At 47.6% G+C, this 72089-nt stretch overlaps 1 protein-coding gene and 1 long non-coding RNA gene across 2 annotated transcripts; both read left to right on the forward strand.

Moving 5' to 3' along the window:
- The first annotated feature begins 16921 nt into the window (after positions 1-16921).
- On the forward strand, positions 16922-18294 carry LOC144826220 (uncharacterized). The gene is made up of 2 exons (XR_013609715.1): positions 16922-17761; positions 18118-18294. It is a non-coding gene; the product is annotated as an uncharacterized LOC144826220 (long non-coding RNA).
- Positions 18295-29780: 11486 nt separating this feature from the next.
- Positions 29781-33587, forward strand: RNF26 (ring finger protein 26). The gene has a single exon (XM_078684821.1). The coding sequence runs from the start codon at positions 30296-30298 to the stop codon at positions 31745-31747; it is 1452 nt and encodes a 483-aa protein (XP_078540947.1). The 5' UTR covers positions 29781-30295; the 3' UTR covers positions 31748-33587.
- The last annotated feature ends 38502 nt before the right edge of the window (positions 33588-72089 follow it).

Raw genomic sequence — 72089 nt, forward strand, 5'->3', positions numbered from 1 at the left:
CCGAACTTTACGAATGCATCTACAATAGATTATATCCTAATTAATGAGAGGCAGGCCAATAAGCTGAGTGACTTTGCAGTGGACGACAAAGAAGAAAGTGACCACAGACTACTGAGCGCCAGCCTCCACCTGACAATACAACCAGCAGACGTTCAGAAAATAATTGGCGTACCCATGGGAGAAGAGCAATTTAGAGCCCTCAAAAGAAAAAAAATGGACCATCAATCTCGGAGACAGACTGACGAAGTATGTAATATCGAGGAAAGAAGACCCTCCGACAGGATCCACAAGGAATATAATAGGCTACTGGGAAATCCTGATGGTGGAATTACAGAAGAACCTGGGCAATGCCCATCACACAAAAAAGAGACCCAGTTCAGAACTATCTCTCCCTGAGCCACGAGCACCAAAGTGACTGACACAATGCAAACGCACTCTTAGGAAGGCACCCAAGGCAAAAAAGAAATGTGGAACACTGTCGGAGGCGATCCCCATAGCAGCTCTGAGGGCATCACAAAAAGCAAGCCTCTTGGGAACTAGGCGACCCTCCAATCAGGACAACAACCTATAATTACATCGGGTTTGGCTAACAGAGAGGGCCACCGCGGCCACACATTTAAAACATATAAATGCTCAAACGAACAGCGTAATTCTCTCACTGTGGCGCCTAAGTCAACGCTTATCAAGCCAAGCAGCAGAGCCATCAAATATGGCCACCTGGCCTTCCCAGGAGCTTTAGAGACACTCATAACGGCAGCCCAGACAAAAGAATACAAGACAGTGCTGCAGGCGTCCAGACAAGCAAGAAACACCAGGCTGCAGCTAAAACTAGGGCTCTGCAGAACCGAATTGGAGTTACAGGGGGACTTAAGTACTACATAATGGTCCTTAAGGCCGCCGATAACACTCCTAAATATCACTTCTAAACGATCTTCATCGAAGCAGACTATCCCTGGCACACTAAGCTGGGTCAAGCAATAGGGACCCTGAAAATAGAAGCAAAGAGTATGCCCCTACACAAGATCCCGCATTCTGCCTGGTCAAATGCTGTACAGAGGCAAGTATGGTTCATCTCGTATGAAAAGTACAGGGCCTTACTTCACCTTAACACCAACACGAAGGCACTGGACATATCTTACATCTCGGGGAAAGCCCAACAATACCTATGAGAAGCAGTTTCAGTCCAAGCGTGCAAGAAAATCCTGTTTATGCTGCTCATTGCCCATAGGATCTCGGATTTTAACTTAACATGGTCACGCAAGGCTGGGGCAGTCTCTTGCCAGTTATGCAATTACCACAAGGAATCCTGGTTGCCTCTACCATGCTGTTGCCCCAAACTAGCCAGAGAACGCCATCGGCTGCTTCACCCGATTTTTAGGGCCAAGGGCAAAAGGTCCTGCAAGGAGGCTTCGTACTGGGGTTTCTCTAAACAAATACTTGTCTCCTCGCAGGAGTGGCGAAATGTACACATCTAGTCAGAAATGCACTTGATGTTCACCCACAGCTCTCAGAATCTAGGGCAGGCAATAATCTTGACCAAAATAATTTGTCAGTGCCTGCTGCAGCCCGAGCATGAATCCAAATTGATGGACTCCGATAACAAAAGTCCTACAACAAGGGCAGCAGCTGGGCTTAGCAGTGGGAATACTCAGAACATTAAAGCTGTATCTATAGGGCCACCATAAGAGGCAGCAGTGCAACCACAACATCAATATGGCAAGAGAAAGTATCAAACTATTTCATTATTATATGGATGAGCACCTCATGGCCCGCTCGAAGACTACGAACTGGGGCCGAGTGCCCACATACTAGAAAGTTGCCCGGCAACTCCTGCCCAGTTTTCCCGCGCTCAACCAGGGACTCAAACTCATTGAACTTTTAACAGAGTTTAGGGAAATATTTGTGCAATATAAAATAATCTACTATTCGACTATAAAGATCTCAGATTTTAAGGAAATTTTGGCAATATAAAATGCACTCCTGCTTACAGGCAAAAAAGGGACTCACCATCAAAAGGGGCAATAGCATGATTGGCGTGTTTTAAGTAACCAAGGGACTAGAAGTTCTGAGGGAGGGGGGGTGTTGGATGGAGCGGTGCAGATTACGAGCTCTCTTACTGTAAAGATTTTTAATAATTGAACGGTTAATAAATGTACTTACCTCTGGAAGTATTAATCAAGGTGGAAGGCTGTGTCACTAAGTTATATTGTTGAAGTGGTTTGAAATAATATTGCTATAGGGTAAGAATATATTCCTGCTTGGGGTTTGCATTTACTTTTAGTAGCTACTATAAATGTTCTTTCTGAACTACAAGCTGTTTCCGAAAAGTTAAATCAATGAAAGTATTAATCTTGGTTTCCATTTTTAATGCTAAGCGTTTGAGAGAGATACATGCTTTAATTCAGGTGTCTCCAACCTTCTTGGCAATAAGGGCTACTTTTGTTCAATGAAAATGATCCAGTGCTACTAATATTATTACTGTTTTGTTAGAATTGGGGGTCTCTGGTTGGCGCAAGTATTCGCTTGTGACAAGCAGGGACCCTCTCCTCTAAGTCAGGGCGAAGGATGACCCCTTAGAATTACCCTTGCTCACCCTCTAGGTGCGTGGCGTGAGCAGCCAAGGCTATTCTTCAGGCGTTTCTGGGTTAAGCATTTGTAATCACACACACAGTAAATGTACCAATCCCCCCACAAATGGACACCAGACTGTGGATATGTAAAAATACGTTCTCTTTATATAAAAATATATCTGTGCAGGTAAGACTTATCACAAGACCAATATAACGACTTTAGCTTAGGTCACAAGATTGTGAAAATAATGGCAATCCTCTATTTGGTCAGTTCGCTGCTTCCTTCTTAGTCTATTTTCAATTCAAAATAGTTCTCTTAGATCTTTGGTTGTCTTTACGTTCTTTTTGGAAGCCTTTTCTAGGGTACTAGTTACTTGATGCCACTTTAGGAGTCACAGGGCGCTTCGTAGCGCCTGGGGGCGCTTCCCCCGGTGAAATACGAGAGACCCTACCGCGGCTCACGCATCTAGCGTGAGCAAGCATACGTCGCGTACTGGGCACTTGTCAGAAGCCCGAGGCGTAGCAAGGCAAAACCCTGGTGTGAGCCGTACTCAGCTTGTGCAGCTCGTACTGCGGGGGGGTTTCAACGTACGGGGCACTTTTCAGAGTGCTGGGGGCGCAGGGTGGTTTCCGTAGGCGAGGCGCTCGACTCCCACTCAACAGCAAGCGCACTCGTAGTAACGTAGACTCCCTCCTCAGGCGATCCGGTGCGCACAGCTGGATTACGGGGAAATAAAGTGTTACGGGCCCGAGCCCGTTGTGCTAGCGCCGTACCTTCCAATCGCAGTTCTCTTTCTGGGGCGAGTCGTACATGGAGAGTGCAACTCGTTTCTTGGCTGTGTTCACGAATCTCTCCTTTCAGCGGGTGTATGCACACAGGCAGGCGCGGCCCACGACCTCAGTACGGACTGTACTGGGGTCTCCCGAAGGGGGCGGCGCGGCCTGTAACGTCTCTTAGGGGGTGAAGCAGGACAGCAGGGTACGCTCTAACATACGGGCGGCTGTCTCGGCATCGATCACCGGCCGCAGAGGAATTCCGGCGGGAGGGGCGAGTGAGTGCTTCAGCGCGCTCCTAATGGCAGGCAGGGGCAGAGGAGCAGGCAGCCTGACCCGGGGGCAGAGAGCGACTCTAAATAGAGCAAGGCTCTCACGGGTGAAGGGCGGGCGAGCTCCCGAGTGCCACAGCCCTAGGAGGGGGCAATGGGGGCGCAGACTCAGCTCCGGCTGGTGGCACACACAGCTCAAAGTTCCAGACGAGCGAAGACACAAGGAACCCACTGGTCCTGGGGTTCCGTTCAGGGGGCAAGCTCAATCAAGCCCTTGGAGAAAGTTTCAAGCACAAGTCAGCAAAGTCTTTTCCGCAAGTCTTCTCCTCTCCTTCCTCAGCAAGGCAGTCAGCAGGCCAGTCCTTCCAGCTTCTTCTTCTCCTTCTAGTTGGGCAGAGGTTCGTTGTGGGAAACAGGATCTAGTTTCTTGGGAGCAGGGCTACTATACTTATACTCAGTTTCTTTTGTTCTTTCAGACCAGGGGGGCCTTTGCATAGCCTAATTCAGTTTTGAAGCACTCTGTTGTGCTGTTCCTGGCTTTTCCTTTCAGTGTGAGGGGAAGGCACATCAGACGCTCCGCAGGAGGTGGAGCCAGAATTGTGATGACAGGGGCAGCCAGGAGTACTCTGTTGACAGTCCTCCCTCTTCCTGGGCCAGGTGTCGGGCTGAGTCATCAGTCGCTCTCCAGGAGGTGGAGCCAGCATTGTGGTGGCAGAGCACAGCCCTATTCAGAGTCCAGGGGCACTCCCACCTCCCACTAAGGTGTAATCCTTGCATTCACCACCTGTCATCCCCCAGCCTGTCACTCACATATCCCAGACAGTCAGATACACATCCTAGCAGAGGCGGGCTGAAATGGTTAGGCAAGCAAATGCTAGCTTTCTAAAAGTGGTACAAAAGGGGGTGATGATGGACGGAGCATCTGAACCAATCAAACACTCACACCCAGTCAAAAGATCTGGGTTTGATCCATCACCGTTCTTTAGCCCACTCTGCCACCCCAGTTCAGACATGGCTATATGCAAATCAGTCTGACCCTGTGCCTCATGGGAACAGTCCAGCCCGAACTGCCAAGCCATGCCTTCCCTGGACCGGAAACAAGCTTCCGAGGACCGGTTTTTGGCATTACAGCCGTCTTCAGCCCGGCTTGCTTGAATCCAGTGGCAAAGTGAGCAAGGGACTCACGTCTAAGCATACCCTGCCACACTTATGGCGGCCAAAGCGGTACAAAAGGGGGTGGTGATGGACGGAGCATCTGAACCAATCAAACACTCACACCCAGTCAAAAGATCTGGGATTGATCCATCACGTTCTTTAGCCCACTCTGCCACCCCAGTTCAGACATGGCTATATGCAAATCAGTCTGACCCTGTGCCTCATGGGAACAGTCCAGCCCGAATTGCCAAGCCATGCCTTCCCTGGACCGGAAACAAGCTTCCGAGGACCGGTTTCTGGCATTACAGCCGTCTTCAGCCCGGCTTGCTTGAATCCAGTGGCAAAGTGAGCAAGGAACTCACGTCTGAGCATACCCTGCCACACTTATGGCGGCCAAAGCAGTACAAAAGGGGGTGGTGATGGATGGGGCATCTGAACCAATCAAACACTCACACCCAGTCAAAAGATCTGGGTTTGATCCATCACCGTTCTTTAGCCCACTCTGCCACCCCAGTTCAGACATGGCTATATGCAAATCAGTCTGACCCTGTGCCTCATGGGAACAGTCCAGCCCGAACTGCCAAGCCATGCCTTCCCTGGACCAGAAACAAGCTTCCGAGGACCGGTTTCTGGCATTACAGCCGTCTTCAGCGTGGCTTGCTTGAATCCAGTGGCAAAGTGAGCAAGGGACTCACGTCTGAGCATACCCTGCCACACATATGGCGGCCAAAGCGGTACATAAGGGGGTGGTGATGGATGGAGCATCTGAACCAATCAAACACTCACACCCAGTCAAAAGATCTGGGTTTGATCCATCACCGTTCTTTAGCCCACTCTGCCACCCCAGTTCAGACATGGCTATATGCAAATCAGTCTGACCCTGTGCCTCAAGGGAACAGTCCAGCCCGAACTGCCAAGCCATGTCTTCCCTGGACCGGAAACAAGCTTCCGAGGACCGGTTTCTGGCATTCCAGCCGTCTTCAGCCCGGCTTGCCTGAATCCAGTGGCAAAGTGAGCAAGGGACTCACGTCTGAACATACCCTGCCACACTTATGGCGGCCAAAAGCGGTACAAAAGGGGGTGGTGATGGACGGAGCATCTGAATCAATCAAACACTCACACCCAGTAAAAAGATCTGGGTTTAATCCATCACCGTTCTTTAGCCCACTCTGCCACCCCAGTTCAGACATGGCTATATGCAAATCAGTCTGACCCTGTGCCTCAAGGGAACAGTCCAGCCCGAACTGCCAAGCCATGTCTTCCCTGGACCGGAAACAAGCTTCCGAGGACCGGTTTCTGGCATTCCAGCCGTCTTAAGCCCGGCTTGCCTGAATCCAGTGGCAAAGTGAGCAAGGGACTCACGTCTGAACATACCCTGCCACACTTATGGCGGCCAAAAGCGGTACAAAAGGGGGTGGTGATGGACGGAGCATCTGAATCAATCAAACACTCACACCCAGTTAAAAGATCTGGGTTTAATCCATCACCGTTCTTTAGCCCACTCTGCCACCCCAGTTCAGACATGGCTATATGCAAATCAGTCTGACCCTGTGCCTCATGGGAACAGTCTAGCCCGAACTGCCAAGCCATGTCTTCCCTGGACCGGAAACAAGCTTCCGAGGACTGGTTTCTGGCATTCCAGCCGTCTTCAGCCCGGCTTGCCTGAATTCAGTGGCAAAGGGAGCAAGGGACTCACGTCTGAGCATACCCTGCCACACATATGGCGGCCAAAGCGGTACATAAGGGGGTGGTGATGGATGGAGCATCTGAACCAATCAAACACTCACACCCAGTCAAAAGATCTGGGTTTGATCCATCACCGTTCTTTAGCCCACTCTGCCACCCCAGTTCAGACATGGGTATATGCAAATCAGTCTGACCCTGTGCCTCATGGGAACAGTCCAGCCCGAACTGCCAAGCCATGCCTTCCCTGGACCGGAAACAAGCTTCTGAGGACCGGTTTCTGGCATTACAGCCGTCTTCAGCCCGGCTTGCTTGAATCCAGTGGCAAAGTGAGCAAGGGACTCACGTCTGAGCATACCCTGCCACACTTATGGCGGCCAAAGCGGTACTTTTTTACCGCTTTTGGCCGCCATAAGTGTGGCAGGGTATGCTCAGACGTGAGTCCCTTGCTCACTTTGCCACTGGATTCAAGCAAGCCGGGCTGAAGACGGCTGTTATGCCAGAAACCGGTCCTCGGAAGCTTGTTTCCGGTCCAGGGAAGGCATGGCTTGGCAGTGGTGGCTGGACTGTTCCCATGAGGCACACGGTCAGACTGATTTGCATATAGCCATGTCTGAACTGGGGTGGCAGAGTGGGCTAAAGAACGGTGATGGGTCACTGGTTAGAAGCGGCAGACCCTGAAGCAGAGGTCGGCCCGGGACCAGGGTTCAATTCCCGTCACGGCAGGGTCTTGGGTCAATGTCCGCGGACTCAATAATTCTCGCCTAGGTGCCTGAGCTAACCATGGGTCCCACTCTGCAACTCTGGGCAATAGCTTGCTTAATCTCCACAACGGCCCCATCAGTGCCGGGGATGCCTGGCTTCACCTTGGGGGTGCCCAGGAGGGACCATCTCACAGGGAAAGCCAGGACGGGTTCCCCAGCGGTATACAGCGCCAGGACACTCCGAGATGGAGTAACAGTGCGCTTTACAAGTATACATTTACTAGATCTTTTGACTGGGTGTGAGTGTTTGATTGGTTCAGATGCTCCGTCCATCACCACCCCCTTTTGTACCGCTTTTGGCCGCCATAAGTGTGGCAGGGTATGCTCAGACATGAGTCCCTTGCTCACTTTGCCACTGGATTCAAGCAAGCCGGGCTGAAGACGGCTGTAATGCCAGAAACCGGTCCTCGGAAGCTTGTTTCCGGTCCAGGGAAGGCATGGCTTGGCAGTTGGGGCTGGATTGTTCCCATGAGGCACAGGGTCAGACTGATTTGCATATAGCCATGTCTGAACTGGGGTGGCAGAGTGGGGTAAAGAACGGTGATGGGTCAAACCTAGATCTTTTGACTGGGTGTGAGTGTTTGATTGGTTCAGATGCTCCGTCCATCACCACCCCCTTTTGTACCGCTTTTGGCCGCCATAAGTGTGGCAGGGTATGCTCAGACGTGAGTCCCTTGCTCACTTTGCCACTGAATTCAAGCAAGCCGGGCAGAAGACGGCTGTAATGCCAGAAACCGGTCCTCGGAAGCTTATTTCCGGTCCAGGGAAGGCATGGCTTGGCAGTTGGGGCTGGACTGTTCCCATGAGGCACAGGGTCAGACTGATTTGCATATAGCCATGTCTGAACTGGGGTGGCAGAGTGGGCTAAAGAACGGTGATGGGTCAAACCTAGATCTTTTGACTGGGTGTGAGTGTTTGATTGGTTCAGATGCTCCGTCCATCACCACCCCCTTTTGTACAGCTTTTTAAAAGTAGCATTTGCAAACACAGGATATTAAAATAAACTTTACTAAAATAAGTATTTTATTGTTCTGAGTTCAGGCATACTAAACTTGACTTTCTACCATGTTCCCTGAGCCTGCTGGGATTATAGGGTGTAATAATTCCAGCAGCTCATCTTGGCCTAAGAGAACAGGTAGCCTTACAATAGTGAAAAACGAAATTGGCTGTAATTCACTATTAGGACATGCCACACACATCAGGGCTTGTCCTACCTTACACTCACAATGCACCCTGCCCTAGGGCCTACCATAGGTGTGACTAATATGAAGCAAAGGGAAGGTTTTGAGGCTGGCAAATGTGTGCACTTGCCCAGCCAGTATGACAGTACCAGACTGCACACAGGTTCTGCAATGGCAGACCCTAGACACATTTTAAAAGGCTGCTTCTGTGGGTGGCGCAACCAGCGCTGCAGGCCCACTAGCAGTATTGGCATTTACAAGCCCTGGCACTCCTGGTGCACTTTACTGGGGACTGGCAGTAAATCCAATGAGCCAATCATGGAAATCAATCACATAACCTTTTGCACAGGGAGAGCATATGCACTTTAGCACTGGTCAGCAGTGGTAAAATGCCCAGAGTCATTAAACCAACAAAAACAGGTCAGAGAGCGTATTGGAGCAAGGCAAAAAGTTTAGGGATGACCCTGCCAAGAGGGCCAGGTCCAACACAACCCCCTTCCAGCCAAAACGCAGGGTAGACCAATCACCACTGTGATGGACTTCCTGGCTTTGGGCGATAGAACATGGACCTGGCCCGCAACAGCAGGGGCACATTCCAGTTCTACGCCAATCTGCACCTACTTCAAATCCTCTGTTCATACGCTCAGGGTCCACCAAGTCAATCCATGGGGAACCCTTCTCTTCCCCCTGGGGACACCACCTGTGCAGCATCTAACCTTAACCTGCTCACAGGTGTGTCCCAACAGACAGTCATCAAATCACAGTGGCCACTGACAGTAGTCAGGGCTGAGACCCAGGCCTCATGCCTCTCAGGGCTCTCAAACCTCTGTGGCGTTAAGGAGCGGGGGGCAGTAGCCCCAGGTGCTGGGCACCTTTTGTCCACTTTCCCTCCTGTCAGGTCAGGTATGTCATCCTGGCACTGACCAACCAGCCCCAGGCCTCTACCTGGCGGCTGGACCGAAGACTAGCGTGGCCTCTCCCACACCCGGTCCTCCTCCTTGGGGCTCTGTACCCTCCCATCTGGAGTGGTACCCTCTTCCAGACTTGTCAGGGCACCTGTGGCAGATGACCTGCACAATTCGCCCACCAGTTCAGGGGTGCTATCCTGCGACTGGGGTACCAGGTCAGGGGGGGCACCCTGCACCTGGCCCTCTATCCTAGGGTCTAAATCCTCAAACTGCACCGGGGTCTAAATCTTCAAACTGCACCCCCTTCCAGAGTACTGCCCACTCCCCACTGGAGTGGTACCCCTAGAAGTGACATGGGCAGGACACTGATTACAGTGGTCCCACCCTCCAGGTCAGACAACACCTGAACCTGGCTCTCCAACTCAGGGACCCAGCCCTGCAGTTGAACAATTGCGTGGCGCACCAGGACTTCCCGGGGAGCACGCATGCCCCCCCTGAGGGTGGCACATAGCTCATGTATCGTGCGACAGTCTGCCTGGCGCAGATCTCCCAACCCCTATCCCTTTGACAGTGCGGGAAGATCCCCCAGGACAGAAGTGGTGTCCCCATGGTCATTCACTGGGGATGCAGCCCTGCTGGCTGGCCCCTGACCCACTGGTTCTTCCACTGGGGACTCTTTCCCCCTCTCGCCCCTCCTTCTGGACTTCTGCACCCTCCCAACTGGAGGGGTACTGCCAGACACCAGAACTACTGGAGCTCTGGTCACAGAGCCTCCACGTTCTCTAGCCACTGGGGGATCCCCCTCAGAGGGTGACTCATCCAAACAGTCTAGGCTCCCCACCTTGTGTTCCCTTAAAGAACCATCCAGGCTCTGAGACTGAGGTTGGGCCCAACCGGGACAAAGCCCATTCTCACTCCTTCCCCATAAGGACAGGACGTGAGGCCCTACACCCCTCTCACTACTACAGGACCTAGCTGGGCTACTCTGCGCCACTTCCACCACTCTGGGCTGGAAGATACCGGAGCCACTCCCCACAGGATCACACCCCAATGCCTCTCCAGACCCTCTGGAATCCACCACAAGGTCTGCCTCCAATGTGAGCTCCCTGGGGTCAGAGAACTCCCTCTCAAACAGGTGTTGGCATAGCTCTGGAAAACTGGGACGTAAAGTATGCTCTCCCATAATTGGATTACACAGCCCCTTAGCAGGGTTAACCAAACTATCCTTCACCTCTCCATCCAGTGCCTCACACACACACTCCACACCATTCTTCTGAGACTGGCCAGACAGTAGCGGGCTGTTTCTGTCACACAACCCACACTCTTCTGGGCGGTCTTTACACTCACCCACCAGGACCTCAACCATGGGGGAATCCCTCCCACTAGGACCATGCACTCCTACGCCAGCTACCCTATTCCCTTCGGGGACGCTGCGCACTACGGGAGCTACCTAATGCCCCTGAACCTCCTGGTGTATGGTAACCCCCTCCAAGTCAGGTGCCATATCTCTAGGTGTGCGCACTATGCTGTCAGCACTAGATACCTGAATGTTGTTGCCACCAGCTGAGCTGGACGCCACCTCCAACTCAGCAAAGCTCAATCTGTGAGCTACACAAATCTCTGGATGTTGGGTTGAAGCCCTCCTGGCTTCAAGCTCCTTGAGTTCCAAATCAAGTTCTCTCATTTTCAAGTAGTGATCTCTTTGGCGTTTTTGCGCCTCCATGGCTAATCTGTTTCTCCATTTCCATTTGTCCCTTTAATCTTGCCATCTCCATTTCATGTGCCCTGGTTGCTGCCCTGTCTGCCAACTCCTCTGGCGACAGACATCTGGTTGCTGCCTTTTCCATCCTCACTGAACCAGGCATGACGTTTCACAAGAACATGGAGATCTCCCAGCAAAATTAAAAAACAATAAAATCTGTGGCTGCGTTATAGGTCTGCTCTCACTATGTGGTGATCAATAATTCACCGTATGTTAACTACAAATGCAAATTCGCAAATCCTTCCGCTGCTGCCAATGTTAGAATTGGGGGTCTCTGGTTGGCGCAAGTATTCGCTTGTGACAAGCAGGGACCCTCTCCTCTAAGTCAGGGCGAAGGATGACCCCTTAGAATTACCCTTGCTCACCCTCTAGGTGCGTGGCGTGAGCAGCCAAGGCTATTCTTCAGGTGTTTCTGGGTTAAGCATTTGTAATCACACACACAGTAAATGTACCAATCCCCCCACAAATGGACACCAGACTGTGGATATGTAAAAATACGTTCTCTTTATATAAAAATATATCTGTGCAGGTAAGACTTATCACAAGACCAATATAACAACTTTAGCTTAGGCCACAAGATTGTGAAAATAATGGCAATCCTCTATTTGGTCAGTTCGCTGCTTCCTTCTTAGTCTATTTTCCCTCAAAATAGTTCTCTTAGATCTTTGGTTGTCTTTACGGTCTTTTAGGATGCTTTTCCTAGGGTACTTGTTACTTGATGCCACTTTAGGAGTCACAGGGCGCTTCGTAGCGCCTTGGGGCGCTTCCCCCGGTGAAATATGAGAGACCCTACCGTGGCTCACGCATCTAGCGTGAGCAAGCGTACGTCGCGTACTGGGCACTTCTCAGAAGCCCGAGGCGTAGCATGGCAAAACCCTGGTACGAGCCGTACTCAGCTTGTGCGGCTCGTACTGCGGGGGGGTTTCAACGTACGGGGCACTTTTCAGAGTGCTGGGGGCGCAGGTTGGCTTCTGTAGGCGAAGCGCTCGACTCCCACTCAACAGCAAGCGCACTCGTAGTAACGTAGACTCTCTCCTCAGGCGATCCGGCGCGCACAGCTGGATTACGGGGAAATAAAGTGTTGCGGACTCCGAGCCCGTTGTGCTAGAGCCGTACCTTCCGATCACAGTTCTCTTTCTGGGGCGAGTCGTACATGGAGAGTGCGACTCGTTTCTTGGCTGTGTCCTCGGATCTCTCCTTTCAGCAGGTGTATGCACACAGGCAGGCGCGGCCCACGACCTCAGTACGGACTGTACTGGGGTCTCCCAAAGGGGGCAGCGCGGCCTGTAAGGTCTCTTAGGGGGTGAAGCAGGACAGCAGGGTATGCTCTAACTTACGGGCGGCTGTCTCGGCATCGATCACCGGCCACAGAGGAATTCCGGCGGGATGGGCAAGTGAGTGCTTCAGCGCGCTCCTAATGGCAGGCAGGGGCAGAGGATCAGGCAGCCTGACCTGGGGCAGAGAGCGACTCTAAATAGAGCGAGGTTCTCACAGGTGAAGGGCAGGCGAGCTCCCGAGTGCCACAGCCCTACGAGGGGGCAATGGGGGCGCAGACTCCTCCGGCGGGAGGCACACACGGCTCGAAGTTCCAGACGAGCAAAGACACAAGGAACCCACTGGTCCTGGGGTTCCGTTCAGGGGGCAAGCTCAATCAAGCCCTTGGAGAAGGTTTCAAGCACAAGTCAACAAAGTCTTTTCAGCAAGTCTTCTCCTCTCCTTCCTCAGCAAGGCAGTCAGCAGGCCAGTCCTTCCAGCTTCTTCTTCTCCTTCTAGTTGGGCAGAGGTTCGTTGTGGGAAACAGGATCTAGTTTCTTGGGAGCAGGGCTCCTATACTTATACTCAGTTTCTTTTGTTCTTTCAAGCCAGGGGGGCCTTTGCATAGCCTAATTCAGTTTTGAAGCACTCTGTTGTGCTGTTCCGGGCTAATCCTTTCAGTGTGAGGGGCAGGCACATCAGATGCTCCGCAGGAGGTGGAGCCAGCATTGTGATGACAGGGGCAGCCAGGAGTACTCTGTTGACAGTCCTCCCTCTTCCTGGGCCAGGTGTCTGGCTGAGTCATCAGTCGCTCTCCAGGAGGTGGAGCCAGCATTGTGGTGGCAGAGCACAGCCATATTCAGAGTCCAGGGGCACTCCCACCTCCCACTAAGGTGTAATCCTTGCATTCACCACCTGTCATCCCCCAGCCCTGTCACTCACATATCCCAGACAGTCAGATACACATCCTAGCAGATGCGGGCTGAAATGGTTAGGCAAGCAAATGCTAGCTTTCTAAAAGTAGCATTTGCAAACACAGGATATTAAAATAAACTTTACTAAAAGAAGTATTTTATTGTTCTGAGTTCAGGCATACTAAACTTGACTTTCTACCATGTTCCCTGAGCCTGCTGGGATTATAGGGTGTAATAATTCCAGCAGCCCATCTTGGCCTAAGAGAACAGGTATCCTTACAATAGTGAAAAACGAAATTGGCTGTAATTCACTATTAGGACATGCCACACACATCAGGGCTTGTCCTACCTTACACTTACAATGCACCCTGCCCTAAGGCCTACCATAGGGGTGACTAATATGAAGCAAAGGGAAGGTTTTGAGGCTGGCAAGTGTGTGCACTTGCCCGGCCAGTATGACAGTACCAGACTGCACACAGGTTCTGCAATGGCAGACCCTAGACACATTTTAAAAGACTGCTTCTGTGGGTGGCGCAACCAGCGCTGCACGCCCACTAGCAGTATTGGCATTTACAAGCCCTGGCACTCCTGGTGCACTTTACTGGGGACTGACAGTAAATCCAATGAGTCAATCATCGAAATCAATCACATAACCTTTTGCACAGGGAGAGCATATGCACTTTAGCACTGGTCAGCAGTGGTAAAGTGCCCAGAGTCATTAAACTAACAAAAACATGTCAGAGAGAGTATTGGAGGAAGGCAAAAAGTTTAGGGATGACCCTGCCAAGAGGGCCAGGTCCAACATGTTTGAATAGTGACCACATCAGACAAGATTATATAAATGTCCATCAAATGCAAAATTATTAACAGTGATCACCTCAGTGCACCAGTAATGTAAATAATGCTTTGTCAATGTGGAATGCCTCTATGAAGGTTGTACATAGCAGCCAAAGATGCATTGCCTCAAGCACCAGGGTAATAATATTACTAATAGGTCTCTCCAATGCCTCATGATTTGTTACTCAAATATCACCTTTATATATATTTTCGAAATTCAATCATTTTTCTCCAAACATTGGCTTGTGAGTTCTGAAAATGCTCAAATGTTCTTCTTAAATATACACTTTTCAATTTTGTTATACATTTATTATTAATTCAACTATGCAAAAGCTTCTAATTTAGTAGGCTTGGCTGTACAAAGGAGAGCTACTTACAGGTAGCCGGAGCGCTACCAGTAGCTCACAAGCTACTCAATGGAGAAGTCTGCTTTAATGCATGGGGATTAGGATTATGTTGAAAATTAATCCTCAGTCCATTCTAAGGTAAATATTGCATGTCATAGGATCCAGGAGATTAAATTACCAGTATTGAATTCTGATTCAATGAGGTATTGTGCACATTGGATGTTGTCAAGAGCTGTCAAAATCGACCTTAAGAGATTTCATTGTAGAACATTTGACTTAGTGTGAATGTGAATTTTGGAGTGCCTAAAATAGGTTACAACTCCTCCTTATCAACTCTTGCAAATGGTTTAAGGATGTGATCATTGTGGCTTATTCTTTATCAGGTAAACATTGTCTCTTGGCATTCAGGCTCACTAGACTATCAGTGTGGCTGCTTCTTTCGCAGAATAGAGTCACACCGCAATATTGGACCAGTGGTAGTAGTGGGGGGAGGGGGATCGGCAGGGCACAGCGTGCCCCAACTTCTTTAATTTAATAGATTCCGTTCCCCTACTTTTTTTATTTTAAACATGCGTCCCAGGACGGCAAAAATAACCATGGCCTTCATGGCTGTTCGAGGTTGGGCGTGCGGAGAAGAAAAAGGACTTGTTTTTTTCCTTCTTGCCCAGAGAATACAAGGACAGTGTCCACTTCTGCTCTGCCACTGGCAGCTGCCCCCCCTCTTTCTTCCTCGTCGTTCTGTCTAGCTCCTTCTCACTTACAGAAAACCATGACTTCGACAAACGGTTCTCACCCTCTCCTTCCTCCTTTCATTTATTTGTTCCCCTGTGAAATGGATCCAAAAAATAAAAACTCTTTTGCTGGAAATGTCGTATTTTCCGTACATTTTTCTATTCCAAAGTGCAGCCTTGGGACAGAGAGAAATAAAAGGTTAAAATGTAAAAAAAAAACTAAAGAAAGCAAGATAGAGCGGTCGCAAAGTGGCCAGATGTATTTTATTCCCACCCAAACACATTGGCGCCACTTTACAGAGTTTGCCAGTGAAGAGCTACCTTTGTTTTCTTGTCTTTCTTTCAACAACATAGTTTTCCCTGCGTGCTGAAGTGCAATATTCCTGTGCAATACATGCTTGATGGGTGGATTGAAAAACAAATTGTGCACCGTGGCTCTGTCTTCAGGGATGTGGCCTTTTTAAACCATACTGCTTATGTTTTGTAAGAATATAAGCAATGGACATTGAAACAAGTCCCTTCTGGACCCTGTGGCCATGCCCTCAACTTTTCATGCAAAAGCACTCACTGATTTCTGAATGAGTGTAAAAGTGTTAAGGTTTCACGTGCTTTACTTAACCTTGCATTCTCTTGAGTGCTTGCTTTTTCCAGGATGTTGTTACGTTTTCTTTTAGGCAGCATATTACTCTTGTCCAGTGCAAAATTTGAATTGAGTCGCATCCAGGTGTTTATAGGGGTCCACTACCAGGAACACGATCGACCCACCCGTCTGAAGCTGCAGCGCTGAGGAGATAGCAAGTCCCGGCTACCCGGGCTTTCTACGACACGGGAACAGACTCGTTCCACGTGTCTCAGCAAGAATCAGCCTGCTACAGATCCTTACAACACTATCAAGGACCGCCGTGGAGGACCTATTCTATCCCTATCACACATCACAGGATCTTATCACCGAGGCAGATCGCTACCGCAAGATCTAACAAGCATTTACAATGCAATGGTTTTGCCTTTGTTAAAGTTAGAGCTATTGGCATTGCTCTTGACATTATTTTTATTTATGTTTTTTTTAACATAAATAAATGGCATTGTCATTTACAATGCCACTAGCTTTATCTCTCGCAAATGACACACACAAACACACACAGAGCCCCCCCACACATACACCCACACAGAGCCCCCCCACACACACAGCCACACAGAGCCCCCCACACACACAGCCACACAGAGCCCCCCACACACACAGCCACACAAAGCCCCCCACACACACAGCCACACAAAGCTCCCCACACACACAGCCACACAGAACCCTTCACACACCCACACAGAGCCTTCCACAGACACCCACACAGCACAAGCAGGCAAAAGGGGCACACGGAGGCACAAGCAGGCAACAGGGGCACACGGAGGCACAAGCAGGCAACAGGGGCACGAAAACGGAGGCACAAGCAGGCAACAGGGGCACACGGAGGCACAAGCAGGCAACAGGGGCACACGGAGGCACAAGCAGGCGACAGGGGCACGAAAACTGAGGCACAAGCAGGCAACAGGGGCACACGGAGGCACAAGCAGGCAACAGGGGCACACGGAGGCACAAGCAGGCAACAGGGGCACAAGCAGGCAACAGGGGCACACGGAGGCACAAGCAGGCAACAGGGGCACGAAAACGGAGGCACAAGCAGGCAACAGGGGCACACGGAGGCACAAGCAGGCAACAGGGGCACACGGAGGCACAAGCAGGCAACAGAGCAAGGAATCTGGGACAAGCAAGCAGGAACAAGTGAAACAATGAGGGTCAGAGGGAATCAGCGAAAGAAAAGAGGGACAGGGGAGGCTCACAGGACTCAAGCAACGGACAGAGGAAGTCAGAAAAGCAGGCTGGGACAGGGCACAGAATTTGGGGCAAGCATGCAGGCACCAAAGATTTGTTAAAGAGTAGATACAGGATGAATCAGGCAAGAGCCAGGCAGCACAGCTTCCATCCAGGACACCGGTAGCATCTGATCTCCTGGACTGGAACCCGTGGGAAGAAAAGTAGGAACATTCTAAGCCTCGCTTTGCCACGCTCTAATACATTAAAGTAACAATACAACATTGACCAAGAATTCTTAACGAACAAAGTACAGACATGCCCTTGGCCATCATAAAAACACACTGCACCAAGTGCAGACCTCAGCAGGGTCATTGCACTCCTACAATAAATAAAATGAAAATCAATTATGAGGCATCAATGTGGTTTGGTAAATAGGCATGGTATGAGGGAATTAAAAAACTATTGTCAAAGAATTATGCCGAAAACAGGGTGAGAGTGGTCTATATTTATAGAAGCTCTGGGGTGGAACCCAATAGATGGAGAAACACTGAGATAACCCTGGATCCGCATAGCCAGTTTGTTATTATACAACCCTCAGTCGACAAATAAAGGAGTGCAATACTCACATGAGAAAATCCAATACGATCTAGATCAGATATGTTGTTGTTTTTCTATTTAGAAACAACAAGAAATTGCACATTCAGCAAAGCATTTTCGGAATGGGGAAATCATAGAAAAACCCATAAAAACGAAATTGAACAAGCACCATCCAGTAGAGATAATTTTCTCCATCTGGAACAAGGTAAGCGTGCTGCACAAGATGCCTTAATAAAAACAAAGTAGTAATGAAGTTGGTAGCATGGGCCATATGGCTCAGAGAGAGGTAAACAAGTAGAACAGGGTGAAGATGTTTTATGATGATAAGAATAAAAATGCAAGATCCCATAGAGGAAAGATGGAAATACTGTACAAATTGTGTCTTTCAGATATATAGTGAGAATAATGAAAATGTTTGTATAATATGGGAAGTGATCAGACATGAATTAAATTGCAATAGTGCACACTTAGAAAACATGATATTGTAGAAAAAAACGACAGACGAATTATATATGTGACAAAACTAAAGTGGATGGTAATTCTGTTTTTTTAACTGTCTAGAATCAGTCCTGAAGAAGGTGTTCAAAAAGAAAACCGAAACGCCGCGTCGACTCTTTGATTCTTTTTTATTCTTGACAAAATGTTTTATTTGTTCATTAATGTTTTAATATTGTAATTTGTATTATGAATTATGTAACGAGTGCATGAATAAAATTGTATATCCAGTTTTTTACCAAACACTTTTTGTGAATTCGTCTGTCTTTCCAATTGATGAATTATATGTGCATTAATTATTGGACTACAGTAGGGGTCCCGTCACTGATTTTTTTAATGTGTTTTCTTTAATGTGGTTGTTGTTATGTTAATATTATTGTGATGGCACATAATCCTCATACATAAATTTAGATACCCAATTTGAACCTTTACCTCTCCCGCCCTTTGGGGGCATGCTATGGTTCGGTATAGTTACCACTAATGATTTTTCATTTCGAGTGGATATATCTGTGATTTTCCACTGAGTTGGGACTTTGAGCTTTTTATAACTCTGAAACTAAACACCAACAAAGAAATCCTCCTGTCAGGCGAGTATTCCATCCAAAACACACAAACCACCCCTGGTCAGACAGCAGACTAAACCACCAGCCACGGCTATCAGTTTAGAGTCTAGCATACCAGAACAACTCAGAAATACCCCCAAAATACCACACTAGAAAATGTCTCTGCCATTGTCAGACAGTAGTAAAACTGCTATGCTGTCTACTCACTAGGTACCTTGTTGAGGTTTGTTATAGGCATATGTTACACAATTACAACTACTTCACTCTTTGCTTCCTGGCAAATCACTACACTTGTAAGCCATCCGGACCTAGTAAACGGAATCACACTTGTGCATGGAGTCGAGGGATCACACCTGGGTAGCACCTAACAATTACTAAATTGTTTATCAAACTGGGACCCCATCTGGACATAAATTCCCTGGTCGACAAAGTCATGATAACAAGAAGAGTCTGGGGTTCCCCCTCTTCTAAGCACTGGATAACACACCTGTCTGCGTGTGCATGCCAAACATACAGAAATTCCTAGAACAAATCCAACAACATTTTAAAGGGACAGCACAACACTAGCCAAAAAGGCATAGAATGGTGAACACATACAAAAGTGAAACTATACAGAAAGATACAATCTTGTCTAAATGGCTTTACACTGGATCAGTCTAACTGGCTCAACCTGCACCTCATGGGCGACACATACCCAACCCTGAGACACATTGCCGCAGGTATCAGCACAAATAAGAACCAGCCTGTTAGTCCATGATGGTCACATAGGCTTGCCACCTGCGGCACTGGGACTCCTCCTTTCTACTGCAGGTCTTACTCTATGCGAAGCCACAGTAATATCAAGCAATAGTTAAAAGGTATGGCCATGCAAGGTATTAATTATTTCTGTTACAAATGCATGCCACAAAAAAAGAAGATAGCGCTGCAGCCTAAAAGTGACAACCATATGCTTACAATAACAAATAAAAAAAAATAACCAGTGCATATACTTTTAATAGCTCAGTAAAGGTGTTTCCTAATAGGCAATTGTACTTGGAACAGATATGGAAACTTTTTTTGTTTCAATGCACGTTACAGGAAAATTTGATGTTTTCCTAAATGTGTCGGGAAATCATACGCCCATATTTGCTGACAAGGAGTGATTAAAAGAATAAAGTCACAAGAATAAACAGAACTTGGGACTGCCTGTCTTTCTTTTCTTAAAGTAAGGAGAAAGTGGAAATTTGGATTTATAAGATTTCCCACACCAGTGAAGCGCACCACTGCTGCTTGGGCCAAGGAGTACAGTGGGAAAAATAGAAAAAAACAGATTTAAAAGAGAGGTTCTAGCGCAGACTCAACCTGGAGTAAATACAGGACACATCCTTCATCTTTCTACCCCACACCTGGACTGAAAGCCATGAGAGGAAGGGTGCAATGGTCCGGAAAAGGCAATTAAAAGAGAGGTTCTAGCGCAGACTCAACCTGGAGTAAATACAGGACACATCCTTCATCTTTCTACCCCACACCTGGACTGAAAGCCATGAGAGGAAGGGTGCAATGGTCCGGAAAAGGCAATCTCAGAACAGGCGGAGCAGTCAAATCACTCCAGAGGCAGACTCACAACTATTAAGGAGAGCATAAAGGAGGAAGGGCCTGGCAAGCAGCCAGAGCCCAAAACGAGGGGGAAAGTCAAGAAATAACCCAAATACAAAAAGAACAGGGAAGTAAATTCATACAGAAATACACAATCCATTGCCTTCGATGGGACGAGGGGGAGGATTAGTTTGTAGGTGTTCCTGCAGCAACTGCAAGCAACTTTAAATGATATTTTGCAAAAACACAGTTCACCCCACTACAGGAGGCAGACACTTTTGGCTGGCATGCTACGTCAGGGAGGGCATAATAGGACCTGCACACCATCACAAGATATCACATCCAGCCGCGAGGCTCCAGTTCAAGAAGGATATTGCATTTCCCTTCAGAGCGCACCAGTGCTTATTCAGGGCATGCATATTCAAGTAATGCATTGAATGTATACTCTATACTATATCATAAAAATTGTATCAACCACGTGTCCCCAGAGTGATCGTTTAAGAATATCTCCAGGGATTACAAACCCAAGCGCTTGGAGTTCAGAAGGCTTATGACATCAATCGGTTCCATTCACCCAATGCAAGGCTCAACAGAGTCAATGCATACTCAATGGCCAGAAGTATTCCTGACACTTTAGTAGGCAATTATGGCAGAGCTGCACAATCCATGCCCTGTCAACCAGTCCTTCTTACATGCAAGCCCAGTTTCTAAATTAGGAGCTGCATGTAAGGAAAGCAAAATTACTATCATTTTGCAATGAGCCAACCAGTATTTTTCGAATATAAAGATATAAAAATGTTTGGGAGTCAAAAAACGGCCACACACTGACGGGAGAGCGGGAGGGGGGCGGGAACGGCCACGGGAGAGCGGGAGGGGGGCGGGAACGGCCACACACTGACGGGAGAGCGGGAGGGGGGCGGGAACGGCCACGGGAGAGCGGGAACGGCCACACACTGACGGGAGAGCGGGAGGGGGGCGGGAACGGCCACGGGAGAGCGGGAACGGCCACACACTGACGGGAGAGCGGGAGGGGGGCGGGAACGGCCACGGGAGAGCGGGAACGGCCACACACTGACGGGAGAGCGGGAGGGGGGCGGGAACGGCCACGGGAGAGCGGGCGGGAACGGCCAAACACTGACGGGAGAGCGGGAGGGGGGCGGGAACGGCCACACACTGACGGGGGGCGGGAAACGAACCAACAGCGGGAGGGGGGACAGGAAAGGGAAGACTCACCTGGACTTCCTCGGCCGGCCTAAACAAACCTCGACGAGCCCGAAAAAACGCCCCGCCCACCGAGTGAACACGTCTACATAGCGTGAGCAGAAAGGGAAAAATTCTCGGGAACGCCCCCGAATCTGGTCCGGCCTTTGACGGACAGATCCGGCTCCCAATGGCTAGCCTCCATTTATGGAGCTAGCCAATGGGAGGAGGGGGCGGATACCCGACCCCACATAGAGAGATATCGAGATATCATTAGATTTTGCTAGCGCATGCGTACTTCGTACGCATTGCGTAGGCAAAACCTAAAAAGCACCAGGTTGTTACACCCGAAACTCAAGGGGTCCCAGACATGAACATTCTACATAGACACCCGATCTTGAGTGAAGCCGGGTCGGAATTATCACCGGCTTTGCGACCTTCAACTATACCTTTCATATCCGAAAGCCCTGAGGAGTCGCGGAAATTACATTCCGTCTACGACGAAACACGTGTCGGCTGGTGTGCGAAGAACCATTCAACGAAGAGTTCTTCACTCAAAAGGAACTGTGTTTTTTTCTTGGCAACTGTGTTATGAATATGCTGTGACTATACAATATACAAACCCATGTTTGATTCCCATTGTAGTATGCATAGGGCATGTTCTGTGAGTGGGGTAAAGGATGTGGCACTACGGTTGGAGTTGCCGAATTTGGAATTGGGGAACCAGGTTCAGCCATCATGACCAGACCACTCCCCTGAGGGAGCACATTCCCGTGCTAGACCTCAGAAGCCCTGGTGTCTTAGCACTAGCAGGTGGACCCTAGCGGTGGCAAGTGTGGGTTAACCTTGAAGGTCTGTCCACCACAATCCATGCTAAAGTTCATCTCCAGTCTTGCGGGGAGGCCTATGAAACCGCACACCCTAAAGTGACAGTAACTCTGTTACTGAGGTCACAGGACCCTTGAGCAGGGCAGCTATAGGGCTGTGCGATCTGTGTGACCCGTGCGTTTCTAAAAGCACTTGCTTCCTCCTTCCTGGCCTCTAGCAATTTTCAGCAACAAAAATGTCACGATAACTCCAGTGATCAATGTTCTTCCTAGAGAGAGATGGAACTTTGTCAAGTTGGAAGTTTTAACTGGGGAAAGGTAGTGCAGAGGGTTAATGTGCCTGCTTTAAAGAACATGTACCATGCAGATCACAAAGTACACTTAATGAAATTAGGTCAGTGGATTACTGCTTTTGTCATCCTTTTGTTACTTGCAGTTTATAAATCAATATCCTAACATAGAACAATGAGCAATTAACTGTCATTTAAGAGCTGCATGCAAACTGCAAGGTGTAAAATGAGAGTGTTATGGTTTTTCCCCAGTCTGATTATGCCAATGTTGCAAAAAGGGTTCATTTGGATAGAAATAAATTCTGGTTATTAAAGAGAACCCCTAACAACGATTTTACGTTCTAAATTCAAAGTTTGTGTTTCTCCAGACCAATCAGTATTAAACTATACTGCCTACTGGTGTGGTTGTCATGTGACTCCTACACCTTGTAGTCCTTTGTCTTATGTAACATTTCCTATACAGTGATTTGCACACCTATGACTTTTTTGTCTCTGTCTAATGTGTGTGATGTAAAGTGCTCTGACACCCTGCACTGGTATCAGTGGTGCTGTAAATCAAGGGTGGTAGTGAGGGAATCGGTGGCAGAGCGAGTCAATGGAGGGCACCAACAAACATTGTTGCACAGGGATCCACCTGCACTAAAGCCAGCCTTGTCCTTGAGGCCAGTCCGCCTCACTGATCAGTACCGCCATTTGCCTTGTTTAAGCAGTCGTATCTGCAACTCACCAGGGGTCGGCAATGCAGGATTTGCACGCACACCAAACTAGGTGCCAGAAGCATGACCATTCAGTTTAGCGAGTTTCCAATTGCGCAGAATTGCGACTAGCAATTTGCAACTCGCTTAACTGAATGTACAACAGTGTCTCAGACACTAATTGCGATGCCCAATGGGGTCGCAAATTGCATGCATCATCAATATTCATGAGGCAAGCACAATTTCGCGGCTCAATTGACCCCTTTTGCAACTGCAAAAACATTTGTGTTTGGGCCTAAGTTCACAAACTTCACGGTCTCTCAGCTTTATGCGCAAACACATTAAACATGTGCTGCCTGCTTTGGGGCCCTGGAATTATGCAGCAACAGAGGACAAAATATGCCACACTGTTGACTAAATTATGAAGCAAAGAAAGGCTGCAGCATAATGTGGTATATTTTCTGATAATTTATTATTTTTACATGTTTACACATGCGAACAGTCTGCAAAGATGTTGCCTTATTACCAGTGTAACATACAAATGCAGCAGTGAGAAAGGCATCAGTCAACCTTTGCAAAGAGCTGTCCTCTTCGCAGAAACCCAAGTCATATTTTTTGTAACTTTTGATCCATTTGAGCTACAATTTATTAGTTAAAATCGTCATATTATGCAGCAGATGACGCATATGTGGTAAATATATCTGAGTCTTAATTATATAGGAAACATTTGCAAACTAGGATATTTTGCCATTTATGTTTGAACTGCTTCTGTGGAAAATGGGAGAAGTGCTGATGACAGAAACAGCATGGCTCGGAGACAGATGGCTTGTGCTTCCACTTTTAAGTGTATTTGGGACATTCTGTGATTGGAAACGTATTTCACTTTGTGGATGTATTTTGATGTCAATAACTCATATTAAACCTTGAATAAACGTGTATCCACTGGCTGAATTAAAAAACGTAATACGCTGTAACTAGGTAGTCAAATGCCAAACAAATACTAAATATTAGAATGATTTGTTCTTTCTGGCCACACCTCTGACTCTGTCCACTGATCCAATCCTCAGGTTAGTCCCACCTTCTGATTCTCAGCCCACAGTTCCTCCCTCCCACCCCATCCTTCGACCACTGTACTGGACATATGTGCAGAAGCAATCTGGTCCCGTCTTCAACATTTGTGAAGGCTACGATGACCAGGCGTCCCCGTTTTTTGCCAGCTGTCCCAGCAAATTTCAGGAAATTAAGCTTATATCTCGGTTTTTAGAGCTGGTTGGCTGAAAACGGTGGGAAGTATCTTTTTATGTTTTGCAAAGCAGGGATAGTTAACAGCTGTTATAAGAAAGCAATTGCATTAACAGGTATGCTATTGCCTAAAAATTGCATTTTTGACGATCTTACTGCCTCTTCTGTAATTCTCTGCTGAGGAGCACTGTGATTCTGTGTACTGGGTTGAAGTATATTTGTAGTCCAGTGGAGAGGTGTGGTGCAGTGGCCAGGGCAGCTGACTCCAGAGCACAGGGATCACGGTTTGATCCCCCACTCTGGCGGCAGCTCAGCTCAGCACCATGTGACTGGGCAATAGCTCACTTAATTTCCACAACGGTCTCCAATGCCTTGAGACATGTAAGGGTGAGTAGTTTGCGCTTTACAAATATGGATTTACAGAGTACTTCTTCTATTTTTGGGAAATGTCCCGGTTTTGGCTTTAAAATTCTGACCATTCTAGTAAAGGCCCAAGGCAATAAATTATTAATTTTGAACAAAGGTACTGTCTGGTAACCGATGATCGTTCTGTGCATATTACTCTGAATCTGCACTATCTCCCTCCCACTCTATTATCCTTCACTGGACGTGAATTCGACCCTCGCACCCCAACACTCTCCTCGGTCCCCCACTTCCTCCTGTCCTCCTTTGCCTAGGCCACTCTCTCCCTTAACCATTGAGCCACCCTTCACTCCGTGCTCAGCACACCTCTCGCTGGAAACTAAACTTGATTCCCTTATCTCGTCTATTTCCCAGCTTGAAGCGTCCATTTCACTCCTATGTGCTAAGATATCCCCCTCCCCGAACAACCTCCCAAGGAGTTCCTTGCTCCTACGCCCCAATAGAGCCAACCACCATCTGTCCCCCACAGACATTACCAACCTATTAGCTACTTACAAGATGATCAATGTCAATTCCCCTACACTCGCCTCTCCTAACAACTCTACTCAATTCGCCATTCAGACCATCTCTTCTGTCAGAACTTACCAGCCTCCCCCTCAAGGGGCACCTTCATTCAAGAATCTAATCCCTATCCCCCTCCTCAGTCCAGACTCTCACATCACCAAAACAGTTGCGTCAGAGCTACACTGTATGCTCCATAACTGCAGATCTGCAACCAAACACAAACTGGAAATCTCCGACACCATCACTCACCACGATCTCGACATGCTCTTTCTAACTGAGACCTGGTTTAATGACTCCTCTCACACTTCATTTGATCTTTTGTTACCTACTGACTACTCTATTCTCAGAAACGACAGACCAGTCAAGATCGGAGGAGGTGTCGCGATCATCTTCAGAAACACCCTCCAAATCAAAGCCTTGCCACCACCCTCTTTCGCACCTTTGAATGCCTCGCCCTAGAACTCCAAGTTCATCATGGCACACCCTTCAGGTTCCATACCATCTACCACCCGCCTGGTAATTGCTCTTCCTTCATTGAGGAATTCATTGACTTCATTAGTGACCAATATTCACAGAGCGACAAGCGGGTCTTCCTAGGCGATTTCAATCTCCACTGGGGCTCTGTGGAAGACTTGGCTGCCAACAAGCTTGCAACCTTTCTCTCAGCTAACGATCTTGCACAACACTGCTCGGAAATTACACATGCCAAGGGCTCAATTCTGGACCTTGGTGATTTCCAAATCAGACCAGATTACCACTGCTTCACCCATCCGTGTTGACTGGTCTGACCATTTCCTCATTCCCTTCTGTTTTCACCTCTCTCACATTTTAACTCTTGGCCAACCCAAAAGAGCCTCTACGTGGTTCTGCAACACAAAAAACATTGATCTTGAGACTCTATGTGATTCTGCTATGCAGTCTCTTCCTAGTCTAGACCCCAATACGGATGTCAACGATCTCACTCCCCTTTGCCTCTCAATCCTTGCAGTTGAAATCGACAAGGTTGCTCCACTCCAAAGCAAAAGGAAAAGACCCACCCCATCAGCTCCTTGGTTCAACAAAGCTCTCTATGACGAAAGGAAAAACCTTAGAATCTTGGAGAAGCACTGGAGACAATCTCCATCCACCCCCAACCTCTCTCTTTTACGTTCAGCAAGATCCATATACCACAAGCACATCTTCCAGGAAAAAACATCACATTTCAGATCCCTCCTCGATTCAGCTAAAAACAGACCCAAAAAACTTTTCGACCTCATCAAAAACCCTAATTGTTCTCCCCAAACCATCAAGCCTGAGGATGCTTCTAAGAAAGCAAATGAGTTCGCTATATTCTTCGATCAAAAGGTAAAATCTCTGGTGGAACAGGTCAACCACCCCACCCCCATCGAGGAGCGAAAATCCGTAGTCACTTGGCAGAACTTTGCCGCCATCTCAGAGGTTGATCTCCTCAAATGCATCCGCGAAACCAAACCCTCCAACCATTCCTCCGACCCCATTCCCAGGATTTCTATACTAACACTCTCTCCTACTGGACCAGGCTAGTCAATCTCTTCCTCAGTCAAGGACCCCTCCCAATTGTCCTCAAAACAGGACAGGTTACCCCCCTTCTAAAAAAAACCTCTGCAGATGCAAATGACCTCAATAACGTCCGCCCCATCACCAATCTCCCTTTTCTTTCAAAGATCACAGAAAAATGTGTTGCAAAAAAACTCTCCCAACACATTATGGACAATAATCTCCTCGACATGTTCCAGTCGGGCTTTATTTAGAACTGCAGCACAGAAACAACCCTGCTGCAAGTGAGCGATGATGCGCTGCATATTCTAGACTCGGGGGAATCGTGCCTTCTGATTCTTCTTGACCTCTTTGCAGCTTTTGACACTGTTAATCGCAACACCCTCCTTAACATTCTTCAACAGAGAATGGACGTGGAAGGCACAGTACTCAAATGGTTTGCCTCTTTCCTCTCGGACAGATCCCAAATGATCAAGATTGCAAACAGTCTCTCGTCTCTACTGGTGGTTGGTCAAGGCGTCCCTCAAGGTTCTATCCTTGCTCCCACTCTGTTCCATCTCTATCTGGAACCATTAGGGAACCTTTTAAGCAAATCTGGAATCCTCTACCATCTCTATGCGGATTACACCCAAGTCTACCTCAAGGTGTCTTCCTCTCATGATCTCTCACTACTCAGCTCTACTCTCAATACTATTCACAACTGGATGTTAGTTCACCAACTCATTCTCAATCCCTCCAAAACAGAATTCCTCCTCTTATCTAGCTCTCTCTCTCCGCCTCCTGTTCAATCCTGGATGGATCAATCGAATCTACTCAACAGTAAACCCATCATTGTGGACTGCGCTAAATCCTTAGGTGTCATTCGACAAAAGACTTAACCTAATCTCACACATCAACTCCATGGCCAAGAGCGCACGTTATCAACTGCGCCTTTTATGGGGGATTAGTCGGTTCTTCCCGGAGAAGGACCTAAAAACCTTGGTCCAATCGCTAGTTCTCTCTAGACTGGATTATTGTAATTCTCTTCTGACTGGCCTTCGAAAATCTCACCTCTCCCCCCTCAAATCCGTCCTCCATTCAGCAGCTCGCTTCATTACAGGGTCCAAACGTAGTGACCACATCACTCCTATCCTGTCTTCTCTCCGATGGCTTCCCATCGAGGCTATAGCTATCTACAAAACAGCGTGCATCACTCACAAAGCTTTGCACTCTTCCTCCCCTCGCTATCTGGTGAATAAACTCAAACTGTCTGGAGGCTCAAGACCTTCTCGGAATGCGAAAAGTTCCTTCCTGAACCCCCCTCCTTCAAAAGAGAAAAATTGTTGGCACAATCGTTCTCAGGTAATGCGGTGAGAATCTGGAACTCGCTTCCTCCTTCGCTCCGTGCCATCACCTCCATCCAGATCTTCAAAGCGGACCTCAAATCTCTTTTATACCAAAGACACTTTCAGAACTAATTCCCTCCTTCCAGACCCCACCAGGAAGTTCTTTAGTCATTGTAAATTTGTCACAAATATTTTTATTTTTGTTTGTACATCCTGTGCTTCTGCGTTTGATATTGTGTTCCTTTTGCCTGCGTTGTTTTGATTCTATGGCCTGCTATTGTTCGCCAGGAAGTTCTTTAGTCATTGTATAATTTGTCATATTTATTCTTATTTTTGCTTGTACAATCTGTTCATGCTGTGCTTGAGATTGTGTGCCTTTTGCCTGCGTCGCTCCGATTCTATGGCCTGCTATTTTTGTTTGTTTTATTCCTGCAACAGTTCTCTCATGTAACGTAACTGGTTCTATTGTACAGTGCTCCGACACCTTCGGGTAAAGTCAGCGCTTTATAAAAATGCATTAAATAAAATAACATAAAATTAAAATAAAAAATTGACTAAAGCTTGATTGTCAAAAGCCGGATTATGAGAGTCCTCAGCCTCCTTTGCAACAATAAGTAATGGCGCTAGGAGTGCTTTATCAGAGTAAAGCGTCCAGACAATGCTTGAACTCGAACCCGTCCTGGCACTACTCCTCCACCTAAATTGAAGTGCCCCCGCACACACGCAGAGGCCGTCTCAGTGTTTCTGACACAACCCTCCTCCCACACACCCCATCCCCCACTCGGTGAGTACCAACTCTGTTGCACAATAATAGCCAGCACACCACAAACAGCAGATACGTTAGAAGTGGGCGGGGAGCATCCTCCGCCTATACGGTGATTATTAACCCCTTTATTGCTGTGGCCAGTCTAGACCACAACATCCGCCATCCGACCTCATTGGTTGAAGAGATTACCAGCCCTTCTTTCTTCTTTTCAGAGTTTTATATATGGCGAACTAGACCCGAGACATCAGGTATCAGAGCGCTTTACATGAGCACCCAGTTTCGTTATAGATGGACAAATTCATTTTAGTTCGGCAGGGGGAAACGTGCTTTGCCCAGAATCACAGGATGTTGAGCGTCGTTGCCGAGACTCAAACCCGCTTCCCCCGTATCGAGGTCGATCGCTCTGGCTGTAAAAATACATCCTCTCCCCTTCGCCGATCTACCTCTATCAGTTGACTAGGGCTGCCAACTAAAGACAAACAGCTAGCAGGTTATAGGACTATCACTCATTCTCACTACCCGGTTGGGATGGGGGTCAGACCTGCTCGAAATTGCCACTGCCACACGAACAACGCACACTTTCAGCGACTACCCCGTGTTTACTTCACGCACCTCAGAAGACATGGGCTGACTCCATAGCCAATTAGCACTTCGCATTTTCTGCAGCGCATTGGGATTGGCTCACAAGCAGAAATGTCCCAATCCTAAGTCACTTTACACATTACAAATCCCTACCGCCCGAGACAACTCACATAATATGTCCAGCCACTAGATTGGCTGTTGTATGCCCCGGAAGTACTGAATACATCGACAAATGTGATCTTTTAAAAGCTCAATAACGGACACTGTGCGTATGCTGAAATCACGGACAGGTTAAATAAATAGCGTACAGGTGGCAGAGCGACTTAACCAACAAAAAGAGACGCGGGTGTTAAAATTGAGCCCAGAACACCAACGGTGAGCTATTGGGGTTGAAACTGGGCAAGCGACGTAGACTCGAGAGAACCTCAGCCAGACCCCCATAGACTACAATTTCGGCCGCTCGGTTAGAACTGGTCCAGTAACACCAGATCTGAACCCAATACTCAGTCCGGGCGAATGGAATTGTGCCAGCATATGTAAACTACACATATGAAGCAGTGCTCGAGATTACATTTTGCTCACAACTCTGACACCTGTAGGCAGATTCATGTCGTCTCTTACCCATGGTGTGCACGCGTTGATCATCGAATATGAAAAAGAGAAGACTGAGTGATGTGATCCGTTCCGTTCTGAGAGATGTAGCCCTCGTGTGCAGAGAAGCATTGTAGGAACCAGACATGGAGTTGGTGTTCCTGCTCATACAGGGCATAGGGCTGGCTGTGGACATTCTGACCTTTGTGTTGGACGTGAACTTCTGGTTGGTTTCCACCTTACTCAGAGTCATCTTTTGGTCCATCTCGTTTGTATTGAACGTACCCAATGTTTTGGTAACTGGCTTGTTGCAGTGCTGGAGTACTGCCACCTGCTACGCTTTGTATGTGACGGAGATGTTCTACTGCTCCATCGTCGGTTCTATTCATATTGTGGCCAACATGGTTCGGAGCTTTGTCGCCAGTCTAGAAAGTCTCAAAGTGATTGGGCATCTTTCCTCTCACCTTGTCCTCCGAAGTAAAGAAGTTGTGCACAAGGGCGTCATGAATCTCATTCTATCTGGACAATCTGTCCTCAGACATACGTGTGACGTGTGCACCATCATTATGAGCCTTGTTGCATATTTTATAAACAGCCTTGTCAATATGTGCCTGATCGGAACTCAAAATCTGTTCTCCATTACGTTGGCTTTGTGGGACGCCGTCATGGGCCCTTTCCTGAGATTCACGGAACTTCTTGCAGCATTTCTGTCGCACATTTCAAGCAGTGCCATTGCAATGGCCATCCTTTTTTGGACCCCATGCCAGCTGGCATTTGAATTCCTAATATCCACAATCAAAATCTTCATAAATATATTTTTGTTGAATCTTTATGGTCTAATACTGCTGCTTTTGATTATCACAGTAAGTGTCCTTGTGGTGAATCCAGCTTTATCCCGGCGCATCATAGATTTAGTATCCAGGTACTTCACTGCCTTGCCATCTCTGCAGCGGGTCTGGAGGAATGTTCAGCGCCTGCATCAAATGGTTCTCTTAAGCTTTCAAGTGATAATCCGCTCAGATATCTGGCACAGGATAGCAGCAACAGCTCTCAGAATGGGCAACTGGAATGCTGCAGCTAATGCAGGCCATCAAGCTGCACGTGGTACAGTCAACCCAGAAAGGCAAACTGGTCCGCCTGTCAATCTGGGAATTTCTGCTGCTAACCAGGTGGTCCCAGCAGTCCAAAACAGATACCAGATCCCGGTTGCAGTGAATCCAGGCCAGCAGGTGGGTCCAAGAGGCAGGGACAATCTGCAATCATCTTCCGTTAGAGATGCAGCTGCTCCCGTCTGTCAAAATATCCAGGAACCTGGAGAGAGACCTGGAACATCCCAAGAAAATTCTCCAACAAATTGCCCCAGTGTCAAAGAGAACCTGGACCCTGCACATAACCCATGGAAGCTATTGAAAGAACAAGAGGAACGGAAGATGTGTGTCATCTGTCAGGACCACACTAAGACAGTTCTGCTGCTTCCATGCCGACATCTCTGTCTGTGCTGTGACTGCACCAAAATCCTATTGCAGCAACCAATCTACCAGCGCAACTGCCCTTTGTGCCGGCAAATGATTCTACAAACATTAAACGTGTATCTATAGAGCCTTCTCTTTAGAACTTATTGTGGATTATTGCACACCGGCCTCAAAGGCCACCATATGAGCCAGGGAGTACATGTGAGCTGGGGCTTTTGACATAGGCTTGTACTAGTCACTGCACCTAACAATGATGTAAAGACAGCGGTGGAGGAATGTTAAGTTTCTGGAAGGCATTTTCTACTTATGCCATCCAATGCAGGGAAAATTATTCTTCGCGCCATAACATGTATGTTGTGAACTGTGATGCAGAAACTGCTTTGCTTTAATTATGCATTTTACATTCCCAGAGTTGGATACTCGCTCCAGCAAGGAATTCAGCAACACCGTTTTTTTATTTAAATGACTCTTGTGCCCTGATCAGCTTTTCCAAATATTGTTAATGATTTTACGTGTGTTCTCGGAAGTGTTTGATGTTCTATTACACTGAGTAGCCATACAAGAACGGAGAGTGAGTCTCAAGTTGATAGTAGCTGCACCAAATTTTTGCCAACGAATGCTTCCATTCTTTTTCTTCTCTTTCCAATATTTTTTTATTTTTTTAATCAAGGATTTTTTTTTCGTTGTAGTAGTTGGAATGTTACCCCTTACACCATTTCCCCTTAGTTCTACCCTACTCTCTCAGGTTTATTACGTGCACTGTCCACGTTCCCCAGCCGAAGAGCTGTATGGAAGGATTGGTGAGCCGAAAGTAGCAGTCTTCATGAAGTTCCACTTGTGAACAGAGGGGTGCCTACTCAGCATCGTGCTCTTGAAGGCAGCCCTTTTCCTTTTAAACATCGTGTTGCCACACCTTAGTGCTCACTCCCAACAGTGGGGACTTTCCCAATTAAAGTAGGCATTATGCTTGTGAAAATGAGCAAAATGTTTTATCGTAGTTCATTTTGTGGCTCAATGTATAACACGTCAATTTGTTTAATGTTTTTTGATTTTGACAGTGGGTAACAGTGTTGACAATGTTTTGTAAAAGAATTATAGATTGGATAAAGCACGACACATGCGCTCAGTGTTTAACACGTCTTGAATTTTCACTGCAGGTTAGCACGAGGACACTAGCATTTTAACATGTTTTCTATGCAATCCCAGCACATTCCATTACTGTGCGTATTTGTTACAGAAGACTTTCGGGGAAGTTATGTGAGGGTGGCCTTTGTGTTCATGTTGAGAGAGATGTTGGTATGATTTGGGTTTCAAAGACATGCACTTTAAAAGAAAGTTGTTTTTCAATTGTGCTCATTGTTCCCCGTGCCACTTTAATGATAGTCAGAATCTTCCTGGCAGGCTTGCTAAACTAAACCAATTTGAGCTGCAGATTGCAGCTTCTTCTGCTATGGGCCACGACCATGGCTTGGGTTCTGGTTACAAGTGGTCGCCATGCTCAAGATTGCCTATTTCTTTGTGGTAGTAGCATGCGCAGCAGTGCCAAAAATTGGTCTGTAAGAACCGCAGTAATTTCAAGTATTTTCAGGATGTCTTAATGAGATAATGTGTCATATAACAGGTATGAATGGGAATCGTTTTCATAAGCCGCATCAGCCATAGTGAACCAACGATTGACACCTCCTAGTTTAAGGATAGTTATTTATGTTGTAAGGGGCAGAGTGGAATGTAGGCACATGGTTGTGGCTCTCTTTCTGACAAGGGTGACTCTAGGACAATGAGTATGCAGAGAGAGGGGGATCCTAGGATACCAAATCTCAAAGTGCTAATGTGAGAACAACTCTGAGCCCAATTGCTAATAAAACAGCTGCTTTCTTCAAGGAAATAGTAGTTGCAAAATGTAATGCGCAACAGTTGCCTCCACTTCATAAACCATTCTGCCATAAATTACGACATTTTTCATTAACCTCTCGACCCTTACGACTAAATGCCGATGTTCACTATAATAGTTTACCTCTAGCTTATTTAGGGTAGAGGAATAGTCTTCACTTTTTTTGGGTGATTAGCTAATCCAAATGAAGTCAGTTTTTAAAGTGCAACATGGAATTGCTGCCCCATGATGTGTGTATCCCTTCCTTTAGTTGGTTGCTCTCATTCAGGCTTAATTTGAGTTTTCTTTATATGTACATGTCAGTCAATTTGTTATCGATATGTTCTTGTAGCAACATTAGTGCTTTCCAAGTTATCTGTATATGTAAGGATGGATTTGGCCCTGGGACTTTTTCTAAAAACAGCCAGCCCCTTGCACATTTTGCTACGAAGTGTGAGTTGCACAGTTTGCCAATGTCCAGCTTTGTCTCTTCTTGCCTAGCATGCTTAAGATTAAGATGCATTTGACTGTTCTCTGGCACAACACAGATGACTTGTAGGACATCACTGATTGGGTCAGCTTACTGGTGGATCCCTATTTCCTGTCTTGGCCATTTATTTCACATATTAGTTCTGGAACCTAAATGGTTTGCAAAAGAAAAGATTAAATAATAGTGTCCCCTGCACTTGTTGCTGCTTAATTAACTCCAAGGATCAACGTGTTTACACCTTACACTGTGTTCCTTCCTACAAAGCAGAGCTAAAAGGACATTCATGTGCAAATGGAAGCAGAATTGATGACTTTGTCCTGTTCCCGATTACACTGTGGGAGATAGGTGACTATACTCGATTTCACTGTGTTTGGTGAAGATCTGTTTTTAATTACAGTTGCCAAAGCCAGGGAACTAGCCCTTGTTACACCATAAGAGTTGTGAAATCTGTCTCGGATTACACTGCGAGGTTAGGGAATCTAGTGCTTGTTACTTTGGGGAAGGTGATGGTTATGTCCCTAGTTATGCTCTGCATGGGGAAGGAGCTGTCCCTGATTACACTGTAGGGAAGGTCTATTTTTGATTATGTGGTGAAAGGTCTGTTTAAAATGTGGATGAAGAGAGCTATGTTCTTGGATACACTGCCGAGGGAACTGTCTCTCTTGGAGGTGAGGACCCTGTCACTGATTAGTCTGTGATGGCGATTATTAAACTGTGGGAGGTCAGTGGGTGTGTCCTGTTTACACTATTAGAGTTTGTTCCATATTACTCGGTGTGTGGTGAAAGTAAGTGTTCTTGAGCGCACTGAGATAGAAGAGCAGTCCTTACTCTATGGGTGGTGAGGAGTCAGTAACTGATTACAGTGGGATGTGATATTCAGATTTTTTCTAATGGGTGGCGAGTCTGTACCTGAGTACGTAGCATTTGGGGACCTCTTGCTGGTTGCACTTGGAGTTAAGGGATCTGTTCATTGTTACACTGTGGAAGGTTAGGAGGTTTTCCCTGATTACACTGAAGGTGTTGCACTTTGGGAAATGAGGTGGCTCATCCCAGATTGCACTGTGTGAACAGCGGAATCTTCCCCAATTACAGAAGAGGGGAGGGAGTCAGTCCCCAGATGCATTGACATGTTGAGGGTTGTGCACCTCTTTACACTGGGAAGTGATTGACCTGTCCATGATTAATGTGGAAGGCTAGACACCGATTCCTGGTTACACTGTGGAGGTTGAGCAGTCTCTGCATATTTAGTTTGAGAATGAGGGACCTATCTCTGGTTACGTTTTGCGAGGTGAATAGCTATCCCCTATTGCTCTATAAGGATGGAGTGCCTGTCCCTTCCTACACGTAAGATGTGTGTGGTGTGTCTGTCTACTCTTTGGGAAGTGAGGACTCTGTCCTTTGTGACAAGGTGAAGTGGTTGACTCTGATTACACTGAGGTAAAATATTCCTCTCTGATCCCTATGAAGGAGTTGAAGTGTCTGTCACTAATTACACAGGAAGGGTGATGGGCATGACTTTGAATGCACTGTGGAAGGGGAGGTTAGTCCCTAGATGCACTTGGTAGGTGAGGGACTGGTCCCTGATCAGACTGTGGAAGGTGAAGGATCTGTTCATAGTGACACAAGGGGAGGAGTCTATCCTTGATTACCCCACGAGGTGGGGGGGGGGTAGGGGTAGGGGTCTGTCCTTTGGTATGAGGGGAATGATTATTTGTAAGGTGGTGTGTGGGATCTGACACTGGTCGCACTGTGGGAGGTGAAGGCAGCTGACAATGATTGTGCTCTGCAAGGTGAAGAGTCTGTCCCTGATTACTTTCCGGATGACTAAGACTTTGTCCCTGGTTACAATGTAAGAGTGAGAGTCATGTTGATCCTTGCACTGTTAAAGTCGAGGGATCTGCCTTCAAGAATGTATTCAGAGGTGAGACGTCCATCCCTGATTACACTGTAAAGCTAGAGGGAACTTCCTCTGGTGATACTAGGATGAGACTGATCCATTTATAGTTTCAGTAGAAAGTGAGGCTTCTCTCCCTAGTTACACTACATTGAACAGTCTCTACTTGGCTATAGTTAGAGACGAGGCATCTGCCTTGAATTAATCTGGGAAGTAGAGGATCTCTTTGATTACATTTGAAGATGAGGAGTCTTTGCCTGATTACACTGTGAGAGGTAGGGATGCTGTCCCAGATTATGCAGTGAAGTGAAGGTTTGTCCATGCTTACACTGTAGGAGATGTTTGGGTCTGTGCTTCTTTACTACGTGCAAGGCGAAGATCTGTCCCTGATCACATTGAGAGAGATGGGTGGGTCACTCTTGTTATACTGTTGGTGATGAAGGGTCTGTGCCTTCCTGCTTACGATAGATAATATATTATGGTGTGCTGATGTGGGTTCTGTCCCTTGTTACACTGTTGAAAGTGAAGTTCTGTCTTTGAATACACTGCTGGAGGTGGGATACCTGTCCTCTGTTTCACTGTTTGAGGTGAGTGGTTTGAAACTGTTAATACTTGGAGACTAGGGGTGCTACACTGATTGTACTCTGGAGGCTCAGGGGGAGTCTGTGTTATTTCACTCAGTTTGGGGGCTTTCCCCTGTTGCATTGAGAGAAGAGATATCTCTGTAGAGACTTGGTAGAATTTGAAAACCAACATTGTCTGCAATTATAGTGTACTGGACTAGTAGCATTTTGAGGCAATGGTCAGCAGTCGGTCACTGATGTCAACGTGGAATGTAATGGTTATGTCTCTGTTTAAACTCTACAGGCTGAAGTCTATGCTCCCAATAACCCAGGTGATCTCGGTTGGAGGAGAGACTAGTCCTCACCACATTGTGGGTGTGTTGGGTTAGTTTACCATTCTATGTCAGAAGCTTTGCTGTATGCTTCTGATTAAAATGTGAGAGGTAAGTCTTAACACTAAATATAGTGGGGAGTATATCCCTGATTACATTGGGCGATCAGGAGTCCATCATACTTTAAACTGTGGGTTGAGGATTCTCTCTTTCTGATTGCATAGTAAATGGAAAGGGATTGGTGTGATTTCACTGTCGGAGGAGAGCAGTTTCCCCCAGTTAGTAGCGTAGTCTTGACTATTTACTTTTTTAGATGGTGAAGGATCTGTCCCTTTCAGATTACACTTAGGTGGTGAGGAATTGGTATATAATTTCTTTGAGGGTTCTAGGAACATAAGAGGTGACGAAGTGGGTCCATTGAAGGTAATGATTGTATGCATTCTTTTGGTGGTTTATGGGTACTGGGAGGTAAGGAATTCATCCAAGACGTCTATATGCAAGTTTAGTGCTTTGTTTCATGTGTCTTCTGCCCCTGCATGTAGTTATTATAACACAAGTGTGGATGTTATTTATGTACTAGCTGATCATTTGCAGTGAGAAATGCAGTCTTTGGAATCAAGTGACCTGATTCTAATCCTACATTTTTAGCTTATGGACATTGTGGTATTCTGGACTTTATCGTTGGGTGCTTTATTTGTTGTTGCAGCCAAAAGGTGTAATGCTTAGTAGCAAAACACAGGTGTAATATATCCACTCAGCTTCTGAAACAAGAATGCTTTCCCTCATGCAAAGCCTATTCATTGCCCCATGAGTCTGCTGGCACCTCAATCAGCAGAGCCAAACTACATGAGGCGTTTCGTAAGCACAGGAGTGCACTATGAGAATGGATTTCTAGAGTACAACTTGAGGATTTTCATGCTGGGCACTGGATGCTGAGATCTGGATAGAGTAATCACTTTGTGTGTTTTTCTGAGACCAAAATTGACTTACAAGCCTCCCTATATCTCCCCAAAAATAAATAAACGAGAAGCCAGTAAATTTGGAATCCCTGGGGCAGTGAGTGTACTTGCACTATGTCTGGCAGGGATGGAGATTTCCTTCACAGAAGACTGCATAGCCATTCATGCATGTTTGGCATGTTTTTCCAAAAGTTAGCTGAGTGGATTGATACTTGCTATTGATAGAAGGAAATCCAGCTCTGTAGCTTGCCATTGGGCTGAGATGTGCTATGGTCTCCGAGGCGGCCCCTTTAGCTGGCCTCCAACCTCCTGTTTTAACCTTTTATCTCCGAGTTATATAATAATGTCCTCATTCAGGTCCCATACCCAATTGAGATGGGAATTTGGATTGCTGAGGCTGAATTGTAATCGCAATGAGGCTGTATGGCATCAGTCTATAGGCCTGCCTGGACTATGTAAAACGGTATTCTACAAGCTGAGCGAGGCAACACAATAAGAAAGTCGGTCGTCAGTATAAGTATGAGATTTTTACAACAGATGCTCCTGAAAGTCATGTCCATAGAAATGTCATACTAGAACCTTCGAAGTATACAGATGCACAGTCAATATGTTTCACTCTTAAAAACAAAAAAAAAGAGCTTCCCCAGGACTGTAGATTGAAAAAGATACAATTAGAATTTATTTAAAACATTAAATCTTATATTTGCATAAACAAAATATTCAGACAATTCAGTAAACGAAATTCATAAACGTGTGTGTGTGTGTGCCCCCATTATAGGATTACCCTTCATCCAGAAATAACCATCCGGCACTCCAAGGTAGATTTTTTGACACTCGGTCAATTTATTCTCTACAAAGTTCTAAACATCTACGCGTTTCGGCAGACTCATGCTGCCTTGTTCATGATGTCAGAGCGCCATTTTAATGTGTATATATATATATATCCACAAAAGCAGGTAGCCCCCAAATGGGATGAGGCCTCAGACACATATTAGCTCATAACGTTTCAGCATTTATTTGCGGCTTGAAGGCAGCTGACACAGAACAGTCATCGATAAAGTTCACCGCCAGACGCGTTTTTCAGTACTTCTTTTATCCCTTCCTCAGTGGCGTGTCTTTGTGAAATGGATGCAAAGTTTGCTGCACACCTGTTTAATTTGAACAACCCGCCCCAGTGGGCGAGGCCCTCTCACGGCCTTCTGGTCGTTGTAGTGTGTAGTCTTCAAATCCCCAGTGGGCATGCTGTCCATCACAAAAAATAAATGACCTTTTATTTACCCCTGTGGGCTGGTGTCCCGTCCTGCCAGCAGCCTGCCCCGCTTTCCAGACGCAAATGTAAGCATATGGAACAAAACTTGCATGTCTCCCGTAGCTGCCAGCACTCTATCTATCTATCTATCTATATCCATAGACCCGGGTAATGGAACAACGTATGCTATTCACAATACAATATAATATTTTGTGACATTCAAATCATCAATTTTTATTCGCAATGTAATCCATAGAGGGGGGAAATGAAGATCACTTATTCTTTCTGACCCTGAACATTAATTGATTAGTGAATCATATTACTCTTCTCACACCGCTCTCACTTCCTAGAGTTAGCCTAGTCTTAGGAGTAAATTTGGTCAACAACTCCATCATTGTTAAGCCATAAGGACCAAGCCTTTAGTCACTCATAGCTTCCTAGTGCATCTTCTGAGTAAGAATCATGTTTTCAAATGGCGCCAACGTCAAAGAATTGGAGTTAGTTATAACATGATTGAGCATGCCATGTTCTTTTTATAACTTTTTTTTACTGCGTAGGGTATGTTTTTATTGACTTCTGTAACTGTTAATGTTTTTAAATTAATTGTATCATTTTAAGGCAACAGCCCCTGGAGTATCTTTTTTTCAGTTTTTAAGAGTGAAAGACGTTGGCCGTGCATCTGTAAATTTCCATGATTCTAGCCTGAAATAAATAATTAATTTCTATTGCCATGTGATTCTGCAGAATATTTTGTAGACTCCTACTGATATTGTTGAATAGCTGTTATTGTGTTGCACCTCTCAACTTTTATATTGCTTCATATTTGGGCTGTGGGCATCCAGACAAGGGAGGTGGAGAATACCTGTGCCGAACTAAGGGAAGAACTTGGATTGTATAGTTGGGTCTCCGCCCCGCTGTTTATGTCCTAGCAGTATGGCTGCAAATTGTGCTGCAGCAGTGGAAAAAAGCTAGCGTTCCTGTTTTAGACTGTCCAGTTTGTTAGATGATTGCCATGTTTTCTGACCCGCGAACCAAGTCTATAAAATGCCCCGGTAAGTACTGTTGATATTGGTTTATCTGTTACTGATGCACTAACAAAAACACCCTTCCTTGTAATTTTACATCCTTGTTGATGTGTCTCATATATTTGCCACTGTGCAAAAACTGTTGGGCTTAACGTTTGTCATTTAACGAAGAGCAACATCTTGTTAAAAATACTTTTATCTTCTGACTTTGGAAATTTAGTCATTCTTCTGCACAACATGGAAGTGGTATTTTTGGTCCAGACTGCATCTGTCAACTGCAACCATGTGCAGACCGCCAACGTTCTGTGATTTGTATAAAAAAATAACAAAAAAAAACGAAATTGGGATCATGGTACAAAAGCCCACACAAAGTCGTAATAAAATCCTTTCCTTAACCCTCCTTTTATTAACCATGCGCTGTTGAGCTGGGCCAATAAAAGGAGGATTGGCAAGAGAGGTGTTTTAGTACTCTCTCCCTGCTTTATGGTGTGTTGAATAGGCAGCTCTTGTCTCCATAGCCAAGAACAAACGAAAAGACGGCAGGATAACAAAACTAAACAGGTATGTTAATGTCCCGGCGTACATTGACAGTCTTTGGCCCCAACAGCAACCCCCTTCCCACTTATCTTTTCCTAACCCATTCCCGGACAGGCTTCCTAGAGAAAAAACACCCTCCTCAGCCTCCAGCTTTTCCCCCTTCCACTAGTCTTCCTTCCCAATGGCACCTATCAGGCGCAATTAGTAGCTTGAAATACATTGTGCTGGATGGGAGCTGTTAATTTAGCCCCCTTAAACCACCTTAGTGAAAGGAGTAGTGCACTAATGTAACAGCTCCCCTCCAGCACCATGTATTTTATGCTTGGAGGCGGGACGGCAGGGTGGTGACAAAGCACAGCTTTAAAATTTAAATGTACACACTCTCTGGCACCAAACAATTCTCTTCCTAGCTCCGTCATGTTGTGCAGTGGTGGTTTGCTGTCCCCACATCTTGTCTCTAGTGTTTTTTGACAGTCATATTTAATGCCTGCTGCAAAAATACTGCAAATATAGCTTTTCTGGGCCGCAATTGTTTTTATTTTGAGGCCGCAAAATTTGGCAAAACAGACTGCAGTGTGGGGGGGTATTGTCGGCATGTTGACTGTTTCCTTTCCACCCATCATTTGTGAGAGGTGGTTAGGATTTCCTGGTGTCTGTGTCTTCACACTAAGCGCAGTGCAATATAGCTTTTCAAGCTTCCACATTTGTGCATTTGAAGGGATCAGGCTCACTTTCGTACCTCAATCTTGAGTGATCACCATATAAACACCATGCTTACCCCTTCAGTATCATCATGCTCTGTAGTTTTTGTTCACTGATTTAGATCTTCAATGAAAACTAGATTTATTCCTAGCTTCCTGCATCCTGTGACTATTCGTTGTCTGCTGGCCGCTGCATTCCTATACAGAAAGCAAATGTTTGAATTTCAGTCTTTGCCCTTTTGCACGACAACAAGTTGCCTTGATCTGAAATAAATTTTCTCCTTAAATGATGCTCGTCAATTAATTTGTCTTTCTCTTGGAGAAAATTGTCGTCTGACATACTATATGGGGAAAGATTAAGCTGTGTTCTGCCCTGACTTTTGGCGAGCCACCAGTGGCCTGGGTGACTCACGCTCTTGCGCGGGGGCTGGCAGCGCAGCGGCGACAAGAACACACCGACACAGTGTCCTAGTCGGAAGTGACGTGCTCGAGCGCGCGCACTTTTTATTGCACGCCGCAGGCCACGCCTGGCCTGCGGATGTAGGGGTGCGTGTGCGTGGATAGACTAGACCGCTCATAGGCATTACATCCCTCCCCAACTTGCAATTGTTTTTTTTCTCTCAAACAGATAATGAGAAAACAGATTCAGTCTTACGACATGTTAGACGAAAATGCCTGGGTACTTGCGTGTCCCTTGGTGACAGACTCAGGGTCTCAGCAGGCAGGCATAGTCTTTCAGCTTCTGGCTCGGTGGGGGGTTGGGCCTCAGATTGTATCTTCGGGCGTTGCCCCTACCACCTTCACTAGTCTGACAAGTGTCTCTGGTTGCAGCCGCCGGTGTTTGGGGCGCTGCCGCGGAGTCATGTTCTTCCGCTTGACATTCTGGGACATTGACATTTTCTTCGCTAGTCGTCGCCATCCCGTTGGGTTGGACCTCCTCCCCTGCAGCCTCCGACCGCTGTCTGGACTCCTGCGGGAGCGCCTTGAACCACGAGGTGTTTCGCGACACTTCCTCTTCTCCTCTTTTGGCCGTGACCATGGTGCCTTTTGTGGATGTGACTGTCCACGGGCCCGGTTCATAGCGGGTTTGGAACTTCCCTCTGGGACGTCTATTCCGGATAATCACTCGGGTCCCCGGGCTGAGGCTCCTCGGATGGGCCCTCCTGTACATGCTGGCACGTTGGTTCCCTTGTCGTCTCCGTGACTGGGCCTCTTCAGTGTCGGCCGGGGGTGGAGTCCACCCTGGCGCAGTTGGGAGGAGGTCTCTCCGTGGTCCTTGGAACATAAGGGTCCATGGGCTCCTTTGCGTTGCGCAGTGGGGTGTGCCTCTCTATTCCCTTAGGAACTCATGTAGTCTTTGCTCCGGATTAGCTTGTTCCACTAGAGCGATTCGGAATACTTTATTGAGGGTCCGCATAAACCTCTCAACGTCTCCGTTTGCCTGTGGCCACTGAGGTGTAATGCGGCGATGTTGAATCCCCCTGGTCGTAAGGAATGTGGCGAATTCTGCCCCTTGGAAGGGCGGTCCATTGTCACTCCGGATCTCCGACGGGTAGCCGAACATAGAGAAGATCTTTTCCAGTGCCGGTCCTACATGAGCAAATGCCGTGGAGATGACCCTTTCCACAACTGGATACTTAGAGTATGAGTCGATGGCTACCAGGGTGTGTCCTTCTCCCGGGAAGCTTCCAAAATCTATGCTGACCTTGGTCCAGGGGGAGGTACAGGCATCTTCTGTGATTATTGGCACGGGTCTCTCTGGGTCACTCGTCAGCTGACAGGCCATGCAACTTCTAACATATTCTTCCACCCTGGTTTCCAGATCCGGAAACCAGACCTTTTCCCTCATGCGCGCCTTCATTTTCGTCGAGCCTTGATGTCCTCCGTGGGCCAATTGTATCGCTCGGTGTCTCAGGCTGTGGGGTATGACCAGTCGTGACCCTCTCAGTAGCACTCCATCGTCCGTGGCACTCAACTCGTGCCGTATCCGCCAGAATTTTGTGAGTGATTCTTTGTCTTCCGCGATCCAGGAGGTGGGCGTGCGTAGGTATTCTGCCCACGATCCATCTTGTACTGCCTAAATCGTTCTCCTGTATACGTTATCGGTGGCCGCGGCTCCTTTTATTTCATCTATGGTCATGCTGTTCGGGCATGACGTGAGGGCTACCCACTGAGCGTACTCCCCACAGTCGTCCTCCGTAGATTCATGTGCTTGTGGAGAGGGGTGGCGTGACAGATAGTCCGCGGGATTTTTGGCTCCCGGGCGATAGGTGACTTCCATCTCATATGATTGTAGTTGTATCACCCACCGTTCAATGCGAGGTGGGGGGGTGGGGAGCGGTTCCTTTGAATAGAGACACTAGTGGTTGGTGGTCTGTAACCATCACGAACGGGTGGCCTTGTAAGTATAGGTGGAAATGGCCGCAGGCCCACTTGATAGCAAGAGCCTCCCTCTCGATTTGGGCATACTTGGTCTCTGTCGGGGTTAAGGCCTTGCTGGCAAACGCTAGCGCCGTCCACTGGCCGGGCTCATGTTCTTGGGTCAGGACAGCGCCGAGCCCTACCGGGCTGGCGTCCACAATCACCTCCGTACGCTTCTTGGGGTCGAAGTAGGACAGCGTGGCCTTCTCCAGAAGCGCGTCTTTGATCCCCCGGAATGCTTCGTCTTCTCTCGGGCCCCACTGCCACGGGACATCTGTCTTAGTCCGCGTTCGCAGCGGTTCACTCCTGGTGGCCAAACCCGGTATGAATCGGCCACAGTAAGTGGCCATACCAAGGAAGCTTCACACCTCCGTCGGGGATTTTGGCGCGAGGGCGTCCTTGATGGCCTTGGATTTTTTTGGATCAATCTGAATGCCCTCCTGATTGAACACATAACCGAAGAATTCTATCGAGGGCTGAAAGAATTGGCATTTCTCTTTGTGGAGTGTTGCTCCATGGGTGCTGAGTCTCTTTAGGACGTCCCTCAGGTGCTTGTGGTGTTCCGATGCGGTGGCAGAGTGTATCAGGATGTCATCGCTGACATTGATGACCCCGGTAGTCCTGAGAGGAGTTCACGGATGGTGTTTTGGAACACCTCCGCCGCTGACGAAATGCCGAAGTTCAGCGGCTTATAACGCCGGAGCCCCAGGTGGGTGCTAAAGGTGGTAATGAAACGACTCTCCTCCGCTAGTGGCAGTTGATGGTATCCGCGGTTTAGATCTATCTTTGAGAACCATTTCGACCCATTTACGTCAGCGATGTCATCCATGGTTGGAGTTAGATGTCTCTCTCTTCGGATGGCGGCGTTTGGTAGCCGCATGTCGATACATAGACGGATAGCACCTGGTTGCTTGGGTTTCTCTACAATCACCATGGGGTGGGCCCCGTGACTTTTTCGATGACCCCCAGAGTTTCTAGTTTCTCCAGCTCCTTTTCCACCAGTGGGCGTAGGTGGAAGGGTATTCGACGGTGTCGCAAGGCGGTAGGGGTGACCGATTTATCAATGTGCAGCTTGACAGGCTCGCCCATCACATTCACGGTGGCGCCGGTATCAATTATGGCCTTAACCTCATTTCCTGCCATTTGTACGATGCACGTGGGCTGTGGCCGTCGTCGTTGTTTAAGCTCTCGTGCGAACGAGACGATGTATGCCTCCTCATCCTCCGACTCTGAGTCGTCATACACGGTGGGCAGGTGTTTCTCCGCCCTGGCTGGTGTTGTTTCGTTCAATGATAGTTGGCGGACGGCTTTTGTGGGCGTCCGTGACTTTCGGAATGGTTTCGACGTGTTTCTTTTGCGGCACACTGAAGCAAAATGATTTGGTATTCCGCAGTTTGCGCAGGTCTTCCCCTGAGCCGGGCAGTCCTTGGCCGCTTGGGGTTCATGTCCACAATACCCGCATCGCGTTCGCGATGGATCTCTCCGATGTTCCTTTTGCGGTGGTTCCCGTAGTTGGGGTCGTACTGCATCTGCACGCTCCACTTTGATGGTCTCTGTTTTGACATGTGGTTGGTGTAGTGCCTGTTCCATGGCGGAGGCTCTGACGCTCGAGAGTTCATGAGATCTAGCAAGTATTAAGATATCTTCTAGCGTTATACCTGGCTTGCGTAGGATCGCCCCTCTCAGCGTCTTGTCTCGGCATCCCTGGATGATCTGCCGTCTTATGGCTTTTGGTTGGTCTTCATCGGTGGAGCTAGCCAGCTCCCTGACGCGGGCATGGAATTGGTTCATCGTCTCGCCTTCCCTTTGACGTGCTTGACCCAGTTTGAAGACCTCAAAGTCTACATTCAGTTGGGGGTCAAAATGGCCGTTCAAGGCAGCGACCGCCGCGTCTTAGTCATCTCCTGTATTGGGCAGGTGTTTAAACAGTCGAAATATTTCATCGCCCGCGTAGTGTAGTAGAAGCGACCGCTTCACAGCTTTATCAGTTTCCCTTGTGACGACAAAATAATTCTCCAACCTTTCTAGCCATATTTTCCATCTAGGGGAGGCCGTAGACGGGTCTGCCGCCTCGCTGAACGGTGGTAGCACCCCTGTTGCAGCATGCTGGAATGGAATGTTGATGACTGGCGCCGGCGCGTTTTCCTCCGTCATGGTGGTGGTATAAGTGGGTGTTGTCAGTGAGTCCCTCCTGACTGTTTCCCTTCCCTGCGCTGGCTCTGCGACGCCACGTGGCCGCTGCGTAGCTTACCTCAGTGTCGTCACGATGTCTGTAGGCCTCGGGGATGCTTTGTGATGGGCACGCTGCAGGGCGCGTTCCTCCCTGAGTGAAGATAGGCCCAGGGAGCATGCGGGTGTGGCGCGCTGGTCCCAAGGCTACTCTGCCGCCGGCCGCAGTGGGAGGTACTCTGGGGCGTGGTGGACACGTCCTCCACCGAAGTCCTCTGTCCCCAGGTACTGTGGAAGTCTCTCTGGGCGTTTGTGGCCTCTCACGCGCAATGCGTGGGTAAAAGCAGGGTGCCGTGCCGATCCGCGACTCACGCGCAATGCGTGAGGAATGGCAGGTAGTCGCAGAAGGCGGGCCGGCTCCGCGCCCGTCAATGCCGCTTGCTGCACCTTGACGCGGGAGTGGTTCTCCGACCCAGGCGGCCCCCTCACAGTGCTTCAGGGGGGTGTTAGGGCCCAAAGGCAAAGGCCCAGACAGGTGCACAGGCTCCGGTGTGGCCGGGTGCAAAGGGCAACAGAAGCGTGGTATGCACCGCGGGACGGAGCAGAACCGCTCCGAGATAGCATGGGTGTGCGAGCGAGGGTTGGGCCCCCTCCGCTCGTCGCCAGTGTTCTGCCCGGACTTTAGGCGAGCCACCAGAGGCCTGGGTGACTCACGCTCTTGCGTGGGGGCTGGCAGCGCAGCGGTGACAAGAACACACCGACACAGTGTCCTAGTCGGAAGTGATGTGCTCGAGCGCTTCTTTTATTGCACGCCGCAGGCCACGCCTGGCCTGCGGATGTAGGGGTGCGTGTGCGTGGATAGACTAGACCGCTCATAGGCATTACAAGCTGGTCACTGTCTCTTTGGCCTCAATTAAACAAATCCTCACTGCCTGGATTCCGGTTATGAAAATAATCACTCAAAATTTTACAGCATTGTTGGCAGAATCTTTAAAGTCTGCTTCCTTGATTAATATAAACAGCGCATACAGTAGATTTTGTTGTTTTTCTAAATGTTATATTGCCAAACGCAGCGTTACTGGATACATTTGACCTCAGTTGGATAAAAGGCTGTGTTCAACCCACTGAGCTCTCTTACCATATACATAGTATGGCATATTGAGTCTGGTATGCACCCATTGGTTGAATGTTCTAATAAGCCATTATTTATGAACAGGATGCTGGTCACCACCACTGACTGTATGGGTAACAAAATACCTAACTGAAAAGAAGGAAGATTATACATTTTCCAACTTTGGTTAGCTCCTCAACATTAGTCGATTAAGTTACCACCTATATGTAGGATCATTGCTTCAACATTATCCACTTTATCACAATCCTCAAAAATGCGATTTATTTTTAGGTCTCGCCTATTCCATCCCGTAGGGATGATAGGCGAGATTTATAGTAAGCGTTCCGAAAAGTACCAAGCTGTGGATCGCGTACAGTTCATGTGAGTCAGGTGCGTGCACAGTAATTCGCTCCCACAAAGCAAGACAAGACGAGAACATCAAAGCGACCGCGGCCGCTCTGATTCCATTTGCCACCAACCACTTCACGCGCTCCGCAGGTCATAAACCGGACCATCTGCTCGTGAATCGGAATTCTGGCATGGTTGCCCAGCCCCCTCCCAGCTCTCGTCCTTTTCTCCACTCTGTTTTCCTAAACCCTCCCTGCTCAGCTTTCTTCTCTTTCTCCCCGTCTCCGCTTCCCTCCTTTCTCCGCGCAGCTTCCCTTCGCACCCCCGTCCTTTTCACCCACTCTGACTTTGCTTCGACAATTCGCGCTCCCCGCCCGCCTTTCCGCTCTCGTTTCCACCCATAGCCTCTCCCCCCTCTAGCTTCTGCCTCCTTATGTCTGGTAGTTTCATGTGTTCTATCCTTACCCCCTGTTTTTCTGATTCACTTAAAGGAAACAACACTGCGGTTTGAGGCGCTGGATGTAAAAAGTTAATATTTGTATTGCCGCTTCTTTCTCCCACCCCCAATCCCTTGTGACTTTCTTATATTCTCTCCTTTGTACTGCCCCATCTCTCCCCCGCCCGCTCCTATTCCATCCATACATTCTTTTGTATTCCCCTCTTTTCTCTATACCCACACACTTCATTCATTCTCTCATTCTCCCTCCTACGCCGCACCACCCTTACTTCATCCCGTATCTTTCTCCTCTTCTTTCCAATATGTCCCTCCCTCTCTCTGCCCTTGCTCCATTCTCCTATCATATTTCCCTTCTGTTGTCTTGCCTTTCACTGGGATTCATATGAGAACACACCCCACAAAAAGGTTTTTGTGTGTAGTCGATCACACTGAGGTAGGAGGGATGACACTGCTCTCCAAAGGTTACAGTAAATATCGCCCCTTTGAGGTGAACGCATTATGGATTGGAAAAAGCTTGGCGCCCCTCCGAGGCGCGTGAAACCTGACTTGCTCCCCTTCGCCTGGCCTGATACTGTGCTTGTCACCGCTGCCCCGCTCTTGAATATTTATTTCTTTTATTGGCTCTGTCGGCCCCACCTTCTTGTATTGCCTCTTTCTTCCTTCGACTCACACAAACACCTATCCTTATCGCGCTGCTCCTCCCAACCCTCCACCTGTCTCTGGCTGGTAATCCCAGGGTTAAACTATCCTGAGTCAGTAATCACCTTTGATGTAATCTGCCCTCAGAGAGGTGCTGTAATGTAATGGCCCAACCCTAACCAGTTTGGAAAAGCAAATTGTCATATCAATCTGGTGGTTCACGGGCAGGGAGCATGCATGTGTGAGTGGTGGGGGTCGCCTGCTACACGACCGGTTACAGAGAGCAGTGTTTTTTTTGTAACTTTATTATCAATAAAACATAAACAAACAAGGCATAAAAGGCAATACAGCTGGATACGTGTTCAAGGAGGAAGGAAAGTGCATTACAATTTAATACAAATCATCAGTGCGAGGGGGGGAGGGGGAAGATCAGAGTCACAATACATTAAGGCTTAAACAACACTAGGAATGTCGGGTCAGGGGGAAAGAGGAACATCCGGAATATCTGTCAGGGGTGGTGTACATATATCGCCTCAGTAGGAGTTCCAATGGCCCCAGATTTTACCCCACTTCTTAGGTCTGCCGCGTGCCACATACAGTCTTCTCTCTAAACATACACCAGTCCATGTTTTCCTTCCATGCCAAGACCGTGGGCGGTCTCTGGGAACCCCACAACTGCGCAATTTCTCTCTTGACAACCATATTCCCAAGGGTCGCCCACTGAGTCTGCGCCACGTCATAATCAGTCGGTTCCCAAACATTCAACAAACAACGCCTGGCTTCAGGCAACAGCGCAACACCCGTGATCTCCTCCATCACAGCATGCACTCGATTCCAGAACACCACCACTTCCGGACACTCCCAAATTATGTGGAGGAAAGTACCAATTGTACCGCATCCACGCTTACACAACCCATCCACAGAATAACCCATACAAATCAGGCGAGGGCCAGTCACTTAAACCCTATGCAGGATCTTAAGCTGTACGAGTCGGAGACGGGGCGGAATCGCGTACTCCTTGGGTGAGGATATCGCCGATTGCCAGTCCTCATCATCCAACACTAGACCGTCACTGGTCCAGACCTCTCTGAGTTACGACAACAGGTCGACTCGATTATTAATCAATTTCCTATATATCAAAGAAATAGTGCTGTCGGGAACATATCCGTCGAGCACCCGATCTTCGAGTGGGGATGATTCCGGGATAACAATACCTTCAGGAAAAACCGAACTTAACGCGTGGCGAATCTGTATATAACGCAAGAACTCCTTGTCACTCAGCTCATATTCCACCTTCAACTCCTCAAAGGTCTTAATCCTACCCTTGGCCCAGACATCACTCACCTTGCAAATACCGATCACATCCCACTTCTCAAAACCTTTTGTCCTCCAAAGGCTGCCTAATCTTTCAGACGCATAGAGCGGAGTCGCCTGGGTCAGTCGATCCCTCCATCCTATTGCCGCATTCGCACATTGCCACACTCGCACCGCTATCTTAGTGGGTCCCAAAAGTTTCCCTCCAGCAGATTTGGAATAAAGTGCCCTGTTGTAATCTCCACCCAGTAGCAGCCACTTATCCATCTCAAACGCAGGATTTAACGCAGGACCGTACATGCCATGATTAATCGCTCCCAACTGAGAGGCCCAATAGTATCGCCTAATATCCGGAAGTGCGATACCGCCGTCGTACCAGGGAAGCGTCAGCTTGGCGAGGGCGATACGCGAACTCCCATCCCATATCAACCGCCTCTGTAAACTCTCCACCTCCCGGAAATAGCTCGCCGGAATGACATCAAACGTGTTCTGAAGCGCGTATAAAAACCGCGGCAAGGACATAGTTTTGAAAAGAGCTGCATGCCCGAGGGGGGACAACGGCAGTTTGTGCCAGGCCACAACATCAGATTTTAACCGTTGGAGCGGAGGAAGCAGATTACGATCGTAACGGACCCCGGGGTCTAATGTAATAAAGCCCCCCAAATACTTAAATCCCATCTGCGTCACCTGTATGGGGCAACTGCGCGGCAAAGAGGGAGTGCCACCCGAGAGTACGTAGACACAGGACTTGGTCCAATTGATCACAAGGCCGGAGTTCCTCCCAAACGAGTTCAGCACATCAAACAGTACAGTCAACGACTTTCGAGGCGAAGTGAGATACAACAAGATGTCATCTGCATAGAGTGATATTCGATCCTCAAAGTCTGGGGTCCACGAATACCCCTCATCGATGGCTCCCACCGCAGCCAAGCAGCTAGGGTTTCCAAGGTGAGGGCAAAAAGTAGCGGGGACAACTGACACCCCTGCCACGTGCCCCTCCCAAGAACAAAGGACTTAGAAACCCGACCATTAACCACAATCTGAGCCAGTGGTTCCCCATACAAAAGTTTCACCCAGCCAATGAAACCAGAACCGAAACCAAACTTTGCAAGGGCAGCCCAAAGATACGGCCATTCCACTGTATCAAAGGCCATCGTAGCATCCATGGAAGCCAAGATGGCCGGTTCACGCAGTGACGCTGCTCTCGCGAGAACTCCATGCAAGCGCTGCAAGTTCAATGCTGTATTTCGATGTGGAATGAAACCAGATTGATCCGGATGGATCAGGTCACTGATCACTTTTATTAAGCGGTTTGCCAGTAACTTTGCGAGAATCTTGGGCTCCGCATTTAGAAGCGAAATAGGCCTATAAGATGCACAGCGATCCCGTGGCTTCCCTTCCTTGTGAATCGCCACAATGGTCGCAAGTCGTTGATCACGGGGGAGGGAGCCGATGTCTCGCGATTCCAGGAACATATCACGAAGATACGGCACCATTTTGTCAGGACGCTGCTTGTAAAGCTCGATGGGGAGACCATTAGGGCCCATAGCTTTTCCGGATTAACGATAACGCCTGTCCACGGATAACCGTCTTGAAAGCCTCCCATAGTGAAACAGAAAAGGACACAGACCCCACATTCTCCGCAAAATACTGATCTAGAAACTTGACCAACTCTGCCCGGATTTTGGGGTTGCGAAGATACCAAGGATTAATCGGGGCCACTCGACCCTCAGCCCCCATCTTCGTGTCAATCAAAAGCCACAGTGGGGAGTGATCTGATATACCCCAAGCCAGGTGTCTAACTTCCCTAACTGACGAGGCCTGTGATGCCGGCATCAAGACAGTCAAGTCTAGAATGACTACCGTGAGCACCAGAGAGGAAGGTGTATTGCGCCTGTCCCGGATGCAGCAGCCTCCAACAATCTACCAGTCCCAGCGTCTCCAGAAAACCACTCAGCCAAGACTGCGATCTCGTGAGGTCCCTGGGGGGGTGGCGATCCTCCATACCAGAGACGACAGAATTGAAATCCCCACCCATCACTAGAATGCCATTTGGAAGCCCCTGAATTACTCTTCCCCAAATCAGCAAAAGTCGTAGTCTGCAGACCAGGTGGGACATATACAGAAAGCAATGAGATAGTCTTCCCCTCCCACCTACCAATGAGAGCAGCATACCGCCCCCTGTCGTCGAGGAGTAAGTCGTCTATCTCCAGGGGGAGGCAGCTCTTAATTAGAATACCCACCCCCCTAGAACCAGTAGTGAATCCGGAGTGTGCAGCAAGACGATATCCTTGCCGATTCATAGCATGGCATGTGTTTCCGATCAGATGTGTCTCTTGCAGTAACACTACATCAGGAGAGAGGCGTCTCAGCAGTTGCAACACTACCCCACGTTTTATCCTATCCCCCAACCCGTTAACATTCCAACATAGTAACTTCAACCCCCTACCCCATCCCAAAAGTGAATGCAGAACCCACCCCATAGTGAACACAACACCCAGATCCAGAAGTAAAACAATACGTTGCCTTGAGAAAAAATGGAACCCACCCAAATCCCCCCCCCACTCCCCAACAAATACCCGATACAACCCCCCCCCCCACCCTGCACCCCTGCGTTAGACTCAAAAGCCACCCCAACTTGCAGTGTGCCTGTCGCCCTAACATGAACTATTCTACAAAAAGAAACCCGGAGGAGGAAAGAGTCCCACTCCCCCCGCCACCCCTGGGTATACCACCATAAGTAACGCAAGTGTAAAAGTCATCGAACCACAGCTGCAACTATATACACAATGTCCGGAAACCAGAAACCATTTCTCATTCTTGCTCCAACGGGCCACCTTCAGCTCCTCCAGAATGTTCCGTGCGATCACGCTGCTCAGGCAAGGAATCAAGCCAGTCGCTCACTCTCGGGGCGGTCAAAGAAAAACGTCCGATCCTCATATTCAACACGCAGCCGAGTTGGAAAGAGTATTGTGTATTTCATACCCATGTCCCTCAGTCTACGCTTCACCCCCTGGAAACCCATCCTTTGCTTCTGAACGAACTGGGTGAAGTCTGGGTAGAAGCTCACCGTAGTGTTTTCGAACTTCGTGGGGCCTCCCACCCGTGATGCCTGTAGGATAGCGTCTCTATCCCTGAAGTTGAAAATCCTGGCGATGATAGGCCGCGGAGGGGCACCCTGCTTCGGCTTCCCACCCGGCACTCTGTGTGCACGTTCCATCGCAAAGAAGTTGCTCAGGCCTTTGGGGGCGAGATGATTTAGGATGAGGTCTTCCGATTTTTCAGGGACCCCAATAAAACGTATGTTATTACGTCTGGCCCGACTTTCAAAATCCTCCAGCCGACGAGCAAAGAGATCGTTGGAGGATCGTAGGTTGCGAACCTCAGTCTGTAAATCGGACACATCAGTCGTAAGGCTGGAGGTCTTCAAATCTAAGGATTTGACCTTTTCGTTAGTCTTTGATAAGTCCACCCTGATCAGATTGACGTCAATTGCCACAGTGTCAAGCTTGTGGGCCAAAGCCTCATATTGCTGGCCAGTGGAGGTCTTCATGCTAGCAATGGCGCCCATGACATCATGTAGAGTCAAATCATCCGCCGCGGCTGAGCCGTCACCCGCCTCCTCCAGAGACCTACTCGCCCCACCGGGGGACCCCTTAGGATGGGTATAGCGATCCATAACTTTCGATTGAATGGCGCCCCCCCGGTGAGTGGTCTTGGTCTTTCGTTTCTCACCATCGGGTTTGCCCGCCATAGTGGGTGTTGCGCCCCAGAGGGGCCTTTGAGACCTGGTAAAAAATGGCTCCACACGATTCACCCACCGGGATCTCCAAAAGCGAAATTGAGCAGGATAGCACCACAACCAAAAACACTCAGCAGTTGGCACACGGTGAAGTTGCGGGGTCCGGCTGCATCCCGGGCTACCAGAGCGATCTTGAGATAGGAGGAGGCAGAGGAACCAAAACAAAAACGAAACCGAAAGTTAACTCCAAGGTTGTGAACAGAGCCCCGCAGGCCGATGTTGTGCAACTACTGCCTGGGTGCACCATAATGACTCGAGCCTGGGGTAGCTCCGTGGAGCAGGCCATAAAAGTTCAAAGTATCGTAGTTGCGGTTCCCGGAGCCCATCGATTTTTGAAAGCAGCTATTATATCAGCTGGGTTGCGTCTTCAATAACCCGTCTTCGTGGTCAGGATAAAATTCAGAATGGAGGTGGCGAGGGTCTCGGGAGCCCTGTGCTCACGCGGCCATCTCGGATGCGCGCGAAGCTCCTCCTACAGAGAGCGTTGTTAGATGGCGTATGTGTGTGTTGTGTAACAGTGTGTTTACATCTCTGTACAGCTGTTGGCAACGTGACTAGCTTGTCTAAATCTGTGGTGGCACATGTTTTTAATGTCTGATTTAAAGCAATTTTAATAGGATAGCTATTTACCCAACTGTCTTTGTTGTGGCACCCATGTGGGTGCATCTCCATGTGTATACATATGTCTGTGTCCAACTATGTGCCCATAAGTATGTTTCCCTGCCTAACTTTTTGTGTGTGCGTTTATGTATAATTGTGTATCTTCGAGAGTGTTTGTTTTCAGGTATCTGTGTGTTAGTCGGTTGACCTCAGTAGATGTGTGTGTGGTGTTCGTGTTTTTATTTATTATTTAGGCTGTGATATGTGACTTATGGATGTTTGAGGTCTTGTGCTTATCAATCTATCTTCATACTTAGTCTGTTTGAGTTGTGGTGAGTTGATGTGATTTTGCCTTCTCTTGTCACATCATTTACTTAGCCCTGCAGCATAATTCCAGTGGCCCTGGTCTTAGCCTTTATACGTTATTGTGTGCGTATGCAAGTATACTTTAATGTGTCTATTGTAGTGTCTATCAGTCTGAGGTATTGGTGGCATGTTAGAGTTGTATTCCAGTTACAATCAGTGGCGTGTTGCTGCAAATATGTCAGTATACACAAAACAAGCGAATGGAGAGGCAACAAGAACATTTGTCAAATGTGATGTATTAGTAAATTGAGACATGTCCTTCATAAATGTGAAAAAAGTTCAAATTTTAATAGTTTTCTCTTGACACGATAACAGCCAAGACACTCAAAGTATGATGATCAATGAAACAGCACGAAACAGCCAACGCGTTTCGCCCGATAAGGGCTTCCTCAGGGCAGAACAAATTAGGTGGATTACGGTCTCTTTGGAAAAGCCACAGCTGATATGATTAGTCAGCAGCAAAGCTAGTTGAAGCACAAATAATGTGCAATCTTCATGATAGAAGAAAAGAAAAAGGAGGACAACTCGATCCAAATGCCAATTCAAGTACTAGGGTGGAATAAACACTAGAGTATCTGTAGTGAACTTTATTTTCTTTTAATTGTGGATCTATCAAAGTGCGGTGCATATCAGAGTACTCACTTCCATTTATTGATATATATACACCACTCTACCGCCCCCACTCTACCGCCCTCACTCTACCTCTCTACCGCCCTCACGCTACCCCCTCACTCTACCACTCTACCGCCCTCACTCTACCACCCTCACTCTACCGCCCTCACTCTACCGCCCTCACTCTACCGCCCTCACTCTACTGCCCTCACTCTACCACCCTCACTCTACCACCCTCACACCCCCACTCTACCACCCTCCCTCTACCGCCCCCACCACCCCCACTCTACCGTCCTCACTCTACCACTCTACCGTCCTCTCTACCGCCCTCATTCTACCACTCTACCGCCCTCACACCCTCACTCTACCGCCCTCACGCCCTCACTCTACCGCCCTCACTCTACCGCCCTCACTGTACTGCCCTCACTCTACTGCCCTCACTCTACCACCCTCACTCTACCACCCTCATGCCCTCCCGCTACCCCCTCACTTTACTGCCCTCTCTACCGCCCTCACTCTACCAGCCTCACTCTACCACTCTACCGCCCTCACGCTACCCCCTCACTCTACCGCCCTCACGCTACCCCCTCACTCTACCACCCTCACGCTACCCCCTCACTCTATCGCCCTAACTCTACCACTCTACCGCCCTCACTCTACCTCTCTCACTCTACCTCTCTACCGCCCTCACTCTACCGCCCTCACTCTACCTCTCTACCGCCCTCACTCTACCGCCCTCACTCTACCACTCTACCGCCCTCGCTCTACCCCTTTACCATCCTCTCTACCATCCTCTCTACCATCCTGTCTACCATCCTCACGCTACCACCCTCACTCTACCACCCTCACTCTACCTCTCTACCGCCCCCTCTCTACCGCCCTCACTTTACCACTCTACCGCCCTCACGCTACCCCCTCACTCTACCGCCCTCATGCTACCCCCTCACGCTACCCCCTCACTCTACCGCTCTACTGCCCTCACTCTACCACTCTACGGCCCTCACTCTACCACTCTACGGCCCTCACTCTACCACTCTACTGCCCTCACTCTACCGCCCTCACACCCTCCCTCTACCGCCCTCACTCTACCGCCCCCCACTCTACCGCCCCCCACTCTACCGCCCCCCACTCTACCGCCCCCCACTCTACCGCCCCCCACTCTACCATCCTCTCTACCATCCTCTCTACCATCCTCACTCTACCACCCTCACTCTACCACTCTACGGCCCTCACTCTACGGCCCTCACTCTACCCCTCCATGGCCCTCACTCTACCCCTCCATGGCCCTCACTCTACCCCTCCACGGCCCTCACTCTACCCCTCCACGGCCCATCACTCTACCCCTCCACGGCCCTCACTCTACGGCCCTCACTCTACGGCCCTCACTCTACCACCCTCACTCTACGGCCCTCACTCTACCACCCTCACTCTACCTCTCTACCGCCCCCTCTCTACCGCCCCCTCTCTACCGCCCTCACTCTACCGCCCTCACTTTACCACTCTACCGCCCTCACGCTACCCCCTCACTCTACCGCCCTCACGCTACCCCCTCGCTCTACCACGCTACGGCCCTCACTCTATGGCCCTCACTCTACCACTCTACTGCCCTCACTCTACTGCCCTCACTCTACTGCCCTCACTCTACCACCCTCACACCCTCCCTCTACCGCCCTCCCTCTACCGCCCTCCCTCTACCGCCCCCACTCTACCGCCCCCACTCTACCGCCCCCACTCTACCGCCCCCACTCTACCGCCCCCCACTCTACCGCCCTCACTCTACCACCCTCACTCTACCCCTCTACCATCCTCTCTACCATCCTCTCTACCATCCTCACTACCATCCTCACTCTACCACCCTCACTCTACCACTCTACGGCCCTCACTCTACGGCCCTCGCTCTACGGCCCTCGCTCTACCGCCCTCGCTCTACCACCCTCACTCTACCACCCTCACTCTACCGCCCTCACTCTACCACCCTCACTCTACCGCCCTACTGCCCTCTCTACTGCCTTCACTCTACCACCCTCACTCTACCACTCTCCCGCTCTACCGCCCTCACTCCCTCACTCTACCGCCCTCACGCCCTCACTCTACCGCCCTCACTCTACCGCCCTCACTCTACCGCCCTCCCTCACGCTACCGCCCTCCCTCCCTCTATCTATCGCACCACCCTCCCTCCCTCTATCTATCGCACCGCCCTCCCTCCCTCTATCTATCGCACCGCCCTCCCTCTATCTATCGCACCGCCCTCCCTCCCTCTATCGCACCGCCCTCCCTCCCTCTATCGCTCCGCCCTCCCTCTATCTATCGTACCGCCCTCCCTCCCTCCCTCTATCTATCGCACCGCCCTCCCTCTATCTATCGTACCGCCCTCCCTCTATCTATCGCATCACCACAGCATCACTGAACGCCACAGCACAGCATCAATCTGTGCAACCATTCATAAACAACTGGTTCAAATATGTTCTCTCAATGTTTCAAGCTTTCTCAATGTTTCAAGCTTTATTACAAATGTCACAAAAAAGTTAATATTTCACTTCTGTTCTTGGATTTTCGTCACAATAAAATACACTGAACATAATCTTCTCAAAAGTTATTTACAAAAGTTTAAGCTATTGCCATTATAAATTACAATCATTTTTATTTAAGTATTAATTATTTAAAAAAATTAAAAACTCCATTGTTATTTGTAATATTAATACATCTACGTCACGTAAATACAACACATATTGCATTACAAATTCTATAGGTGTCACATTTGCGAAAGTTAAAACTATTGGAATTGTAAATGACAAAGCTATTAATTTAGCTATTTTCAAAACCAACACATTAATACAAAATTTGTCATTTACAATACCAATAGCTCAAACTTTTCTAATGTGAGACCTATTGCATTGCAAATGCTTGTTAAATATTTCCCTCGCTGTCTTTCAAATAGCCAAAGGACGCTGTCCCCACATCATGGACTGCAAATCAAGGAGGGGCGCGAGGTTTTAGGCAGGCCGCCTGTAGTGCTTACAACAGGGGCTCACTGCGCCTGCTCTGGGCACTGATCGGGGCCCTTTTACCTCTGGGATGCGAAGGGAAGACTTTGTCGTCGGCAGGGCAGCTCTCTCTTCTTGGTGACCTTCCCTGGCTTCCGGCCCGGCTCCGTCCTCGATACTGCACTTGAGAAAGGCCCGGTTGCTAGGAGACGCTTATGCTGTCCATCTTCCAACGCGGCTTCACGGAAGCGAGCCTCCCGGTTGCTAGGCGACGTCCTGGCGTGGCTCAACTTCTAATGCGGCTTTCCTTCGCGATCTGGGCCGTGCGGTGAAACTGACATAGCCTCCAGGCCGCTTACGGAGCACGCTCACTCTCCTGACTAGGGCCAGAGGCGGTCAAACCGTCACAAGCATCCTGAGCATTCCCCAAAGCGCGCTCACTCTCCCGGGCCGGCGGTGGTTAAATAACCACATAGCACTCTGGGACAAAGTAGGCTCCCCGCAGTGTTTCAGCTGTGCACCGGGTTGCACACCACATTGAAGGCACGGTCCTGGGGCAGATTACTTTTGAGGCGAAGCAGACCTCACAACAGACCCCAGCTGTGGGCCGATATGCACACCGAGTCTGAGAGGCAATCCGATGGGCCAGTCACAGATCGGCCAGACAGTCATTCCAGAACGGCGCAGGCTGTGCGCAGAGACGCGCATAAAGCGACTTGAAGGATGTTGTCTCGGGAACTTTTGTATCCCTGAGTTCCCAACAGGAGCCAGCTCTTCTCAGGCCCTTGGAGATAGGTAGGCTTCAGAGTGGCAAAGCACACAGCACAGCTCCTCTTCAAGTAAGGGGGGGGGAAGCACACAGCAAACAGTCCCTTGGTGCTTTTCATTAGCAGTAACCGCAATTGTAGGTCAGCTCACAGACACACAGCAATGGCAGCCCTTTTCCCCAGTCTTCCTGGCTGTTCTTCTTTGGCAGGGATTCCTTCTTGATAACAACAAAGTTTTCCTAATCTAATTTTATTGCGATATTAGTTTTACTTTTATACCCCAAAATACTTTGTTCTTCTTGTGTGAGGGGTCCAGTCTAAACCAGTTCTGGGTGCACTCTGCCAGTGCACCTCTTCCTCCTTTGTGAGTGTTAGCCAGGGCCATCAGAGGTGGAGCCAGCATTGTGGTAGGCAGGCACAGCCCTATTGAGACCCAGGTGCTACTCCTCCCCACCTGTCTACATGTAGATGGGGCTATTCAGCCTAGTGCTGACTCACCCAGCCTCCTGGAGCCAGCCCCAGCCACTCACAAACCAGACAATCAATACACAAACAGGCCGAGGCACAGAGAAAAGTTGAACAGGAAAAGAGCCGTTTTCCAAAAGTGCTATTTTCAAACACGGAATTTAAAAAACATCTTTCCTAAAATATGCGTTATCAAATTCTGAGTTCAGGGATACCATACTTCAGCTTCCCATCTTGCTCCTATGGGGAGATATGCAGGTACACATGGGACACAGCATTCCCCATTCTATCCTATGGACAAGATGGCTGTTCAATAGTAAAAAACGAAATTGGCAGTATTTCACTATCAAGACATGTCACCCACACTAGTACATGTCCTATCTTTCACATACACTGCACCCTGCTCAGGGGGATACCTTGGGCCTACCATAGGGGTGTCCAATGTGTAAGGGACGGGTCAGGCCTGGCACGTGTGTACACTGGCCAGCACAACATGGCAGTTCACAGACTGTGCACAGGCACTGCGGTGGCAGGCCTGAAACACCATTTTAGGGCTACTCAGGTGGGTGGCACAATCAGTGCTGCAGTAGCATTTGAATTACCAGCCCTGGCACACTCCGTGCACTTTACTAGGTACCTACTGGTAGGACAAATATGCTAATCATGTATAACCAATCACAATAACAATGTATAGGGAGAGCATATGCACTTTAGCACTGATCAGCAGTGGTAAAGTGCCCCAGAGACCTATAACCAACAACCACAGGTCAGGAAAAGTAAAGAAGGAAGAAGCAAAAAGTTTGGGGATAACCCTGCAAAAGGGCCATTTCCATCAGTACCCCTAAACAGAGAAACCTCTTAGTGACTAAACCACAGAAAGTGCCGCTAATCTAGTGAATTAGGGCTGGGAACGGCAAGCTATGTCTCCATTGTTCCTCCTCTTCTCCCCGATTTCCCCCTGAGGAGATTGTATTGTTTTTGGTGTTTATTTGCAATACTCAGACTGGTCTCCTGGAGCAGAAGTATTCTCGTTATAGCTCCTGTCGCCACGTTTCCCAAAGTTACGAATTGTGACTTTTATCACATTCATAAACATCATTAGCATCCAGATTTACTCTCTTGTGTGTAAGCAGACTCCAAAAATATTGTTACTACATCTGACCCAATTCATTGTGGTTTAAGGCATAGTGATAGTCAAAGTTTTCTTCATGGAAGTGGCATAAGAGGGCGTAATATTTGAGCCACTTTTCAGTGAGCTTACGATGCTGTTTTGTTTCCAGAGTGCCATTAGCGATGTACACATTATCATCAAGGAATTCCGTAGAGGTGACACTAATGCTGGCATTAAATTCCAAATCGAGATCTTTGGTATTGATCTCATCAATGAAAGTTTTAGCACTGCTCACATCACCTCGCCAGATTAGAAAGACATCGTCAATGTAGTGCAGCCAATTTACTATGTTGTTGTTGAAAGCTGGCTGGTGCTTGACCATGAGAACCCGTTCCTCCCACCAGCCAACATGTAAACATGCGTAGCTAGGTGAAAAGCAGGCTTCCATGGCCACACCCCTGAGTTGCTGGTATATCTTTCTATTGAACATAAAAAATTATGTGTAAGGCACAATTCAATTAGAAACAAAATGAGATCATTGTGTTTATGACAATTAATGGGTGTTTTACTGAGGAAATATTTACAAGCAGCAAGTCCATCATGGTGACGTATGCTGGTAATATATATGTATATAACCTACTGGTGGTCGACAGTAAGTAGTTCTAGTTAGGACCTAGTTTCCATAGGAATTCCGCACCATTCTATTTGGAACAACTTTGGCGCCGGTGGACAAATCTTTGCAAAATTCTCCAAGAAGATGGCCTGCTATACTCCGGTCCGTCCCTGAAAGTTTGGGGGTGATTGGTGAAGCGGGGGCCGAGAAAAAAAGGGGGGTCCCAAAACATGTCGTAGAGCACGTGCGCCCTGTCTTTTTTATAGGTAGAGTCACGTGTGTAGTGACGGATGCGCTGGATGGGAGTGGTTTGGGTGTATACCAGCCATGAGGGAGTGTGTGTGCCGTTCTGACTACTAGACATGCAACTAAGAAATTACTACAATGGAAATCTGGGCCATGTAGTGTTGTTGTGTTTTCCTGGTAGCGTAAGCGGAGTGGGCTGTACTAACATATTCCTCCTCGATTAATTTACCCGGGGACAATGTACTTATTTATAATGGGGTGCCCAGAGGGGCCCTCCTGCCCCGGGGACCGCCACCCCCGCGGTTTCTTTTAAAAAAAAATAATAATGGGGGTCAGAGGGGCCCCCCAGCCCCAGGGACGTCACCCCTCGGAACTCCTACATGGTTTCTTACGGTAAGCTGTGCTGAGTACGCTTGGGATGATTTACTTCAATTTCTTTGAGAGGCAAATCCCAATATACTAAATATTGAATACAAGACACCTGGAGAATTGTGATCTTTGGATCCAGTTAATGTATGCAGGTATTTCAATCATAGATTCGAAGCTATGATGTCTTTTATCACCAATAAAAAAAATCCTCCTCTTGGAGAGGTTCTGGTTTTCTTTTGGAGAAAGGAGTATCAAGCGAGAGGTGCCCCTCATATACATATGCTAATATGGATCAAAGATACTCCCAAATTTGGAACAGACTCAGATGATACTGTGTTGTCTTTTATTGAAGAATATGCTACATGTGATATACCCAAAAGTACACAAGATAAGGACTTAAGACAACAAGTCTTATGATTCCAAAGCCATCGTTGTGGGAAATACTGTCGTCGAAAGTACAAATCGAAGGACAAATTCTACACCAAATGTCGTTTTGGATTTCCACATCCTGTAATATTGAAAGGAAGAGTGAACAGTTTAATGTCATCTTTGCGACATACTATCACAAGAAAGTCTCCCAAAAATACCTACAACTTAAGAAGAAATGAAGAGTCAAAATACATAAATGACTACAACCCTGTAATTTTGTTGTAAATGAATCTAGGACCCTGCTGTAAATTTTCCCGGTTCATGCCCTTATATAGGTACGGATTATCCTATCCTTATATAGGCATAGAAAACATTTCCATATTTAGACTGAGCCTATGCAGCCCAAATAGGGCATGGCTACTTCCACTATGTTCCAAGAATCAGTAACGATTTCTTAGAGAAACTCGCCTTCCCCAGCTAGGGACATCCCCTTGCCTGAATACTAATTTATCTAGGAAATCATGGAGTTTCCGAAGAACTGAGTCTTCTATGATGTTATTAAGTCCAATCACACGTCAAACTCGACACCTTCATAGTATAAATATGCCTAGATTTGCCCAAGCAGACACACGGTGGTTTGGAGCAGATCGACTAACTACTTGCCCGATGCCCTGCAGCAGCAAGTGCCGAAGGAAGCCGACCCTCCAGCTGACGCCCTGAGAGACTGCCGAGAAATCCAGCTCCAGTGTTTCCAGGCTACACTTGCGGGTTACTGGGAAATCGAGTCCTGAGAGAGAGATACAAGACCTCCTTCATTCTAAACCAAGGTACGGAGCTGATTAGACCCTTAGAGAATTCTTGATTCGATTCTTGGCAAAAAATACTAAACTTAAACTGCTCCTCACTTACTTCTTCCGTTGTGCTAGGCTTAGGTCAGGTACACCGGGGTAGGCGTATTTTAGAAGCACCAGTTGAGTACTTTTAGCCATCATTTTAACACTGTATGTATTTTATCCGTTTTAAGGCAATTTATGGCTTAGAAACCATATCATGCTTTTACAGTACTACTTTATAATACTGTTCGTATTATATACTCTGTACTTTATTACCAGTATTACGATTGTAGCAGTACATTTGTTATGCTTGAGAAAGAAGACTGTTCAATAAAAACTTTTTATTGAAATCGCCCGTTTCTCTATTTTCTCAGCACCTCTGGTGAAACGAAGCATACACGAATGACAGAGTAAAATAGCTATCTATTGTTTCCGCGACTCCAGAGATTGATTTCTTATTCTTGGGAAACAAAGTTGTCATGTTTATGCGGTTGTCAGAAACTAATCCCTTCTTGTGAATTTGAGAAAGTTTCTAGTGACCTCTGAGCTAGCTGGCTCCTACAATTAAGTCTAATAGATTCGGTAGAGACCTAGTCGACCTCAGTCCTACGTCTAAACTACAGGATTTGTTATTCCAATGCGCAGAGCCTATTGGGAATATAGGAACTACACTACAATTTTTGTCCATGTGGAATGCTAACATGGATATTTAATATGTTGCAGACAATTCAATTGCTCGATATGTAACATCCTACATAATAAAATCAGAACAGACAGAATTGAAGGAGGTGTGGGAAGAGATTTCCCATGAGAAGAGTCTTAGTAAGAAATTATATAGTTACAGTTTGAAGATGTTATCTCATCGCGAATTTGGAGCGTATGAATGTTCAGATCGCTTATCATCTGCAAGTCTTTACTCCAAATCTAGAAGAATCATTTGGGTGAGTAGGTCTTGCTGCAACATGAAATCGAGTACTTAAATCTGTACAAGAAATTGAATATTTATCTGAAAAAGAGCAAGAAAGTACAGATATTGTGAAAACAAATATGTTGGATACATATTATCCAAATAGAAGTCATCATCTTGAGAACATGTGTTTCTATGAAGTGCTTCAAAACTATATTTTTAAACGGCATGTTACAGAAAACATCAATAATGGTATATATGCAGTGGTTGGTTCTGAAGGAAGTTTGGTGAAACAAAGAAAAGGACATTTGATTAATCACCGTAAACTGAGCTGCGAAACTCCTGACAAAAGGTAGTTTTACTACTTAGCTCTTTTGCAATTTTTCAAACCGTTGTGTTCAGAATTGGAATTACTTGGAGATTTTGAGAGCTATGAAGATTCCTTCAACGCAAGTAAAGATACTGTAGAATTTCTTGTTTTTCCTAATTATGTAAAAATGTTGAACGATGAAAATGAGCAAGAAGCTACAATTGCAGCTGAGATTGCTAGAGACAGTTCTCAAGACAGTCAAACTTTTGCTTTGTTGAGTCAGGACCCACTAGGAGAACCAATTGTTCAAAATGAAGCAGCAACTGCTATGGAAGAGGTGGAAACAGCAATGTGTCAAGCTCAAGGAGATGTAACAAACTTAGGAAACTTGGAAGAACAACTAAATGTTGATCAGAAACAAATATATGAGCAAGTGAGAGAACGGATTACTTCATGAGAAGAAAGATTGCTCTTGCCCATCATTTGAACCTATCCGAATGTACGTGAGTGGACAATCTGGAACAGGGAAATGTTCTTTAATTAAAGTAATCACAACATTTCTACAGAAAACAACTGAGTTGCATTTGTCTTGTGTTGCCACTGCTCCAACTGGATTAGCAGCCCACAATATTAAAGGAATTACTTTACATCGTTTATTAATGCTACCAGTAGAGCATGAGAAGAAATTAGAATACCACAAGCTATCTGGAGAAGCTTGTTGTGAAGTTTCAAGAGTCTTTTTTTTGTTTAAAATATTTTATTGAACAAAAGCGGAGGTAGTGATAAGTTGACAGTCATAAATTACATACTTGACATAGACTACGTACATTACAGCAGTTTATCACAAGCACGATTCCGAGGGGAACCAGTTCTAGCCATCACCATGTCAGTTGAGGGAGAAGTACAAAGTTCGCCTCTATAAACATTCCAGTGTCCCCATTTCTTATCCCAAGTTCCATGACACCCCCTGACCTTGTAGACCGTTTTTTCGGACAGCATACAAACATCGATAGTACCAACCCACTTAATCAAAAGCGGTGTAGACGGCTAACCCCATTGCATTGCTATTTCACATTTCAGTAAGAGGAAGCCCAGAGCCGCCCATTGTTTTTCCATTGCAGTAAGATCTGTAGGGCCCCACACATTGAGGAGTTCGCATTTGGGAGTCAGAGGAACGGGTTTTCCTAGAGCATCAGTAGTTTTGCGGGCAGCACGCTTCCACAGGTCCTGAATCACCGGGCATTCCCAGATAATGTGGTAGAAAGTACCAGTCTGTCCGCAGTTACGGAGACATGAGTGAGGTCTTGTGTTTAGGCAAGTGTCTATTGTGATTTTAAAACTTGCACTTGTGAGAATATTTTGTGGCACTCACTTTGCCCTTTTAACAAAAAACCTTCATTATAATTTCGTATTTTATTATTTGCGCAAAAATTGTTTGTACTAACGGGCACTGACCCGCGGTCTTATAGCATTTGCTTTGCCTTACCCGCTAACCCCCTTCGCAGCCGATCAGCGCTGCCTGGGGTCTTGACCACCATCCGCCATCTTAGGTGAGGATAGAGCAGACTAGTGCTCTGCCCCTCCCGCCCTCGACGGCATAAAATGGTCCCCCCACCTAGGAAGCGCAGCGGGCGCACCAGCGGCGCGCCAAAGGCGAGCCCGTCTGCGCCCGTCCGCGACGGGCCGGGACCAGGGGCCACAACCCCTGCTTCTCCAACTATCGACAAATCTGGTATTTCCACATTGGTATATTCTAGAGGGGAACTTCTTAATCTTAATACAACCGCATCATTGGGTCATTCCCAATGTGCCAAAGTAGGACCCTTAAACACCATGGGCCCCTTCTGCTGTCGGAACTGTAGATGGGACGGTAATCACATAGACTGTCCAACATATGAAAAAGCCCCTATTCTCGATTTTTCTTGCATTTATCTTAATGCAAGGTCCCTTCCTAAACACTCTATAGAAATATGGGACGTTTTACATGAGATTAAACCAGATTTAGCTTTCCTCACGGAGACTTGGCTTGACAAGCACAGTACCCCTGACATTGCAGCAGCACTCCCTATGGGGTATAGAATTGTAAACTTGAATCGATCGAATAAGAGGGGAGGTGGGGTGGCTATAATATTTAAAGACACTTTTATCTGTCACCAAGAAGCAGCCACACAAGTGGGTAAACATGAAGTCCTGATTTTCTCTATTTCTATAAATACTCAGGTGATGTTGGGTGGTGCAATTATTTATAACCCCCCGGGGAGCACGGCAGATTTTAGTACCCAGCTCCTTGAACAAATTCTCCCTGTCTGTCTCAAACATAAAAATATTCTAGTCCTAGGGGACTTCAATGTCCACTATGATTTGCATAATAATCCACTAACTAAACACCTGGCATCTGATATGGAAATCATGCAACTTACACAGAAAATTGTACAACCTACACACAGAGCAGGACATATGTTGGATCTTATTTTTACTAATATAGCAAATACCACTATTAAAGATATAAAACCTCTGACCTGGACTGACCATCATAGGATTGAATTTAATTTTACCCTGTCCACAAAGAATACAAGACCAACTGTCCAGTCTACAACTAAAATTAGATGCTGGAAAAAAATTTCTGTGAAGAAATTTCAAAAGCATTTTCATCATAAAACTACCCTAGGAATCTCTAGCGAGCAAGAAATCCATCAACTATTAGATAGTATTAGCAATGCGCTGGATCACTGTTCAACGTTCCGCACAAAAGATCGACCCAGACGAATAATGTCAGAGAAATGGTATGGTCCAGATCTAAAAGTTGCTAAAAGAAAATGCACCACTTTGGAACATAAATGGGGGCTAAGTAAAGCTCTAGCGGACAGACTTGCCTATAAAAAGGAGCTGAAAATGTACAATGCAGCTATAAGGAAAGCAAAAAAAGATTATTTTTCGCAAAGAATACTAGACAACAGGAACTCCTCCAAAGAGCTCTTTAAAATAGTGAAAGAACTCTGTTCCCCCCCTAGCCTCACTTCAAATTTGATTCCCTCACAGGAGAATTGCACTAAAATAAGCGATTTTTTTAGTGAAAAAATCGATAAAATCTATACTTCATTTTCAAATAATAATCAGGAACAAGCAGAGTATCACTCAGACTCTACTTTGCTGGCTAGCTGCACCACTTTCGGCCCTTTTTCCGAAGAAGAAATTAGCAAGGCAATGCTAGAAATCAAATCAGGATCCCCATTGGACTTATGTCCACATCACATTTTTTCACAACTCACTCCCATAATTTGTCCAGCAGTGACGCAAGCTCTCAATCTGTCTCTGGATCGAGCCGAATTTCCAAAAGTCTGGAAAAATGCAGTAGTAATACCACTATTAAAAAAAGCCGGGGCGGATATAAATAACCCGGCCAACTATCGCCCCATCTCACATCTGCCATACCTATCAAAGGTTTTAGAAAAATGAGTAAATAAACAGCTGTCAAATTTCTTGGAAACTAATAATCTGCTGGACGTTTCTCAAACGGGCTTTAGATCCAACAATAGCACTGAGACAACGCTCCTAGCTGTGACGGACGATATTAGAACCCAGATTGATCAAGGAAAAACGGTTGCCCTGATATTACTAAACTTATCAGCGGCATTTGATACAGTATCCCACAACCTTTTAATAAAAATGCTGGCCGCTAAAGGAATACAAGACAAAGCCTTGAATTGGCTGGAATCTTTCCTATCGGACAGATTTCAATCTGTCTGCTTAGGTAATTTCACCTCTACCCCTCGGAAGATCAAATACGGGGTGCCACAGGGGGTATCATTAAGCCCGACATTATTTAATGTCTACGTATCCTCCCTTGCATCTATTGGCAAAAAATGGGGTATCAATATTTGCTCATACGCAGATGATATGCAACTGATGGTAACCCTCAATGGCGAAGAGGACGCCAAAAACAGATTGCTTAACTGTCTTTCAGAGCTATTCAATTGGATGCACAGCCATTATTTGAAATTAAACGCCGACAAATCAGAAATCCTCCTGTTCGGCGGATCCCAACAGCTCTGGGATAATACCTGGTGGCCTAATACTCTTGGCATACCACCTAATCCAACCCTGACCGCAAGAAATCTGGGCGTTCATATCGACAACACTTTGTCTATGAAACATCATGTCACCACAATATGTGGCAAGGGTTTTGCAATATTAAAAATACTAAAACGAGTTTTTCCATGGATCCCCATTGAATGCAGACAGATATTAGTCCAGTCATGACTGATAAGTAGGCTGGACTATGGGAACTTGTTGTTTGTCGGTATGGCAGACTATTTATTTACGAAACTACAACTTGTCCAGAATGCGGCAGCAAAAGCAGTCTGTAACAAGAAAAAATATGACTCTGCCAAGAGCTGTTTGAGAACTTTACATTGGCTACCTATGAGGCAAAGAGCATCTTTTAAAATGCTGTGTATCACTCATAAAACTCTGCATAAAACTGGTCCTAATATCCTAAAAAATAGAATTAAGTTTTATGCACCGACTCGGAACCTGCGTGCACAATTTACAGCTAAAGCAGCCACTACACGAGTAAAGAGAGCCAGAATGGGCGGGCGTGCTTTATCACACTTAGCCGCTAACATTTGGAATGATCTGCCAATAGATCTAAGGCTCACGGAGTGTTATCTTACCTTCAGAAAAAAACTAAAAACTGTGTTGTTCCCTAAAATAGAATAAACATCAGCCTCTGGTAATTGCTCACAGCATATTGTTCAATCTCAGCGCCGTGATATCCTGCTAGGATGAATGTTGCGCTTTAGAAGTACTAATAACAATAACAAAGGTCGGATGTGCGTCTACCGATTTTGGCCAGGAGGGGAGCGGACATGTATGTTCTGTGTAATATCTTTAATCGTATGAGCCTAAATCTGTGGTTGATAGCTGATTCGCGGGGGGACATCAATGCCGCCTGCCATTCGGCGTCATTCAGGACTCCTATGTCGTTCTGCCATTTGTCTCGTAGACGTTGGAAGGTGTTGGGCATGTTATTGCATAGTTTACGGTAGGTATGGGATATCGCTTTGGCCTGGAGGGGTTCTGACAAGAGTCTGTCCTCGAGGGGCGAGGATTGTGGGAGAGAAGAGAGGTTAGGGATATTGGCGAGTATGGCATGTTTGATTTGGAGATAGCGGAAGGCTTCAGATTGGGCTAAGTCGTGTGTCTTCCGAAGCTCTTCGAATGTCAGTAATTTACCCTTGTGGAGTATGTCTCCTAAGGTAGAGATGCCTATTGTGTCCCACTTATCAAAGCCCTGATAGTGACAGAGGGAGCCCAATTTATGTGAGGTCCAGAGTGGGGTGGATAATGTGAGAGTGTCAGCCCAGCCGAGTCGCTTGTTCGCACGGTGCCAGATTGTTATTGTGTGGGACATCGGGCCTATATACGGGTGCGAGAGTGTTTACCATACAAAGCCTCAAGATAGCCCCAGCGGCCCGTCTGGTATCTCTCAAGGTGAAAAGCAGGATTCGTGGGTGATCCATATATCCACAAGTTAGTGGCAGTCAATTGAGTAGCCCAATAGTAGAGTCGAATATTTGGCAAGGCAATACCACCATCATACCACCCCTGTGTAAGCGAGGGGAGAGCAATGCCGGGAGAGCCGCCGTCCCATAAGAGGAGTCGGAGGTCTCCTTCAAGCGTGTTAAAATAAGAGTCAGCTATGGGAAAAGGGCAATTTTGCAAGGCGTATAAAAAAACGAGGGAGTGCAAGCATTTTAAAGAGGGCTGCTCTGCCCGGGAGAGAAAGAGGGAGTGATCTCCAGTGGGAGATGTCGTTATGGAGTCTTTGGAGTGGGCCTTGTAGGTTATGGTCATAGAATAGTTTGGGGTCTGGGGTGATAAAAATGCCCAGGTATTTGAATCCATTCAGGGCCACTTCGATCGAGTAGCCTCGTGGGAGAGGATGGGGTGGGCCATGCAGTACGTATAGTACTGATTTGGACCAGTTGATGGAAAAACCTGAGTATTTGCCAAAATTAGTGGTGACGTGAAGTAAACTGTTAGGAGAGGATTTGGGGGAAGAGACGTAGACAAGGATATCGTCTGCATAGAGCGAGATCTTGTCAATCGTGTCGTCATTCCAACTGAGGACACGGATGGAGTTGTCAGTTCTGATCCTATGAGCCAGGGGTTCCAGGGTGAGAGCGAACAACAAAGGGGATAGAGGACACCCTTGCCTTGTACCTCTGTGCAGGGGAAATCGTCTGGATGCTGGATGTATGTCCATTGACATAGACTTGACCCCAAAGATCGGTATAGAGCAGTCGGATCCACTGGATGAATTTGGGACCAAAACCATAGCGGAGTAGGACCTCGAAGAGGTATGGCCATTCTATAGAATCAAAGGCAAGCGTAGCGTCAAGGGAGAGGATAGCCGCGTCCTCCTGGAGATGTGGTATCCTACTCATTACATTGTGAACACTTCGGAGGTTGAGCGCTGTGTTACGGCCTGGCAAGAAGCCCGACTGGTCTTCATGGATCAAGGCGGGGAGGACTGTCATAAGTCTGGTAGTGAGGAGTTTCGCTAGGACTTTCACCTCAGAGTTGATGAGGGAAATCGGTCGGTAAGAGCTGCAATCATTAGTCGGTTTGTTGGGTTTGTGAATGACAACTATTGATGCCAACCGCTGGTCTGGCGGTAGGCATCCGGAATCTCGGCTCTCCTCGAACATTGTCCGGAGGTGTGGGAGGATCTCATTCGCCATGCCCTTCAAGAATTCGATAGGGACACCATTGGGGCCCATAGCTTTACCTGATTGTATGGCAAACAAGGCATTGCCAACCTCCTCTGTTGTGAGGTCTGCCTCCAATTCCTGCACATCAGACTCGGAAAGAGTGGTAAGTCTCATCTCGGCCAGGAGCAGTTTAGACTCCTCGGCGTTGTAATGTGCTCTGGCTGTGTATATTCCCTCTAAGTGGGTGGCAAAGGCCTCTGCTATTTCACCAGGGTCAGTGACCGTAGAGTGGTCAGATACGGTCAACTCTGGGATCCATCGAGATCCCTGCTCGCGTTTTTCGAGCCACGCCAGCAGTTTACCTGCCCTATCCCCCAGTTCATATACACGATGGCGAGTTTTTAAGAGTTTGGCCTGTGCTTTCTCCAAGGCCACTGCTTCATATTCTAGTTGCTTCGCACGGAGGCGAGTTGCCGTTTCGTCTGAGGGGTTCGCGTTGTGGAGTGATTCCAGATGGGTAAGGTCCGTTTCAACCTGAACTAGGTGTTCACTCTGTTTGCGTATGTAGCCAGTCTTAAGAGCTAGTGTCTTACCCTTGAGTACTGCCTTGTAGGCCTCCCATAAAGTTACAGCCGATTTCACGAACCCGACATTTTCCGCGAAGTATTATTCCGTGTGTTCAAGCAGGCAGTCTTTTATGTCGGTGATTTTTAGGAGCCAGGGGGTGATGATTATGGGGCCACGGGATTTCTGGCGGTGGTGTGTGAATTCTACGGTAAGTGGGGAGTGATCTGAGATTCCCCTGGGGAGCCCTTTAGGGTGGCGAAAAAGCTCCATGTCAGTTGTGGGGGAGAACAAATAATCTGAATTTGAATAGTGTGTGTAGTAAGAAGTGGTCGGGTGAGACGACCGCCATAAGTCCTCGAGTCCCATTGTCTGTGTGAAGTCAAAGAGAACAGAGCCCTGCTTGTGTGACATACGCTGGGGGTGCCGATCTAGGGTATCATTCATGGTCATGTTGAAGTCACCCCCAATAAGTAGGGGTCCCTGTGGGTGATCTAGCATGATGCGCTGCAGAGTCTGCAGAGCAGCGGTGCCTAAGGTTGGGGGGATGTAGACTGAGATAACATTCAACGGTTTTCCCTCCCAGGTGGCCTCTAGTACAGCGAAACGACTAAGAGGGTCAGCCCACGTCCTCGTACATGTCAGTGGTACATTTTTACGGACCAGGATTCCGGCCCCTCTAGAGCCGGAGGTGAAGCCTGCGTGTACAAGTAGTTTGTAACCCCCCCGGTGTAATGCTTGACACGTGTTGCCCA

This window comes from Lissotriton helveticus, chromosome 3_2 (genome assembly GCF_964261635.1).
Source record: "Lissotriton helveticus chromosome 3_2, aLisHel1.1, whole genome shotgun sequence".
Classification (NCBI taxonomy): domain Eukaryota; kingdom Metazoa; phylum Chordata; class Amphibia; order Caudata; family Salamandridae; genus Lissotriton; species Lissotriton helveticus.

Bases quoted from the DNA above. Each gene is read 5' to 3' on its own strand.
- RNF26 (XM_078684821.1), top strand. From the start codon at position 30,296: ATGGAGTTGGTGTTCCTGCTCATACAGGGCATAGGGCTGGCTGTGGAC.